General features: G+C 48.8%; 1 protein-coding gene across 3 annotated transcripts; it reads left to right on the forward strand.

The window, feature by feature from the left end:
* The first annotated feature begins 394 nt into the window (after positions 1–394).
* SMIM1 (small integral membrane protein 1 (Vel blood group)) lies at positions 395–24,735 on the forward strand. 3 transcript variants are annotated; one of them, XM_088455776.1, is made up of 4 exons: positions 395–563; positions 1,944–2,020; positions 20,135–20,256; positions 21,393–24,735. In XM_088455776.1, exons 3-4 carry the CDS (start codon positions 20,150–20,152, stop codon positions 21,523–21,525), a joined length of 240 nt encoding a protein of 79 aa, XP_088311902.1. In that variant the 5' UTR covers positions 395–563; positions 1,944–2,020; positions 20,135–20,149; the 3' UTR covers positions 21,526–24,735. The 3 variants fall into 3 exon arrangements, with proteins under 3 accessions (XP_088311902.1, XP_088311901.1, XP_088311903.1); XM_088455775.1 differs by lacking the exon at positions 1,944–2,020; XM_088455777.1 differs by lacking the exons at positions 395–563; positions 1,944–2,020 and adding an exon at positions 11,139–11,194.
* The last annotated feature ends 35,416 nt before the right edge of the window (positions 24,736–60,151 follow it).

A 60,151-nucleotide genomic window follows, 5' to 3' on the forward strand; every position in this document is an offset into this window, starting at 1 on the left:
GGACTCCTATTCTGTAATGTGTCAGTCTTCTGCTGTCATTGCTGTACTATGGAGGGCGTACTAATCTCAAGCCAAACATTTCAAGTCCACCCCCATTTCCCTCAAGAAGCTGGTGGGGGGCATCACAAATCTTTCACTACAACTATACAAAACTTTCAGAAAGTTTCAGAGCAGTTTGATGAAACTATTCCTTTAAGAGTTAGACAGCACCTACAGTAGTATTACATAACATGTGCTGGGTCATAGCTGTCCAGCTACAAAACTAATAGAATAGTTAATCCATCTGGTGCCCTCCCATTTACTGTTACACAACTTCGCCGACTGCAGTTGGCAGGTTCACTATTGGCTGAGGCGCTGAGGTCTAATTTTTATCCCTCTCCTCTCAAAGGAAGGATTTGGGATTCTGCCAGAAAGGAACTACACAAAGTCAGCTGAGGAGTCCATGAAACTCTGTCAGATGTGCTGGGACTTTGTTTTTTTCTGAAGCAGATTGTAAAACTTTCCCATCCCTCCCCATCCCTGCTGACTGCTAGAGATCCAGCTATCCGCCCTGAGTCAGGGAGGTAAGTTATTCCATGTCTGTCCTGCTGTGTGTATTGTGGAATGTGGAGGAATGGCATCTGCTCTGGGAAGAAGTTACGCTTTAATAAGCAAGTAACAGGAGAAAGTCCATTTAATGTACTTTGTAAGGCGCTGCGGAACACTTGTGGCGCCATATAAACAAATGCTAATAATAATAATAATGAGCAAAGCTCCGAACAAGATAATGACATCAAAATATGTGCACTGAAAGATAGATTTGGGTGTCTGTAATTGTTATTTGTTATCTATAAAGTTATATGATGGATATCCAAGCGGCTGATGCAATATTGGAAGTATATTGGAGATCCTGTACTGTATGTTGCTCATGCACGGAGAGAATACCTATATTCCTTATTTGCAGAGCTACATATGTATTTGAGACTGGTTTACTTCTAGTTACCTGCACCTGTGCTACACAGGGGCCCGACTCAAAGGTGAATGCTGCTGCTTCCGCTCGTACATCTATCGCCGGAGTGGCGGCGACGATAATATGCAAATACTACTTTCAGCCTTCCCCTCATGTACTAACATTCACCTGAACATGCAAAATGAAAACGCCCACTTAAACGTCTCTGCGTGCTGAAACGTCACCGGTGATTCTTGACATGCCACCATCGGGGCACCGTAGCGCGCACTATCGACACTTGCACCAGTCTTATGGCAGGAGCAGTTTCTCCATCTGAACATGGCCTCTGTGGTTGTGCGTCTGAGAACGCAGCCGCTGACATGCCCAAGACATTCCCATAACACGCCCTTGAGTCAGACTTTTAGTGCGTTCACTTCTGGCCATCTCCCAGTCACCAGCCAGGACAATACATAACATTGCCGCCCCATTTCTGATACCATCTATACTGATCACAAGAGCATCTATGCACAGACACTCCGTGTAACGCATACCCTGTAGGGGCACATTGCAATTTTTGCTCATGCACACTTGCGTATAATAATCGACTTGACCATTGGCAGTGCGTGCCGAGTGCATGCACCTCTAAGTCAGGCCCACTATGTGCAAAAGATACGCCTCCTATCAGATGTACAGCATTTTCAATTATACACAGCTCTGCATAGACGCCCTGACTTAACTTTGCCTACATGGGAACAGATCGTTACAGCCCAGTTAAGCTCTTTGGTTGTAAGTATAAATGTGACTGAAATGTCTCTGCATCTGGTGAACGCTCATTACCGGAGCATGCACAGTGTGAATTCATGCAAAACATGCGTGATAAACAGGTGTATGGTCCACACTGCATCACCTCCAAAATGTTTTGTGTTTTGATGGTGGATTAATTAGTCCTAGTGGTAGATCTTCAGTAGCTCTTTATCTGACATTTATAAAAATAATTGTTTTCTTACTCCATCAGGCACAGTTGTGGTGCACCTAGCGGGGTTTACAAAGTGCCCGGACTCACCAGGAAGACACAATTTTATTTGGCAGCATGTACGTAATGTTCCAATATTCGTAATGATTGTGCACTTCCCCATGCTTGGTTACGCCACCTAAGTACCAAATCCTGACAGATACAGAGTCAGACTGGCTGACAGAGGTATTGGCGGGAACCGCTGCCTGTCCATGTAAATAATGTGTAGAGACATCCGACTTTCTGCACCCGCTCCCCACACAATCGGCATCACTGATGTCTTAGTCAGAGATACTGATTGTAGGTGCGAGTACAGAGAGCCCGGTGTCTCCAAACATTGTCCCAGCATAGGGCCTGATTCAGAGTTGTGCACTAATGCCATCGCTACCATGTCTTTGTACGCAACTGCTGTGTGAGAATATGCAAATGTTGCAGCTGCCAGTATATGTAATGAGACGCCCACCTGCGGTTTTTAAAATCCAAGCGAATGATTACAAAGACACCCCACTGGCCACAGATCCATCCATGGACAACCCTATTAGGGACTAGGGTGGGGACAGCATAGTCACAGCACATGGATATAGCTGGATTTAGCAAATCTATTTATCAACGAATTTTATCATACGCATTGAGTTTTAAAACTTGTTGCGTATGATAAATGGTGCTCCAGCCAATCAGCTTCCAGCTGTCATTTTTCAAATAGATGACAGTTGGGAGCTGATTGACTGGAGCAGTACAAGTTTTATCACTCGTTGTGTATGATAAAACTCGTCGATAAATGGGCCCCTTAGAGAGAACTCCCCTCGGAGGTCATCAGTGTTTAGCCTGCCTGGCTGTCATCTGGATGCAGTGAATCTACAAGATAAGGAGAGGATGGTGGTGCGTCCTTAACTCATGAATCCATGTGCACTGCATGCCCTGCAACTATAGATACACAACTGTGATTATGATGACAATTAGTGGGCTGGACATAACAGGAATTGTGGTGCTCCAAGATCTGTCAAAACCGTGTCACGCATGACATGCTCAGTGGCAAACCTCCAAATTGTTACTATTGCACCAAAATCGGGACAGTTGGGAGGTATTGATGTCATATTATTTTCCTTGGTGTAGTGTATTATTAGACATCACAATTTTCATACAGCTTATAATATAGGGCCTTAGGGGTCTATTTCACACTTGCCAACTCTCCCTCATTGTCAGGGAGACTCCCTGAAATAGCAGCAATCTCCCTGTCTCCCTGAAGAGTCCAGCAATCTCCCTCATTTCACCTTACCCCCATTAAGACACTGTTATATAAAAGAAAAAACAGAGATATATACATTCAAATGGGATCATTAGTATCATTTCCCTGCATTGGTTATAAGGCACAATGATCCCTATGGCTACATACATTTTCTGAAAAGTATCAATGTGTTTTGATGAACAAATAGATCTTACTAACTGCTTTGGGGCTCATTTACATGTGGATGTAAGTCAATTTTAGGACACGCCTCTCAGATGTAGCAGTACACGCCCACTTTACCGCCGCACTCATAGGTGCTGCTTTCACAATCTCCCTGAAATGCTTTTTCAAAAGTAGGCAAGTATGGTCTATTTACTAAGCAGTGTTAGGAGACAGAGTGAAAAGTGATAAGGTGCCAGCCAATCAGCTCCCAACTGTCATCTCAAAGGCTGTGTTTGAAAAATGACAGTTGGGAGCTGATTGGCTGGCACCTTATCACTTTCTTATCACTTTTCACTCTGTCTCCTAACACTACTTAGTAAATAGACCCGATTCACAGTTGTACGCTGTAGCACAGCCCTGAGTCATTGTAAGCAATGGCTGTGCTACAATTTTCAAAAGCCACAGGAGGCATCTTAAACAGTCGGCTTCTCTGATCTGATGCTGCGTCCAGAGACGCATCCATCAGATCATCTGCGTGATCAGCGGACATCTGAGTAACCCTGAGGCTTAGGGGACACTGAAACGTCGTCGCAGGCACAGATCTGCACATGTGCAGTACAGATCCTGCGAATGCAGCAATTGCAAAACATCGGAGATGAGCGTAAACCATCGGGTTTGCGTAGAACTCTGAATCAGGCCCATAATCAGGTTTTAATGGGGATTGCAATATAAAGTCAGTAAATGTCTGAGATAGGGATGGTCAATGGTTTTGCCATCGATGGCCGAGATCCGATAGCCCTCCATCACTGATGGCAGGGATACACTGATGTTTTCTTTATCCCTCTGGCACACGGCGCTTAGCTTGGCACCGCTGGGCTGCTGCCCCCTTTCCTGATTGGCAACCAAATTCTCTTGACCAACAGCAGGGATGGATGCCCATTGATGGATCACATCACCGATTGTTTCCCATCTATGGTTTACTGCCTTTGATGTAAAAACACCAATGGAACATCGATGGTGGACCAGTTCATAACCATCCCTAATCTAAGGGTATGTTGTTTTCTATAAAGGGATTTCCACTTTCACTCTACATTTACTGCAAGGTTGTAATTAAGGGCCACCTCTGAAACGAGCCCTAAGCGATTTAAGGAGAATAGTTATAGTTTGTTTACTACTTCAATGTTAGAGATCACTTGCAGTTCCCCAAAGCCACAGCCTGATTGATAAGGATGGGGAGTAGGCAGGGCCAGCCATCGGTCCCAGAAACGGGGGCGTGCTACCCCAGTTTTCTTGTAGTACCGAAGCCAGGGTCTGTGTCTTCTGATGCAGATTTCCTGACCTCGACTACAGTCCTGAGACAGATATCTGAGTAAGCTGAGGGTTACTCAGGTGGCCAGATGGTCTGGCAAGCGATCCGATGGTTGCTTCCTTGTATGCAGCTGCGGATCACACAAGCTTGCAGGAGCCATCTATTTACACCAGACACCTCCTGCCGCTTTAGCAGATGTTAGAATTGCTGCTGCTTTGTCCAAGGACGCAACAGTGATGCTAACAGCGTACAACTTTGAATCGGGCCTTACGCTTGGTATTTGATCTTTTCAGGAAGCTGATAAAAGTGCACAAACCACAACAAAAAGTTTATGCGCATGTAAGAACTATTCTTCTGGTAATCTACAAATAGGTGCACATACAATTTAGGCAAAACTTTGGACGAATCACATAATTCATTGAATCTGTGACACCCCCTTACTAATGGAATATTTCTGCACCTAATGCCCCATTTCTAGTTACTTTCTGAGTTTAATAGTAATAGATAAAGCCTAATGAATGTGACGTGTGTAAGTGTCGCCCATGGCAGAAATAGCAGCTTCCTGACGCTTCCTGTCGTCGGCTTAGAGTCTTTCTGTTCTTGCTTCAGGAATTTTTCCCATTCTTCCCTGCAGGATGCTTTGACCACAGAAATATTTTTAAGTCTTCTTGCATACAATGCATGTTTGAATCTATTTTTCCTCCACCCTATATAATATTTATATAATACCATCGGGTTAGCGTACATCCAAGTCTTCCCCTGAATTATCCAGGTATCATCTCTACCCAAATAACGTGACACAGCAAAACCTTTCTGCAAGTCCTGCTCATGGATAGCTGGGTTCTGCTTTGTCTGTCTTACCAGTTTACTAGCAGTTTTGAGTCATCTGGATCTTGCTTTGATTTTAACAGTTCATTTTAACTTCCATTTCTAAAGTGGAATCTCAAAGCTGGAAACATATCTTTTTACAGGCTTCCCATGATTTGTAATGTCAGTTATCTTTTTTCTCACATCTAGTCAGCTGCTTAGAGCTGCTGATGGTTACTGAGAGTAGGCATGATGTCCTGAAAGGTTAGAGGGGTCCTCATTATTTATTCACTGGGTCTGTACTCGGACACAAAGTGACCATTTAGCTTCTACCTCATTGCTTTTTCAAAAGCCCTATCCCAGCACCTCAACATTCATAAATGAATGAGAAAATATTCCCTTTGACATTGCATGTTTGTGCCGCAGGGATGATCATCACATCTTAATCTGCACTAAAAATGCGGATTATAGTAAATATGCCCCTTTACTGTATGCGGGTGATTCAGTTACACAGAAATGGTGCAGGAGACACCTCTAAAAACAGACAGATCTCTGCATACGTTCAAATCCTTCCGCAAAGCAGACTTCAGTGTAACTGTACAGCCACCCCATAACCTAGATACTGTACATATACATTTGAAAAGAGGGTTTGGTGTACATTCCCCACATGGAGAAGGGCTGTAGGAGTCCAGAATTATGCAGCCAAGGAACAGGGGAGCCTTCAACTTTGCTCCTAAAAGTATTGTATAGAATGTGTGATGATTTGGCACTATTCTGATCCCCCAAAATCAGTTATACAGATGTGTCCACTCCACAATCATCTAGCCTCTTTTTGTGCAACCTTTTACCTTCAAATGCATCTTGTTCGCAAAGTAATTCGAAAAGGACACACAAGCAGCTAGTGCTGATAAAATGATATGCGGCCTATATTCTGTGTGTGACTGCGGCTGTATCTGTATGCCAAATGCTACGTTACAGTGTAAGCGGCTATGACACTGTAACGTACTGTAGCATTTCGCATGCAGATACACCCAGAGGCAGATTTAGACCTCATGGGGCCCTAAGCAAGATATCAGTTTGGGGCCCTACTCCCTCAACAGCATGCAATTTTACACACACACTGCCCCATAGCTGCACACACACTGCCCCCATAGCCGCACACAATGGCGGTTCTAGGGGTGGGCTAACAGGGCAGTCGCCCGGGGCGCCGGCCCCTAGAGGGCGCTACTGAGTCCCCAGAAGGTAAAAAATAAATAAATCCCATAATAAAAAAAAAAAGGGTCCCATCCCCACCGCGTTGCCGGGCGCCCGCTGATATTTGTTATCAGCGGGCACCCGGCTCCCTCCCTGCAAAGGCAGCCGAAGCCCACTCCAGGGCTCCAGCTCCTTCATAGAGCACTATGGGAGGGATGTTATGAAATCATGACGTCTCTCTCATAGATCCGTGGTGGGGCCGTGGTTGGACCGGACGGCAGCGGACGCAGGAGCGGGGCCTAAGGTAAGTATTGTGTTTGTGTTTTTTATTTTTCAGAAGGGAGGCATGGGGGCATTACTACTGGGGGCATGTCTATAAGGGGCATTACTACTGGGACATGTCTATAGGGGGGCATTACTACTGGGGGCATGTCTATAAGGGGGCATTACTACAGGAGGCATTACTACTGGGGGCATGTCTATAAGGGGCATTCCTACTGGGGGCATGTCTATAAGGGGCATTCCTACTGGTGGCATGTCTATAAGGGGCATTCCTACTGGGGGCATGTCTATAAGGGGCATTCCTACTGGGGGCATGTCTATAAGGGGCACTAATGGGGGCATTCCAACTTTGGGCACTACTATAGGGGGCATTCTTACTGTGGGCACTACTATAAGGGGCATTATTACTGGGGCACTACTAATGTGTGCACTACTATAAGGGGCACTACTACTGTGGGCATTGTATTAGGGGCACTACTACTCAGTACTGTGGGCCTTGTGTATAAGGGGCACTAATTTGGGCATTGTGTAAAAGAGGCACCACTGTGTGTCATAACATGAATAAGGGACTAATGTGTGGCGTAATTTGAATTGGGAATACTGTATTATAAAGGGAATTACTGCATGTGGCATAATGTGCTGTACAGGGCATTACTGCGTGAGGCATGTGTTATACAGGGCATTACTGCGTGCGGCATAATGTGTTATACAGGGCATTACTGCGTGTGGCATAATGTGTTATACAGGGCATTACTGCATGTGGCATAATGTTTATAAAGGGCATTACTGTGTAAGGCGCATTACTGCACATGGCAATTATTCGCCACGAGGGGAGAGCTTGGGGGAAGCCCAGCACCTTCATAAGTGCCCACAGTTTGATGAATTGGGGGTGTTCCGCAAGGACACGCCCCCTTTCTGGAAGCGCGTGTGCTTTCAGCGCGTGCAGAGGAACGTCATCTACAAAAAGTTGTTGTGTTTTTGTTTTGTTTTTTTCTTTGGGGGAGGCGCAACTGTGAACTTTCGCCCTGAGCTCCACAATGTCTAGAACCGGCCCTGGACGCACACACACACACGCACTGCCCCATAGCCGCACACACACACACACTGCCCTCATAGCTGCACACACACACACTGCCCTCATAGCCGCGCGCACACACACACGCACTGCCGTATAGCTGCACACACACACTGCCCTCATAGCCGCACACACACAGCCCTCATAGCCGCACGCACACACGCACTGCCCTATAGCCGCACACACACACTGCCCTCATAGCCGCACACACACTGCCCTCATAGCCGCACGCACACACACGCACTGCCCCATACACACACACTGCCATCATAGCCGCACACACACTGCCCTCATAGCCGCACGCACACACACTGCCCCATACACACACACTGCCCTCATAGCCGCGCACACACACACGCACTGCCCTATAGCCGCACACACACACTGCCCTCATAGCCGCACACACACACTGCCCTCATAGTCGCACACACACTGCCCTCATAGCGCACGCACACACTGCCCCATACACACACACTGCCATCATAGCCGCACACACACACTGCCCTCATAGCCCCACACACTGCTCTTATAGCCGCACACACACACACATTGCCCCCATATCCGCACACACACACACACTGCCCCGATAGCCGCACACACACACTTCCCCCATAGTCGCACACACACACACGGCCCCCATAGCCGCACACATTGCTCTTATAGCAGCATACACACACTGCCCCCACAGCCGCAAACACACACACTGCTCTCATAGCCGTACACACACACACTGCTCTCATAGCCGCACACACACTGCTCTCATAGCCGAACACACACACACACACACACTGCCCCATAGCCGCACACACACACTGCCCTCATAGCCGCACACACACACACGCACTGCCCTATAGCCGCACACACACACTGCCCTCATAGCCGCACACACACACTGCCCTCATAGCCGCACACACACTGCTCTCGTAGCTGCACACACACACACACTGCTCTCGTAGCTGCACACACACTGCTCTCATAGCTGCACACACACTGCTCTCATAGCCGCACACACACACACTGCTCTCATAGCCGCACACACACACACACACACACACACTGCTCTCATAGCTGCACACACACTGCTCTCATAGCTGCACACACACACTGCCCCATAGCCGCACACACACACACTGCCCTCATAGCTGCACACACACTGCTCTCATAGCCGCGCACACACACACCGCCCTCATAGCCGCGCGCACACACACACTGCTCTCATAGCCGCGCGCACACACACTGCCCTAATAGCCGCGCGCACACACACTGCTCTCATAGCCGCGCACACACCACACACTGCCCCCATAGCCGCGCACACTGCTCTTATAGCCGCAAACACACACACAATGACCTCATAGCCGCACACACACGGCCCCCATAGCCGCACACACACTGCCCCCATACATACACACACTGCCCCCATAGCCGCATATATCAGGGTTGCCTACCTTTAACATTCTCTTGCCGGGAGAAGCCCGGGTAAGAGATGCAGCAGGGGGCCGACGGGGGCGGGGCTTGACGATTTGCGTCATTAAGCCCCGCCCCCTCGCGGTAAAATTGCCGAGATTGGGCACAATTTACATAGGGGGCGGGGCCAAATGCTGTGATTCATGCAGAATCAAAGTTTAAGCCCTGCCCCCTTCACGGAGACCCGCGATTGCCGCGGGTATTCTCCTAATTCTGCCCACTTCACTAGGAAGTGGGCAGAATGCGGGAGAAATGCCTACCCTTCCGGGGGTGCGGGGGGTTACCCGAATAATCGGGAGCCTCCCGCGAAAACCGGGAGGGTAGGCATGTATGGCATATATACACATACATGTACTGACACACACACTTATTGACACCACTTACTGACACACACTTATTGACACACACTTACTGACACCACCAAGTGGCTGACACACACTTACTGACACTGACACCACGTACTGACACAGACATTCATTTATTATACATTCACACAGCACAATACAGTCTTTACTTGCTTGTAGCAAACCTCCCCCACATCCTGCAGAGATTATAGCAGGAGCAGGAGGGTGATAGAAACATCAAACACCCCCTCTCCCCTATGGACTATAGCAGGTGCAGGTGGACAATTCCCTCCCCACCCAATCCATAGCACCATAGTATGTGGCCCAACAGGCAATGGACTCACCTCCTATTACACTCTCTCTACATGTCAGCATGGAGGGCACCTCAGCCTCTTCTAGTCTCCGCTCCTCTCTCTGCATGTGACGTTACTGGACACATGCAGCACAGCAGAGCAGGGGGGACTAGAGGAGTGCAGAGACACAGAGCAGCACCCAGCAGCTGTCCGATCAATGTGCTGACAGTCTGCTGGGCAAAACAATTATATAACAAGCCTCCGTTCTACAGCCCTGTCTACGGGCCCCCAGGGACCCGCCGGGCCTTAAGCGGCCGCTTGGGTTGCCTAGCGGTGAATCCGCTACTGGATACACCCGCAGTTGCACACAGAATATAGGCATGCCGCATATCATTTTAATCAGCAGAAGCTGCTCGTGCATCCTATGCGCATTGCTTTCGCATCTGCATCTGAAGATGGTGTTACTCACCGCATCCATGCCGCAGAATGTATGGCATTCCGGGGCTTGGTGCATTTGAGAAATGCGGCCAAACCCACATTTTCGGGGGTTTGACTGCATTTCTTACGTTACTGCATCCCGCCCATGATCTTGATATTGATGCATTTCAGACCTATCCCTGCTATTTGGGACATAACAGCAACCTACAGTATAACTATTCCTGGAAGTCATGGTGCTATTAATATTCTCACTGGTCCATTCCATAACCACAGTTCTTAGTGTGATGCATCTGACACTTTTTATCCCTTTTTCATGTGCTTCAATGTTTATTTGTGTTGTACAGTATAGGAGGAGTTCAGAGCACGATAATATGGTACAGAGATTGAAACAAAGGCGATGGGTGTTTCTGCCCTATTTAAGACAGGAGAGGAAACCAGAAGGAGGAAATGTAGTATGTAAATATAGAAGCTATTGTATATATAAATAAGTCATGTAAGATATACAAGCACTGTAAAACATAAAACTACAAGTAATGTAAGATAGTAAGTTCAGTATAAGTATACACAATCATCTGCTCAACGCCGCCATTTTCCCTGTAATTTTTTGCTGCTCTGCAGTGCCGTCCGGGCTGCAGAGCAGCACACCAGAGTTTGCAGAAAGGTAAGTGTAACTAAATATGGGTGCATGGTGTGTGGGCCCACACACTAATGCACCCATTATAAAGACACCCCTGTGTAAGGGGCATTACTGTGTATCATAATGTATAAGGGGCACTACTACTGTGTGGCATAATATGTTTAAGGGGTACTACTGTGTGGCATAACCTGAATGGGCTCTTTGTGGCATAACCTGAATGGGGTCTGTGTGGCATAACATGAATGGGGTCTGTGTGGGGGCAAATGTATGTGTTTTTTTTACCTCTGTGGGGCCCTTTTAAGATCTTGCTATGTGGCCCACAAAGTCATCAAGTTTGCTCAGACTGAGGACCTGATTCAGACCCACTCGCTAGGAAGCCTTCGCATGCAGGCAGCCGATGTTTGCATTCTGCGCATGCGTGCACGAACCAGTGCGAGCGATCGGGAAGCGTATGCTCGCCGAGCATAGACAGCCTGGCTGAATGAGTGACAGGACAAGCCGTTTGTGGGTGGTAAAAGGGGCAGGCCACTAGAATCGGGGGAGTGGAGGTGTGAACGCAGGCGTGCCTGAGCGTCTTAATGCCGTTTCAGAGGCGTGCATAATTAACAGATAGCTTCATAGTACACATCACCTGGTTGTATTTCACACTGAAGTGCTCGCAGTAGGGGATAGTCAACCACAAGCGCTGCGTCCGATGGTCCTCGATGTACCGATGGTTACATAAACTTCCTGGAGATGATGTGCGCAAGTGGGCGTCTTTAGACAGGCTGCTGGGCATCTGCATACACAAAGCGATCGCATGCCAAGACATAGCGGGCATGCTAATGCCTTGCCGTGCGATCGCCTGCCTTCCCGAATTTGCATATGCATCAAGCGAGCGAACGCATCTAGTGAGTGGGTCTGAATGAAGCCCTGAGATTAAAAGGATACTTTTGTAGCTTTCTCACAGATTCTTGGCAAACTGCCAATTTCCACTGGAGCCATCCCCATCCCCATTTTTAGAGATGTGTGTGACAGTGTGTGGCTCTAACGTAGTTCAGACATAGGCAAAAACCTAATCCTGGTCAGACTACACCACCATGCCAAATTTGGTGGAGCTGGGTCCAAGACTCTGGCCGTGTATAAAGGACAAACAGACAGACAGACAGACAGACAGACAGACACACTTTTTCGCTCATTATATAGATTTGTCCTTCAGAGTATTTAAAATGAAATCCCCAAAAAAGCAGACCCCATCTTTTATCCACCCTACACTATGGGCATGATTCAGAGGTGGACGCAGAAGCGCACACCACAGCGTCTATTGGTGGTCTCTCATCTGTGACTCTATGCAAATGCCGCTACAAAGTAATTCCCTTGTGTACATCCATGTGTCTGAATGTGCTAAGTATAGGATGCCCCCTGTCAGCCTCTGTACAGGCAGTAATACCATTTTGTGCATTCTTAGACACCAAACATCGGTTGCATCATTGAAACTTGCACCAGTCCTATGGCCGGTGCAGTTTCTCAGTCTAAGTATGGCCTCCTATGGGAGCGGTTGAGCATCTGTGTACGCAGCCATTTTCACCAACACATCCGTTACACACCCATAAGATGGAACATCTCTGTGCGCTAGGACACTGCCACGGAACAACTGCTTCATGTTCAATACATGTTTTCCTGCATGTGACTGAAATGACATCTGCATCTCGATCCAGACACTATTGGGTGCATGTGCAGTGCAACTTAGATGCAGGTACAGCAGCAAAAAATCGCTCACCTACGCCCGAATTCTGAATCAGCTACACCTCTGAATCAGATCCAATGTGTTTGCTCTATATATACTAACTTCAAATTCCACACCCTTAATAAACTCTTTATTCGACTGGTCTGCCTGCCTTGCTGATCTCTAATCTCCTATAATATTCTAGTCCCTGTGTTAAGGCTATATGGGTAAGGACGGCCGATACCGATTCACCCTCCTCAGGGCCACTGCTTGGGAGATTTTGCAGTGGAGCCCCAATTAGGCTTTCAGTTCTGTAAGAACAGTGGAGGGGGGCCCTTTGGAGAAGACAGGAAAACATGGGCTGGCATCTTTCACCTTAAGAACCCATAGCTACCGCTCCCTGTGCCACGTCCGTGTTCCGCCACTGGTTACAAGTTTACAGAGGAATTTACGGTACAAATATATACAATGGTTTGAATACAGTACATGCAGAGAGCAGGGCTGCCAAGACATATGGGGCAGGCCGGGTGCTATAGGAGGCATGGCCAACACGGTGGTACTGCCACTCCGACTTGTTAAAAGATTGACTTAAACTATCTCCTCCATGGCTGGCACCTGGCTGAGGGTCCAACAGACTTGATAGATGCTCCAGTCTACTTATAAAGGATGGCATATATAAAATGCTGGCCACTGACATGTTTTCTGAAGTCCATAATGAGGTGCAGGACCAATCTGGAACTTTTAAACGGGATGTCGGCGCTCGAGATCCTGGAGGTCAGAATCCCGACGCCGGCATCCTGACAGGGTTAGGATACTGACACCTGTCGGTCGGTATCCTAACCCTCTCCCTACCCTAACCCTCCCTCCCTGATACATGAACCTAACCTCCTACCTTAGTGCCTAAACCTAACCCTCTCCCTAGTGCCTAAACCATAACCCTCCCCCTAACCCGGCTACTTACCTTCAGGATTCCGGCGGTCGGGATGCCGGCGCTAGCATTCTGACGTGTCGGGATTCCAGTGTCGGTATTCTGACCGCCGGAATCCCCGCAGTCGGGATATTGACCGCATCCCCTATTAAACAGTCCTGAAATTGAAAACCACACCAGCCCGCATACATGGTAGTGTCCAAAGCAGAAAACTCTGGGCATGATTCTGTAAGGACCGCAAGTGCAAAAATGCATGCACCCGTTCGATTGTTGCGTTCTGCGCATGCGTATGCATCGCAGTGCACAAAACAGCCACTGCGATCGAAACTGTGATCGCAGTGACTACGCAGACCCATCGCAGAGTGATTGACAGGAAGCACCGTTTGGGGGTGGTGATGGGGGTGGTCGGCAAAACGCAGTCGTGCCAGAGCGTTTCAACACCATTACAGGGGCGTGCAGAATTAAGCCCCTGCGACGGCATACGCAGCCTGAGCTTTAGATACCGACAGGAAGTTTAGCAGTTCATGAGTGAGGTCTGACCTGCCTTAATTGTGCGTGAGGCTCCGATGGTACTCAATGGTACCGATGTTTTCGCAGACTTGCAAGGTATTACGGATGTGAGTAAAGGGAAGTAGGCGTCATTGTGATCGCAGTCATTTGCATAATTTTGCAGCAGAACTGCGTACGTGCTTGCTGCCGCGATCATATCAGCGATCCTTGCTGAATCAGGCCCACTGTTCCTTGGGTTAATGATGTCACAGAAGGCACAAACATTAACTGTGAAATTGGTAATGGACTGTCTATTTATTGGTGGCATAGCCAACCCAGAACTACAGTGGGGTCCCAGTACAGCGCAGTATTTGAAGACTATTTACTATATTACTAAAAGCACATCTGGAAGGCTGACTGCCCATAATAACAAACATACATACTTTAGCCTAGCAGAATACCCTCCTATCATTCTCAGGCACACGGGCAATTATGGCAAATGTCAGTTTCCAGATTGCCAGTCTGGGACTATTAATTGAATTGCAGCTCTCCACTAGTGTTATTTATCAAAGCTTAAACTATTGGGTATGCGGTCAAAATGCTGACGTGCGGGAAGTTGTCTGACTAAATCCCGGCGTCTAAATCCCGTTGCGGGACTAAAGACAGGCGTCGAAATCCTGACGACCGTCTAGATCCCGACGCTGGAATGTAGATAGACGGCATCTCAAACAAAGATAAGCCGGGCACTATTTAGGTTTAGGCACTCCCGGGGAGACTTAGGGTTAGGCACCACCCCGGGAGAGTTAGGTTTAGGGTGCGGGGAGTGGGGGTTAGACACCACCGGGGGAAGTTAGGGTTATGCACCACCCCAGGAGGGTTAGGTTTAGAGTGCGGGGAGGGAGGGTTAGGTTTAGGCACCCCCGGAGAGACGTTAGGGTTAGGCACCATTGGGGGAGGGTAAGGTTAGGCAGCACTAAGGGAGGGTTAGGGGGTGGGAGATGGGAGGGTTAGGGTACTACCAGCCCCAGTCGGGATCTTCGGCGGTCGGCCTTTGCGGCATCTGTCTTTAGTCAGACGACTTCCCGGGTGTCAGCATTTCATACCCAACCCAACTATTGTCCTGCAATACCTGGATGCTATGTATAGACACAGAGGGCTAATGGGAGGCATGTAAATTACATGAAGGTGGATGTCTTTGGTGCTATAACAAGACCTATAAAGAACTGCCTTTGACAGTATCAGTGACAGCTATGTGTGAGTGAGTGAGACCAGTAAGTAAAGGGTTCATGGGGTTAGTTGTGTAAAAAGGAGAATGGGCCTGATTCAGAGATGCAACTTCATCCACCTCAAATGTAAATGCAGCAGGAGGTGTCTTTAGGAAGCAGACACCTCCCAGCACTGTGACCGAGGTCGCAGCTCCGGATCACCATCGGAACACTTGCGACCATCGGTCGCGATGTCTGTCCCTTTGGCCAGACTGCAGTAGCTGAAGCTTACCACAGCCTTTCCGGGTCCTGGCGGCTTGTGAGGCCAGGATGCCATGGATGCAGACCCTGGCCTCAGCACTCCCAGAAAACGAGGGCAACATGGAACGCAGGCCATCACCATCGTACATCGATGAATCAGGCCCAATATTAGCAATGCACTTGTTGGAAAACAAAAACCCTGTCACCATGAAGTGTATAATCCATACTATATGGAGCTCTTTTTATTGCATTAAGCCTGAATATGAATATGACAAGCAGAAGCGTAAGATTAGAGCAAGGAGGATGATCACTCCCTCATACACTGTGCTCTTGGTATTCTATCCGTGGAAGGATCCAGCATTATATTCTTTAATCCGGCATTCCTGGAATATTATTCCCTGTGCAGCATACTCCCTGTTACAGTCTAAGCACTATTATCACCCCAGCCTTTTTACCAACCTTGCTGAGCCAAGTATAACACTTTACATGTCAGTGGTGATGGAATACAGGGAGGTCCATCTAGATTGTACACGTGTGACCGGCTGAGATTGGATGCGTCTGCTCTGCTGCAAAGTTTCCCTAGATATCATTTTAAAATAGCGCCAACTATCACAAAGGAGCTGCCAAATATCTCATAGGATGAGATGGTTCGGGGGGGTAATCTACTTATACAGAGGATTATTTACAAACATTCCTGTAACTATTCAGATCTCTGCTCTCATTGTATAACTTGCACTAGGCAGATTAATGTTGATTGGTTGCTGTGGAGCTAGAGCAAATATCTGCACGTTGTCAGTAAATAGCCCTCAATAAGGCAAATGTAATTGGTTCTGGATTGTTGCAAATTTTCTAGTCCTCATAAATCATGGTTAGTTTTCGGCGACTTTGGTCTCACGGGATCCCAGCGGTCAGTATGCCAATGCCGGCATCCCGACAGGGTTAGGACACCGACACCTGTCTGTATGTATCCTACCCCTACCCCTTGCCCTCTGTCCCCGCAGTGTAAACCTAACCTCCCTCCTAGTGCCTAGACCTAATACCCCCCCATCTAAACCCAACTCTCCCCCCTAGTGCCTAAACGTAAACCCCCCCCCCTTAGTACCTAACCCTAAACCCACTACTTAACGTTGGAAATGATGCTGGTGTCGGGATTCTGACTGGTATCGGGATTCCGGTGACGACATTCTTTGCGCCAGGATCCCGACTGCCGGGATTTCAACTATCTCCCACATTAAACATACGGATTACTTTGTCACTAATTAATACTCAATTAAGGGCCCCCCAAAATAATACAAATATTGATGTGCCATAATTATTTAAATATTTTATTATTGGGGGCAATAATGTTTAAAAGTAATAAAATGTACAATTATGTAGACAATAATATTTTTATGCTCATTGGTGGCATATTAATGTTAAAAGCATATTTGTGGCACTACAAGTGCCAGCATGGATATACATTTATTATTAATTAATATGGCCCCAATTAACATAGAGATATTGCATTAATATTTTTAAACTAGTCTTATTTTTTAACAGTATTGCAGCAATAATAAATTAATTAAATAATTATGATCCATCAAGATATTTGGGGCCTCTTAATTGATTATTGAGTAGTGGCAAAGTAAAGGTTCCCATACATCTGCGACGGATCACCGTGATGTTGCGATGGGATTGGAAATGCTGAACCGCCGGTCAGAAATGCTGACCGGTGGCCATCAATGTTCCGCGATCCAACGCATGATCGGTGAAATTTTCCATGTTAAATTTCACCCATGTGGCAGTCGCAATCATTTTTTGATCGGGATATCTGTGAAATACAACATGTTGGATTTCACCGACCCTGCAGTGCCGTGTTGCAAGATCGCACATCGCAGCGATCCATCGCGGATGTATGGGAGCCTTAACATCTATGGATTTGTTATGTTCTGCCCGGACAGATAGCAAAAAATGAATGCAATTTGAGCAATCTCATTGGCCAGAGGCACCTCTTTTTTTTCTGGCGAATTTGCAAGTCACATGCTATTACATCTGACGACTTGTATGTTTGACATGTTTGACTTCCTGTTTGTTACCCTAATAATGAACACAGGAATGTGAGCCTCTCTCTGATGCTGAAATTACTGATAAAAGAGAAATATATTATTGCAAATACAAAGGTTTATAACTGAAGTTAGATCACAGTGTGGAAACTACTACTGTACATATTTATTTGTATACTAACTGTTGCCCACGGCCTCGCCCACCATGACGCTTCTGCCAACATATTTTTATTTGAGATGTTCTAATAGTATTGCTTTGCTTAGGTGCCCTGTCATCACACCAGTGTCCTGTGCACAGACTGCTATGTAGCCTATCCTATTCACCTACCACTCACACCAATGTCACTGTGTGTCCTGTGCACAGACTGCTATGTAGCCTATCCTATTCACCTACCACTCACTCCAATGTCACTGTGTGTCCTGTGCACAGAGTGCTATGTAGCCTATCCTATTCACCTACCACTCACTCCAATGTCACTGTGTGCCCTGTGCACAGACTGCTATGTAGCCTATCCTATTCACCTACCACTCACTCCAATGTCACTGTGTGCCCTGTGCACAGACTGCTATGTAGCCTATCCTATTCACCTACCACTCACACCTATGTCACTGTGTGCCCTGTGCACAGACTGCTATGTAGCCTATCCTATTCACCCACCACTCACACCTATGTCACTGTGTGCCCTGTGCACAGACTGCTATGCAGCCTATCCTATTCACCCACCACTCACACCAATGTCACTGTGTGTCCTGTGCACAGACTGCTATGTAGCCTATCCTATTCACCCACCTCTCACACCAATGTCACTGTGTGCCCTGTGCACAGACTGCTATGTAGCCTATCCTATTCACCCACCTCTCACACCAATGTCACTGTGTGCCCTGTGCACAGACTGCTATGTAACCACTCCTGTTCACCCACCACTCACACCAATGTCACTGTGTGCCCTGTGCACAGACTGCTATGTAGCCTATCCTAATCACCCATCACTCTCACCAATGTCACTGTGTGTCCTATTCACCCACCACTCTCACCAATGTCACTGTGTGCCTTGTGCACAGACTGCACTGCCGGCGATGCGTGTGTTAAACAGCAGCTAATGAGAGTCAGATAGACTCTCATTGACTGCTGCAGCACCCACTGCAAGAGCCGGACTTCCGTCCGGCTCCTGTAGTGGCTAATGGGACAGACGTCATGATGTCACTGTCCCATAATGCCGAGCGCGCCAGCCCGGGAGGACTGGCGGGCGGCGGCGGGAGTGGCGTCGCGGACCGGAGCAGCAGCGTGGATTCAGGTAAGTATATTTTTATATATATATATATATATATATTTTAACCTATCTGCACTACTGAGGGCACAACGGGGGAGGGGGGTGGCTACTACTGGGGGGACCTCTACTGGGGTAGGGGCACAACGGGGGAGGGGGGTGGCTACTACTGGGGGGACCTCTACTGGGGGTGAGGGCACAACGGGGGAGGGGTGGCTACTACTGGGGGCACCTTTATTGGGAGGACCTCTTTTGGGGGGGCTACTACTGGGGGCACTTAATCGGGAGGGGGAACCTCTACTGGAGACTACTACTTGGGGGGGGGACTATATAAAGGGCACTGCATAGAGCGGGGACTACTACTGGGGGCACCATATAAAGGGCACTGAATAAGGGGGAACACTACATGGGGCACTGCATTTGGGGGGGGCACTACTGGGGGTACTAAGTAAGGGGAACTAATTGGGGGCTGTATAAGGGGGACCACTACTGGGGATACTGTATAAGGGGCACTACTATGGGCCTGCATAAGAGGGACCACAACTGCATATTGGGGGTACTGTATAAGGGGTACTACTGGGGTTAAGGTGCATATGGATAGGAATGTTCAGTGTGAAAATAAAGGGGTGTGTCATGTTGACATGCCCCATTTTTAAGTGACCATGCCCATTTTTTGCCGTGCGCGCACATCGGGGGGGGCACCCTTTTCAAATTTGCCCTGGGCTCCAAATCCTCTAGTTACGCCACTGTAACCCTACCTCCTACCACTGAACCTAACCCTCCCCCCTAGTTCCTAAATCTAACTCCCCCCCCAGTGTCTAACCCTGACCCTCCCCCTAACCCAACTACTTACCATCGGGATGCAGGCGCTTGGATTCTGACTGGTGTCGGGATTCCGGTGCCTTCATTCTGAGCTCCTGCATCCTGACAGCCTGGATTTAAACTACATCCCTCCTACAGTTCTGAATAGGTTTAATCGCGGCTGTTAGAGTCATATTATGTAAGATGCTGATCTGTTGTTCTTCATGTAATTTACGAGGAGTCGTATGTTGCTTTTATATAACAGTTTGACCTCCAAAGGATGCAGACAGAGGAGACACCCGGAGTTCAGTATAGTCGATGGAATGATAGAAACCAAGAGGAAATTAGTGTAAACATTTCTACCACGGAAATACCAACCTGGCGGAGGTAAGAATGCCACAATTACGGTCAGTACTTGACCTTTTCCAGAATAATGCGTAGGTGGATTTTGCCTTAGCCCCAAAGTTAGTGATGTTATTTAAATTCTAAAATAAAAAAAATCTGGAAAATTGAACCAAAGACAAGTACATGTGGCGCCTGATATCAGTCTAATCGGAGTCAATGAGATTATTATCCAGCGTTTTGAAAAATGCTGTTGGAAGATGACCAATAGTGGCCTATGACCTTACACAGTTGTCTCGGTGAGCGACGAGAAATACGCCGCTCGGGGTCTCGCACCAAAGGGGGCATGCTGTCGATGGTGACTGACAGCACGCCCCCTTTGGTGGGCGTGCCGGGGGCGTGGCGGCCAGACGGAGGCATTCCCATGGGAACGCCTACCGTCTGAGTCCGGCCCCACTGACATCAGTAATGATGTCAGTGGGAGTGACTTTGGCTCTGATAGAGCCAAAATCACTCCTGGGCTTGCGGCAGCGAGACCCTACCGCAGGGTCTCGTCGCAAGCCCGATGGTCGCGATGGTCTTTGACCATCTCGACCATCATCATGGACGCTCGCGATAGCTGTGGGTGGTAACCCACAGCTATGCGAGCGTCCATGAGGACGCTCCAAAAATAGGTAGGAGGGCCCTGATTCAGAGCGAGCGCTCTGGTCAGAGCGTTCAGCTCTGAATCAGGCCCTCTATTCCCAACTCTGAATCAGGCCCAGTATTTGTCAACAAGCAAAAGGGATGTAACTAGGGTGGTGCGACATTTACCCCGGCACGGAGCGCTGCAAAGCAGGGGGCACTGTTCGGCAGCTGTCATGACAGTAACGTCTTCCAACTCGCCTAGCATGGAGAACACACGCTGGCGTCCCATACTGATGACGCTATATTTTATATATATATATATATATATATATATATATTCATTCACATGTCATGTTTGGGAGAGTGCCACTGCTCTTTCTGGCCCAGGGCACCAAAAAGTCTACTCTGCCAAACAATAGTAAATGTATTTGCTGCACCATAGAGAGCTCAGATTCAGATTTTTGCCACAGGTCTCATATTTTGCAGCAACAATTATGTTGTTTCCCAGCACTAGAATGAGTTCTAATAACATAAGGTGTCATCTGTTGTTACAGAGTCTACAACGTTCTGTGTACCGGGAAGATCGGCATCGCTATGAAAGTGGTGGGGGGACTTGCCTTGTTTTGGATTATATTCATCATTGGCTATGTCACCGGTTACTACGTTCACAAATGCAAAAAAATATAAACCGGACAGGAAGGCACAGAGGATCTCTGCTCCATATTCTGGGAATGGCGCCCCCCAGTGTAAAGATGTGAGGTGACACTTTACACAGCACCAAGAATTGATGAAGTGTAAAGTTGTTTAGGGCATTCATAGCTGAGGTTATTATGCCAGCCACAGCCATGCTTTGTACAGTATAAATATAATTGGGCTATTTTACGTAATAAAGTCACCTGAGTAGGACTCTTACTATCAACATCAAAACGCTATAATTTGTTTGGGTATAAAAGTATTACCCTCTCGTGATGTGTTTATGGCAGCACTTTATGCACAAGTTAGTTAGACACTGGTTATCAAGCAGCAATATCTCATTCTAAACCTAAAGCTGTATTGCCACCTGATTTTACCAATATGCTCCTCTCCCTCCCTGGTACCCCGAAGGCTGCGCCACAGCTCTGTGATTTGTCTCACCCACACTGACTAAAACAAGACCATTGATGTCATAGCGGGAGTGGTGGGTCAGAGCTTCTATTGGTGTGTATGAGGACCAGTTGGAAGCCACATTCACATACAGACAAAGCAGACCGAACCAGTATTCTACATACCACGTTACAAGGAAGGAACTAGAGACAAGCTACTGTATGTCACTAGTTCTTTGCATACTTACAGTACCTACCCTCCCGGAATATCCAGGAGACTCCCAAATGTTCAGGGAGTGCCCTGGGCCCCCGGAAGAAGTGGGTGGTCCTCCTGCATAAATTTTATTTCCTAGAGCAGTGGGCAGGATGGGGAATATAATGCTGCTCAGGTCCGTAACTAGGGGTTTGCGAGCGTAGCACATCACAGGGAGCAGAGCCGCGTGGGCGGCACCAGTGGTGTTTCCAGGGGTGGGGCTGCAGCACGGTCCACAATTCAAACAGGAGAGCCACACCAATTGCCAGTGAGTCCTGGCCAGTGATGTTTGCCAGCGTTTGAAGAGGCAGTTGGTGTGGATCCCCTATTTGAATTTTGGACTGTGCTGCAGCCCCACCTCTGGAGCCGCCCCCTGGCCCCTGCATCTGAATGCTCCAGACAAGTACACTGCAGCGTGTATAGTGGGCAAGTATGGCGTGTGTCACAATTTATTACTAAAACTTAAGTCTCAGACTTTGGACATTGGAAATCATTGTATACTTGTTGTCAGTGGCTTCAGGAGGGTAGTGCGGAGGGTGCGGGCCGCACCTGGATGTCACCCAAATGCCGGCTCCCCTGCAGCGACAGTAGCCGGGTGCTGCAGTGTGACATTCTCCTGCATCACCCGGCTCCTGTCATAGAAGAGGAGCTGACAGTGCAGACTGCACAGTCTCCGGGGGCAGCCCAGCATCTCCAGTGATCCTGTGCTGCCCCAGGAGCGATGTTATCAGGATCCCTGAAAGGCCATGCTCCTTTTTCGCCCGGGTCCACCTCAGGCGCACAGGGGGTATCTACAGTGCGCACCGGGTGTCACCAAACCCGGTGACACCTCTGCTTGTTGTACATGTAAAACCACATACACCACCCCCACCTACACACTTCTGATAGCCAGCCCATGTTCTGGCCCCAAATCCTGCCTTTCTCACCAAAATGTCCCTTTTTAGGCCCAATATCTATATCTTTACAGATACAGGGGGAGATCACCAATATGCAGGAATACCTTATTGATGAGACGGCTCTTCCAATATAGAGCTGTCCTGGTGATGCTTAAATTGGGTACATATTGACAGATATATTGGTCGATCAATTGATCAGCCAATATATCTGGTGCCCGTCGGCTAGCGTGTACCAGCGATATGTCTGTGAGCGTCGTCGTTCACAGACACATCGCGTCGGCTGTGCTGCACAGCCGATTGACAGATATATCTGTAGACTTAAGGCCCCCATACATCAGAGATGGATTGCAACAATCGTGCAATTTGCAATCGATTGTGTATAAAAATCTGCAATGTATGGGCTTCACAGATCGCAGATTGCAACCAAAAAGTGATTGGAATTGTTTAATCAGATTGTCCAACATGTTGGATTTCACAGATCGATTGGGGCTGTAGATTGCTAGTGTATGGACATGATCAGCAGATTTGCAGACCGTTTCTAGCAAAATGATGGTCCTTTCAAGATTGCCAGATCTGTGTTTGCTGCAATCGATCTGCAAATCACTGAAAAAGATCTGTAGTGTATGGGCGCAGATTGCTCGATTGGGAAATCCTAAGATCGGGCAATAAATCTTCAAATTGTTCAATTGTGGTTTTCAGATTGCTGATGTATGGGGGCCTATACTCAGACCCTCCAACATGACACATTTCATTAGGTACAAAATGCTCTGCTCCTGGACTTCCCTCTTAATTTATGATTGCAACCACCTGTGCTGAAGCACCTGTCTCATCAATTACCTAGTTTAACACAGGTGACTGCAATCATACATTAGGTGGGAAGTCCAGTAGCAGAGTGTTTTGTACCTAATGGAATGGGTCATGCTGGAGGGTAGGCATACTGCATCTGTCCATCGGCAAGTGTGTACAGGCGATCAGCTGATCGCCCGTACACAAGCAGCGGTAGCCCCGGCCAGCAGAACCGGCGGCTGCAAGGAAAGATCATGGTCGTTCAGTGTATATGAATGACCATCATCTACAGATATATCTTTGCAGTGTGTACCCACCTTAAGACTTCCTGGTTTATAATGCGCATGCATTGATTGGTTGCCATTGGCAACCCCTCCATTTTATCTCTCTCAAAGGATTGACATATCACTCCCCTCGGTTGAGGTAAGCAATGAATCTAAGCATAAGAGGTACCAAATAACCCTGATGCCGTGTATACGTCACTAAATGTTATGTTGTGTATATTTTTGTTTGCATAAAATTAAAGGCAAAATGTCAAGTTGTACTGCACTACATTTATATATCAGTTATATTTCTTACATTTCATAGTATCTGTTTACGTTGTATATGATGAAATGATATACAAGATAAAAATTGTGCTACCCTTTCTTTGTACACTAGGGAGCATGTTATTTTTATGAGATAATTATTCATAATGAATATAGAGGTGATGACATCACTGAGCACAGTTTATGTAATTAGAATTATCACTACATACATTAGACCATGTGTTATATGCAGAGTAATGTTGTTATGTTATTATGCTGTCTTTATAAACAAAAGGTAGGTAACATAAGACGGATGAATCCTGTTGCTTCATTTATTATCCCACATTGTTTATGTTCACTACAATAAATAAAGTTATTTTATTTCACATAAGTGAGCTTGATAAAACCTTCCCTGTCTGGTGCTCTGTCTAGTACGGATCACCCCTCTGTGCCACACTAAGGGCCTGATTCAGCTGCGGAGGCAATTCTGCAATTTAAGAAAATCGGGAGATTATTTGTTAGTCGCACTGTGCACACGTTGCAATTGCTTTGCGATTACATAAGCACACAGGAATCATTCGCAAAGTAAATGTCATGTCAGCATTTGGGGGAGCAACGGTGGTGGTTAGGTGAACACAGGCGTGTCCTAACATTTAAACGCCGTTCCGTGGGCGTGCATAAATTAGCCATTGCGATTGCTTTCACAGCGTCCCTGTGCGTCCAGGGAGAGCTGCAGTATTTGAGACCTGCTTCAGTGGCCGCATGGCTGTCCAATCTGCGTCATTGTTACTGATGTTTACGCTGGTACACAACGTCGGACGCAGATGAGAGGGCAGCAGTGGGCATCCCTATGCCCTGGTAAGCTTTTCTGCTGAATCAGGCCCTTAATTCCTGACAATAGCATGAGGATGACAACAGTTTAATGAATATTAATGGTGTAAACTAACTCACGGTCATAGATTCTTTCAAAATCCATAGGACCCCACTTACCGACGAAGGCAAATACCAGGGAAAACTAATGAAGAACCTTAAATAGACCCCTTTTTTGTAAAATTAAACTCCCATCATTGCTAATGGCATTCTCCTTTGTGCAATGGACAATTACACACCTTCCTCCTATGGATCAGGCCTTTTACCCTGATTCCAGGACAGCTGGGAGATATGAACCTTTGATGGGTGCCCCTTCCATACCGCGCATAAAAGGTTCGCTTAGCAGTGAAGGGGTTGGGTATGCGATCCTGGCGCTGATAATGCCTGCAGTCAGAATCACGGCAGCGTAATCCCGACGGTGGAAATCCTGATTTATGCAGTTAAGTATTCTAACCCTTCCCCTAACCCTACCACTAACCCCCCCACCCGCAGCCTGACCCTAACCTTCCCCCTGGTGCCTGACCCTAACCTTAATACACACCATCAGGATTGCAGCCATCAGGATTCTGGACCTGGGATTCTGGTGCCGGGATTCTGTCCTCCGGCATTGTCTGTGCCGAGATGGTGACTACATTCCCAATGCAGAGCAAGCCACTGTAACATTGTTTGTATTCCTCTGTTGTACTTCGTCTGGGCCTATGACCTTGTACAGAATATGCTACTTTGTCCAAGGAGAAGAGGTGTGAAGGTGTGGTGCCGGCGGAAGTCAACCACACAGTATACAGGTTAGACAACTCTCTGGAAAGATAAAAATGTGCAATCGGGCATTTACATGATGGTAAGACAGCAACGAAAGAGGGAAATCATCGATTCAGTAGGAGGGTCAGATTATCAACATCCTCGGTGCAAGCATCAGAGACATTCGGCTGTCACCTATTTGCGCTTTCATGCCGAGGTGACAGCTGCCAGTAGCACCCACTTGACAACCCAACCTTCCTACAGGAAATGACCTCTGATAGAGCCAAAAGCACTCCTGGGCTTGCGGCAGCGAGACCCTGCCGCAGGGTCTCGTCGCAAGCCCGATGGTCGCGATGGTCTTGACCATCGCGACCATCATTTTGCCCGCTCGCTATAGCTGTGGGTGGTCACCCACAGTTATGCGAGCGGCCAGGAGGCCGCTCCAAAAAGGAGCAGGGACGGCCCTGATTCAGAGCGAGCGCTCTGTCAGAGCGTCCGGCTCTGTTTCAGTTATGGGCCCTGGACTCCTTTGTTGATGGACTGTGACAACCCGGCTTTTGGAGCTGCACAGGTTAATGATTCCCCTTATCTAGTGACGTCAGCGAGTAGCAACGCTGGGAGAGTGAGCTGCAAGGAGTCTGGCGGGGACTGGAGAGGGGGCAGTGAAGGGACCGCATCGAGAGCTCTGTGTGGACGGACAGAGCTGAGTAGCCACACTGACTAATCGCCCATCCACCAGCACCCAGGGAGGAGCCGGAAAACAGAGAAAACCACTGCGGGAGCAGGCCACAGCATAACCTAGCACTGTGACACTGACAGTGGCAGAGCACTGCAGTGCGTGGTAAGGAGACTGGCTGTGCAGAGTGCAGGAGCGTTAGCTGCAGAGGTGTATTAAGAGAGGAAGGGGCCCGTGTGCAGTCTCCGTCCGGGGCACCCTCCTTTCTCTCTGGCGGCCGGCAGTGCACTCAGCGCAGCGCCGCAGCAGTAGACTCTTAACACTAGTCTGTGCCCAGAGTCTACTGCGCATTTCCTTACTGCCATGGCAGCCACTTTCCAGGCGATTGTGCAGCACTAATACTGCCTTACATGGGACTCTCCTGAGAGACAGGAAAAAACAACTTGACGAGAGGTAAACCAAAAACCTGCTGAGGGACTGTATGTTTGGCCGAATTAGACCGTCTAGCCAGGTAAAATAAAATCCCTCAAGACCCCCACTTGTTTAAAACAACAAGTGGCAAGTATTACCCGAGTAGGATGGACGGGAGACGTAACAAGACAAACAAAAAACATAACGAACAAGCGAACAACATGAACGAACACATGAGACATAGGCAGACATAACATCAAGAGAAAACGCAACAGCAATTTATCCAGTGGCCACGAGCCTAACGTAACGCTTATAGCAAGCCGATTTCCATCGCCCCAGAGCCATGATCTGCGGAACCGACAAGCCAGCCGCGACGGCCGAAGTAGCTGCGCCAATTCTAAATGAATGGGTACCGAAATCCCCAGGGGAGAGGCCAATGTGAAGCAAACAGCGTCTAAAAATGAATTGGAACTGATATTTAGTAAGAGGCGAACCGTCAGCATGAAGCAACCATGCGCTGCCAACTACAGGCCGTAATGCCATGTAAAGCTTTGCCAGATGTACCTGGCAAACACGGTCATCCAAAGCCCCCTCCCCAATACTGACATCGGAACGGGACATGGGCGAAATCGCTAATCTAGAAGGGGCAACTAGTTCTGAAATACGGAAGGCACCATGAAATGCCATCGAAAATGCTAAACAAAAAAGATTAGCCTCAAATGGAGAAATCACCACATGAGGAACTGCAGCTAGCAACTTAGCCAATAGGGGAATATCAATCGGTCTTCAATTATCAACTGGCCGAGGTGAGGCACGAGCCCAACCCTTAAGGGCCTTGATAACTGCAAAGCTCTTCGTAAGGTCTGTGCACCCTTTCAGTCTTGAAAAGAAAGAAATGCCAGCCAGCATGCGCGAAACTACCGCGCGGGATTGACCAGAGACATACATGCTCCAAACAAAAGAAAGCATTGAGCAATGTGTGCTCTTACCTTGTCTTCCGCGATGATGTAGGTAGCCTTCCCATTCGGACCAAGCCTTTTGATAGGCCGGCAACGTAGTTGGGGCAAGGGATTGCACAGCTAGGCCCCCCATGTCGGCTCGATGACCTGCCAAACATAGGGGGGGCAAGGCTCACCAACTAAACAAGCGACCTAAACCGATCCCACTGAAAACGGGAGAGCGCGTCAGCAATGTTATTATCCGAGCCCGAAATGTGAATTGCCTTCAACAAGATGTTACATTGTAAACAACGCAGCACTAGCTGCGCGAGCAAGCACAAAGCCGGCAAGGAAGAGGCGCGCTGTCCATTAACAGCATGAACAACGCCTAGGTTGTCGCATCTAAAAACAATACTCCTATCGCGCAACTCAGGAGCCCAAAGTTCCAGCGCCACCATAATGGGAAACAATTCCAGGAGGATTAGGTCTTTAGTTAAACCCCTGGAAAACCACTCCGCAGGCCAGGGGGCAGCGCACCATGACCCGCGGAGGTAACACCCAAAACCCGACGAGCCGGCCGCGTCAGTGAACAACTGCAACTGACAGCTGGGAGCGGGAGGAGGCAACCACAATAGAACACCATTAAAGTCGGCTAAAAACGAGAGCCAAATAGCTAGATCCCTTTTTATTTCGGCAGAGAGCCGAATATAATGGTGTGCCCGGCGAACACCTGCGGTGGCTCGCTGTTGTTTCCTAGAAAATACCCTAACCATGGGGATCACCCGGCACGAGAAATTGAGCAAACCCAGGAGAGACTGCACTTGCCGCAATGTCACCTTACCCGCAGCCAGGCAATCCTGAATGGCATGTTTTAATTTGAGAAGCAGCCATCCAAGGTATCAATTTCGATGCCCAGATAGGACAGACGGGAGACCGGGCCCAAGGTTTTATCGCTGGCAATAGGAACTCCAAAAAAGGAAAAAAGGGCCTGAATGGACTCTAACAAAACACGGCAACGGAGGGAATCAGCAGGGCCGACGCACAGAAAGTCGTCCAGGTAATGGGCCACGCCCTGCCCACCGGTACCAGCCTCGACGCACCAATGCAGAAAGGTGCTGAACCTTTCGAAATAGGCACAGGACACGGAACACCCCATAGGCAAGCACTTGTCTATGTAGTATCCGTCGTCCAAACGAAAACCCATGTACCTGAACGAGTCTGGGTGCAGGGGCAACAAGCGAAAAGCCGATTCAACATCCACCTTACCCATCAATGCGCCGGGTCCATGAGCCCTGTCTAGCTCAAGTGCCTCATCAAAAGACTGATAAGAGACCGAGCAAAGCTCTTGCGGAATGGCGTCATTAACTGATCGGCCAGATGACCAAGATAGATGCTGAATGAGCCTAAAAGCACCGGGCGTCTTCTTAGGGACCACCCCAATGGGGGACAACACCAAGTCAGCTATAGGTGGCACGAGAAAAGGACCAATGATGCGACCAAGCCGCACCTCCTTAAGGACTTTGGACCTCATTCAGAGTCGGTCGAAGCGGCCGCACGGTCGTACGCGAAAAGGGGCCGTATATGCAAATGATTCCCTCGCAAGTTGCGTCCCTAAGTTCGGATCGGTAGCTGGCCGACCAAGGGGAGGAAGCGGTCGGAAGACAAAAAAATACGCCCCCTTCTCGTACGCATTGCACGTCATCTCCGGGTATATAAGGATTAATCGAGACCATCGGCAACCATCGGAACTGGTCGTAGAGCTTAAGGTTGACTATACCCTCTCTTAAGCTCTACGATCATGTCAGTGTAAAAACCTCCCATATCACATGTGCCATGACGCTACTTTGTTAATTATGCACTCCCATAAACCGTATGCACTCCCACAAAACGCCGTCCGCATAATTAGGCACGCCTGAGTTCGGATCTCCACTCTCCCGTTTTCAAGCACCTTCCCCTGTTACCACCCACAAACGCCTCATTCTGTCACTCAAACTACCGACCTGGCTGTGTTCAAGGAGTGAGAAATTTCTGATCGTAGCGGCTAGTTTGCGCACGCGCATTGCGAACTTTATGCATGCGCAGTATAGCGAACATCGGTGGCGTACGACCGTGCGGCCGCTTCGACCGACTCTGAATGAGGTCCTCTGTCCCTAACGATGTGCGGCAGCTCTATAGCAGATCGAAGGTTCCGTGGAGAACCTGCAGGCACAACTGAAGCTATCGGCAAACGAAAACCAAACTTAAAACCTTCCCTCAAAAACTGCGCCGCAGCTGTGTGAGGGTACCACGCGAGCCATTTGCCATGGCATCAATTTTAACAGGGGAGAAAGCTTTAACTAGCAGGCCCGGGGCCGGCAGGTTTTCTGGGAGCCGGGGAAGCAATAGATTTCGAGCAGCCAGAAGCTGGGTGGGCATCGCCGCATTTGCTACAGAGGTGGCGAAAACGACACCGCTGTCCGAACGAACACTGTGTCGAGTTAAATGCGAAGCACTTACCCTTACTATGGTTGGATGGGCCCGGCCGGCTAGTGCCGAATTTTCTTCGTTGGCCAAAAGCAGCCGGGGAAGATTTGGGTCCCTGTGTAACGTCGAGCCAGACCTCGACATCCTTGCACCCAAAATCAATAATGTGCAGCCGGTCCTGTTTGCGACTAAATTCTTCGTCGTAAATGCGCCAAGCAGCCCCTTGGCTGGACCTTTGCATATTATAAATAAGGTGAAAGTACCGAATGATATTGGGGTGTTCTGCAGGGTGGGTTTCCAAATAGCATGCCGAGAAGACGAATATCCCAGCCTGCCAATTAGAATAATTCTGGAAAGCTTCCAAACCAATACCGCCTTTGCGCTTAGCGGCTTGCAACTCCTTGCGCGTTATCTGTAAGGGAGAATACATCCACATAACGTCCCTTCCTTATCCTGTCTTTAACGCACGGGCGGAGGGCCTGCAGAACCGCGGTGTTTGCGCAACGTACAACTCCGGCGTCAGCACTGTCCGCGGGCGCCTTGTCATCACGCGGGCGTGGCGCTTATGCCGAGGCTTATGCAAGCGCCTGTCGGCCTCAATCCTAGCAAACTTAGCTGCACGCTTGCGCGCCTTGTGAGCTTTCTGGGAGGGGCTATTGTCACTGGAGTCGTCAGAGGTAGAATAACTTACGTCGCTAAATGTAGAATAGGAACTAGACGAACACTCACTAAACGTCAATGGCGTAACTACTGCCCCCGCAGCCCCCGCGGTGGCTTGGAGGCGCTGGGTAGCTTGGGGGCGACGGGGGCAGTAGTAGTAACTACGGAGGGTGCAGCACCGTCCATCTGCCGGGCACCCGCTGAGTGTGTTACCAGCGGGCGCCCGGCTCCTATTCAAACCCCCGGCGGCAGCCGGAGGACAGAACTCCCTCCGTCTTCTGGGTCCCGCAGGGCACTATGGGAGTGACGTAATGACGTCACTCCCATAGTGCCGAGGAGCGGACGCCAGGGACGGAGCTCAGGAGTGAGCTCCGTCTTCCGGGTCCCGCAGTGCACTATGGGAATGACGTAATGACGTCACTCCCATAGTGCCGAGGAGCGTACGCCGGGGACGGAGCTCAGGAGTGAGCTCCGTCTTCCGAGTCCCGCAGAGCACTATGGCAGTGACGTAATGACGTCACTCCCATAGTGCCGAGGAGCGGACGCCCGGGGTATGGACGGCAGCAGCACTGGAGCGGGGATAAAGGTAAGTGTGTTTGTTTGTGTGCGCGCGGAGGGGGGGAGCAACTACAGGGGGCTAACTACAGGCGGCTAACTACAGGGGGCTAACTACAGGCGGCACTACTACAGGGGGCCCTGCATAATGGGCACTACTACAGGGGGCATTGCATAAGGGGCACTACTACAGGGGGCATTGCATAAGGGGCACTACTACAGGGGGCATTGCATAAGGGGCACTACTACAGGGGACATTGCATAATGGGCACTACTACAGGGGACATTGCATAAGGGGCACTACTACAGGGGGCATTGCATAATGGGCACTACTACAGGGGACATTGCATAATGGGCACTACTTCAGGGGACATTGCAAAAGGGGCACTACTACAGGGGGCATTGCATAAGGGGCACTACTACAGGGGGCATTGCATAAGGGGCACTAGTACAGGGGGCATTGCATTTTGGGGCACAACTACAGGGGGCACTGTATAAGGGGCACTAATTTGATACACAGTTTACAGGTTATAAACTATGGCCCTCATTCAGAGCCACTCGCTAGCGGCAGTACGCTCGTTCCGAGCGATGTTCGCACATCTGCGCATGCGTACGGTTTTTAGTACGCATGCGTGGACCAGTCAGTGCGGGCGAAAATCGTTTGTACGCAATATAGCGAGTGCCTGCTATTTTGAGTGACAGAATGAGGCGTATGTGGGTGGTAACAGGGGAAGGTGCTTGAAAACGGGGAGTGGAGATCAGAACGCAGGCGTGCTTAAAGGTCAAAACGGGCGTTTTATGGGTGTGCATAATTAAAACAGCAGCGTCATTGACCACATCACTTGGTTTTTTTTAACTCAGAACTGCTCGCAAAATAGCGGTTGAAAAAACCAACCCCAAGAATAGCGAGCAGTTCATATCCTTTTCGATGTACTCGATTAATCTAATAAATAGCGGACATGACGTATGGTGCGAGCGGCCAGGGGGCGTTTTTAACAAATAAACGAGCGTATGTTTTGCTCGCTCGTTCAGACTTAGAGGTGTGAACAGACTGCAATGTGCGAACGGATCATTTGAATAGCCACCCCTTGTTTTTGAACGAACGAACGCAAATAGCGAACGGCTCTGAATGAGGGCCTATGTTCCCAATAATCTGGTTCTACACGGACATAAAAACTGTGCAACCTGTTTTGAGCTGAGGTGACGGACTGGCAGGAGCAGAAAGGAGGGTTGGTGAAGTAGATCTGTCAGGCTGGGATGTATTGGGCATTACTGTTTAGCATAATGTGTATTTGGCATTACTGTGTTCACAATGTGCTATTAGGGGCATTACTGTGTGGCATAATGTGTAAGGGGCATTACTGTGTGGCATAATGTGTTGTATGTGGCATAATCTGTTGTATGTGGCATTACAGTGTGGCATAATGTGAAATAGGGGCATTACAGCATGGCATAAATTTGTTATAAGCGCTTTACTGTATGTCATTATGTGTTATATGTGGCATTATTGTGTGGGATGTGTAAGGGGCATTGCTGTGTGGCATAATGTGTTGTAAGGGGCACTCCGGTGTGGCATAATGTGTTGTAAGGGGCATTCCGGTGTGGCACACTATTATAAGTGGCATTACTTAGTGTGTCATCATGTTTAAGGCACGTTGCTGTATCATGTAACCACACACCTTAAACGTAGTCTTTGGGTGTGTTTGATCTTTGGGTGGGGGGGGCACCTGAAACTTTTTTGGCATGGGGGAGCAAAATTTATAGTTACGCCACTGCCAACCGTCCCCGCTGTGGGATCAGCACGGCTACCGGATTGATGAGAACCAGAAGCCGCTTCATCGCCAGCATCCCAGGAGGGGTCCATGGAACCTGCAAGAGATGTAGAACGGCCATCCGGGGCCAGAGAAGGTTGTGGGCCCCCAACTGCCAGAGGCCCACCAGGAGGACCCGCCCCTGAAAAGCTGTCAGGCATGCGGACATCTGAAGCATAATTCATCCGCGTCAGCGCATCTTGTGACGTGGATGCAACAGCCGGGGGAGCAACCGGGGTGCTTGGCGCTGCTTGCGCATTAGTAGGCGGCATGGCCGCAAACATTGGGGCCAAGGTGGTGGCCATATTAACAAAAAGCCCCATTATGGCATTGGGGTCAAAGGCATGTTGGCCAGCTGATAGCAGAGGAGAGGGAGCCATCATGCCAGCAACAGTAGGCAGAGGGCCAGGGACAGTGGCATACATAGGAGGCCCAGCATGCATAGATGCAGCCCCAGGCATTACATGTGGGGCTGCAGCGTTAGAAATCATAAGCCCCGCCCCCCGCCGAGTCCTAACATGGCGGCCGCTCCCAGAGGAGGCAGCGTCATCCGCGCTACCTCCGCTAGCCTCCAGGGCACGTCCCGCAGCACGGCCGGAGACCACAGATGAGGAGGCACTGCTCCTACTAGCAGAGTGCCGGGTCCAGCGCCGGGCAACGCGAGCACTCCAGGCGCGGCTATGTGAGCCCCGCGATGCCCACCGTCCGGCGGGAGCAGACGCAGGGCTCACCAATGCTGCAGGGGGGTCCGATCCAGCAGCCGCTGGAGCGGGAGAGAAACGAGCAGGGGGATGAGTGGAGCGGTGCGGGTGGTCCATGGAGCAGCCGAGTCACACACTCGTGACACAGGGAAGCTGCACAGGGAGGCTAACACAGGCGCGGGGACCCAGGGAGAAAAGAGCAGATAAATTAAATATAGAGAAGAGAGGGACAGAGGGGGTCATTCAGACCCGCTCGCGAGCGCAGGACGCTCGCAAGCGGGTCGATGGTGCCGAATTGCGCATGCGCACGACGTCGTTATGGGTCTCGCACCAAAGGGGGCGTGCTGTTGATGTTGATTGACAGCACGCCCCCTTCGGTGGGCGTGCCGGGGGCGTGGCTGCCAGACGGAGGCGTTCCCAAAATCACTCCAGGGCTTGCGGTCACCGAGACCCTACCGCAGGGTCTCGTCGCAAGCCCGATGGTCGCGATGGTCTTGACCATCGCGACCATCTTTTTGGCCGCTCGCATATGCTGTGGGTGGTCACCCACAGCTATGCGAGCGGCCAGGAGGCCACTCCATTTTCAGGTAGGAGGGCACTGATTCAGAGCGGGGGGCTCTGGTCAGAGCGTCCGGCTCTGAATCAGGCCCAGAGAGACAATAAGAGGAAAAATAGGAAGAAATTAGTGTGTTTGTGCACAACAGTACCTGACCAAACGATACAGGAAAGAGGCCTCAGGCTTGTAAGCCTGGCCTTAAATAAGCTCTGTCCCTACTCCTCCCACTAAGGATTTAATAGGTTGGCCCCAACCCCATGATCACTACCCCTGGCTAAAGCCCAGCCTCCTGGTTTAAGTCACTCCTGTCTTATTCAAGCGCTGCGTTATTCGTACACTGACAGCGGCATCCTGATGGTTCAAATCCCGACAGGGGAATGGTGAGTAATGTTCCCCTGTCCTATTTATCCTCTAACCCTCCTTTCCTCCACCCTCATACTAACCATCCTTACCCCGCACCCTAACCCCTAACCAGAGGAGTAGCGTGGAACCATGTGGTGCCCGGAGGAAGTGCATGTCATAGCATTCCCCCTGTACTGACCTGTGCCAGTGTGGTATAGCCACCCTGTAGGGGAATAGTGAAGTGAAGAGAAAAACAGCAAACAGTGGCAGTATCGCGCTGGGCATTGAGGTCCAATTGGGGAAATAGGATGGTACGGTGATCTGACATTAAGGAGTAGCTCCTTGCCACTGCTTTATGTATAGCACCTAGGATCTGACTTTATCTCCTTTGAATCATTGTTATTAGTCGATAGAGCAGATTGTATTATATATTCTGATAATTTAACTTAAATTGACAGAGTACATGTGCTAGAGTGAGATTCCACAGGGTGCACAGCTTATTACTGTAATTACTGCCCCAAGCAGCTATCACTGGAGTGGGAACACCTATGGGAAGCTCCCTTCTCAGCTATGCTCCTACTTTGCAAATTTACATTGCACTCAGTGGCGTTACAAGGGGGAAGCTGATTGTCGGCTAACAGCGGGGGGTGGGGCCGGTCATTGGGGTGGAGCCGGGGACGGGCCAGCCAATTGGTGGCACATTGGAGGCGGAGCCAGGAGCGGGGCCGCACGATCGCATCATCGTGGCTCCGCCCCTCTTCACAATGCCTTTATTTCCAGCATTGTGAAGCAGGGGGCGGGGCCGCGATGATGCGATTCAGCGCGAATTGCGTCACCGGCTCTCCCGCTGCGGAGGTTTCTAGTCTTTTCAGGGGGAGGACAGAAGGGTCAGAGGCTTCCGGGAGGCTTACCTGCCTTTCCGGGGGGCCGGGAGCGGCACCCGAAAATCGGGAGGCTCCTGGCCAAGTCGGGAGGGTAGGCAAGCCTGCACCAAGGTGCTGGCTCCCCCTCAGTGACAGGAGCCGGGTGCTGCACTGTAGCATCCTGTCACAGTGAGGGAGCCGGCAGTCCGCACTTTCAGCACCCCCCACCACCCCAGTGATGATACCCACGGTACGGGCCGGGGTTCCAGCCGCGAGGCCATGCCGCCTGTTAGCTTGGCCATGCCCCCTTTTCGGTGGCGCGCGACTGCGCCACGCACATGGCATCCCTCCCTGCATCAGGTGTCACAGCGGGGAAGGACGCCACTGATTGCACCTATATTAATGTGAATACTGCTACAATGTGTTCTGTCTACAACCATTATTATTATTTCAGGTCTCCTAATATTCTTTAAAAGACCTTTCAAATAACACTTTGTGGTCATGCCTGGGATCGCCTCCATTACTTTACATAGCAAAGCAGTGACTCTTTTTAAACTCATACCTTATAATTGAAGTTTAGGATTTTACCTCAGATGTGTAACTATTAAGGCCTTTGAAGCACAATGAATAAGTGAATGAAGAGAGAAGGAGGGGATCAAAGAGGAGAGGGGAGATGAAAGTAGAGATGGCTAGTGAGTGTCTCAACACACTGACTCGAATCATTCAGATGAGTGAATGATTCGAGTCACTCAGTGTTTGGTGAGTCGAGACACCCACCTCCCCTAGCCTCTCTGTCAGTGGGAGCTAGAGTGAGTGACAGCTCCGCCCCCTACACTGCTGATCCGACCTGATTATACTTCTGCACTGTGTCAGATCAGCAGTGTAGGGGGCGGAGCTGTCAGTGACTCACTCTGAGTCATGCAGCTACAGCCAGGGCTCAAAGGAGTGCACTGACTCAGGAGAGTCAGTGAGAACCCTGAGCTGTAGTGCTGGGCTGCGGGGGGGGGGGGGGCGGAGCTGTCAGCGACTCACTCTGTGTCGCTGGCTCCCCTGCTGGCTACAGCACTGCACTACCTAAAGAGTCGTGTCTCGAGACACTTCACTGAGTTGAGCCATGTGGCTCAACTCAGTGTAGTGAATCGTTCTGCCCATCTCTAGATGAAAGTGCTGATAAGAGAGGGGAGGTGTCAGAGGCCAATATATATAAGGAGAGGGGAAGGGCAAAGCCAATTAGAGAGGGCCAGTGACAGAAGCCAATAAGAAAAGGAGAGGGGAATGGCAAGGTCAATCAGAGAGGGCCAATGACAGAAGCCAATAAGAAAAGGAGAGGGGAAAAGCCAATCAGGGAGGGCCAGCGACAGAAGCCAATAAGAAAAGGAGAGAAGAGGGGCAAAGCCAATCAGAGAGGGCCAGTGACAGAAGCCAATAAGAAAAGGAGAGGAGAGGGGTGGTGACAGAAGCCAATAAGAAAGAAGTGGACAGAGGCAAAGAGCCGATCACAGGGTAGAGAATTAAAGAGGTGAGAAGTGAATGTAATCAATCTGACAGGAAAGGGGAGGTGACAGAAGATGATCACAGAGGAGGGAGGGCCAGCAATCTGGGCAGCTTGTGGGAGCATGAAATGTAGAAACAGATCTCAGATCCGTAACTTATTAAGAGGTCTATTTACTAAGCAGTGTTAGGAGACAGAGTGAAAAGTGATAAGTCTGTGATAAGGTGCCAGCCAATCAGCTCCCAACTGTCATCTCAGGCTGTGTTTGAAAAATGACAGTTGGGAGCTGATTGGCTGGCACCTTATCACAGACTTATCACTTTTCACTCTGTCTCTTAACACTGCTTAGTAAATAGACCCCTAAGTATATAGAGCAAACAAACCAAGATAAATCTAACAGGCGGCCGTCATACTGTGAAGCCCCATGAATTCCAGAACCCTGGATGGCGCCCTCTGTCCATTTTGGCGCCCGGAGCTCATGCTCCACTGGAACCACCCTCACTACACTCCTGCCCCTAACCCTCCTGGTAAGTGCCTAACTCTAACCTCCCCCTGGTGGTCCCTGAACCTAACCCTCCCTGTCTAGAGCCTAACCTCCCCCCTCCCTCAAGCCTAACCCTAAGTCCCCCTGGGGTGCCTAAACCCAACCTCCCCCCCCCCCGCAGCTGATACTAACCTTTTCCCAGTCTCCTTAAGATCGGGATGCCATCTGCTGGGATTCTGACGTTGGCATCCCCAGTCATGTCGGGATACGATCACTGGTGTTCTCTTGGCGATCGGGATTCCAGTGCCGGGGTTCCGGCAGACGGCATCCCGGTTGTCGGGATCTTATCCGCATCCCTTCACTACATAGTCGGCTTGTAGCTGAAAGAGGGACTGTATTAGCAACTGCGGTGCGTATAAGCAGAATAGCGATCTTTGCTGAATCAGACCCAGAGTTCACTGCTTTTTCTACCCTAAGTTTTCTCAGTATTATATTACACCTGAAGAGAGACCGTGTTTAGGGACTTTACAAAAGGGGACCAAAACAGGAATAGTCTTCAGCCCCAAGTTTATTTTTACCCCCGCTCAGTTAATGGAGGCAGAATACACAGTAGTAAGGCTGTTTTGTTTTTGCTATATGTGCATGTACACCGTGAATCTAGTATCATATCTGCAAGATGTGTCTTTTGCAACCTTAATTGGTATTTAATTATATATTGTGTTGATTTATAACGAAAAGTAATGTCAAGAAGGTAATTGTTGGTTGCAAGTAAATTTCCTTGTACATGTTATAACAAACCTAAGCTTTTACCTCCAAGTGATGTGACAGTAACGTTCCAGATAAATAAACGTTATAGTCACTGACTCACTGTCCACGTGTGGTGACTTGTTCTGGGGCGTTTCTGGAGTGCTCATCTCTCTGCTTAATCAAACAGGGGGTCCAGAAGCACGAGTGTTTCGGGAGTCATCAAGGAAGCTGGGAACGACGACAGTGTCTGGAGAGACAGGTACGATAAGCACACCCGCACCTACACACTATCATTAGGGGAGTATTACATTACATATCAACATGATTACAATATCAACAAAACGTTCCTGGTGATCCATTGGTGACATACCTGGTTTGGCACATCGGGCAGCTGACAGTGACTTCCGCCTGATCCTGAGATGCTTCTGGCGGTGAGTTTTGCTGGCCCCAAATCCTCCCCCAAGTGCCTAACCCTAACCCTCCCACAGCTTAGCACTAACCCTCCCCTCCCGCAGCTTAGCCCTAACCCTCCACTGACGCAGTTTAGCTCTAACCCTCTGCTCCCACAGCTTAGCCCTAACTCCCCACTGCCGTAACTTATCCCTAATTCTCCGCTCCCACAGCTTAGCCCTAACCCTCCTCTGCCGCAGCTTAGCCCTAGCCCTCCGCTGCTGCAGCTTAGCCCTAACCCTCCACTGTCACAATTTAGCCATAACCCTCTGCTCCAGCAGCTTAGCCCTAACCCTTCGCTCCCGCAGCTTAGCCCTAACCCTCCACTGCCACAATTTAGCCATAACCCTCCGCTCCCGCAGCTTATCCCTAACCCTCTGCTCCAGCAGCTTAGCCCTAACCCACTGCTCCAGCAGCTTAGCCCTAACCCTCTGCTCCAGCAGCTTAGCCCTAACCCTCCGCTCCCGCAGCTTAGCCCTAACCCTCCACTGCCACAATTTAGCCATAACCCTCCGCTCCCGCAGCTTAGCCCTAACCCTCTGCTCCAGCAGCTTAGCCCTAACCCTCTGCTCTAGCAGCTTAGCCCTAACCCTCTGCTCCATCAGCTTAGCCCTAACCCTCCGCTCCCGCAGCTTAGCCCTAACCCTCCGCTCCCGCAGCTTAGCCATAACCCTCCGCTGCCACAATTTAGACCTAACCCTCCACTCTCACAGTTTAGCCCTAACCCTCCGCTCCAGCAGCTTATCCCTAACCCTCCACTGCCACAATTTAGCCATAACCCTCCGCTCCCGCAACTTAGCCATAACCCTCTGCTCCAGCAGCTTAGCACTAACCCTCCGCTTCAGCAGCTTAGCCCAAAACTCCGTTCCCACAGCTTAGCCCTAACCCTCCGCTCCCGCAGTTTAGCCCTAACCCTTCGCTCCCGCAGCTTAGCCCTAACCCTCCGGTCCTGCAGCTTAGCCCCAACCCTCCGCTCCCGCAGCTTAGCCCTAACCCTCTGGTCCCGCAGCTTAGCCCTAGCCCTTCGCTCCCGCAGCTTAGCCCTAGCCCTTCGCTCCCGCAGCTTAGCCCTAGCCCTTCGCTCTCGCAGCTTAGCCCTAACCCTCCGGTCCTGCAGCTTAGCCCCAACCCTCCGCTCCCGCAGCTTAGCCCTAACCCTTCGCTCCCGCAGCTTAGCCCTAACCCTCCGGTCCTGCAGTTTAGCCCTAGCCCTTCGCTCCCGCAGCTTAACCCTAGCCCTTCGCTCCCGCAGCTTAGCCCTAACCCTCCGGTCCTGCAGCTTAGCCCCAACCCTCCGCTACTGCAGCTTAGCCCTAGCCCTCCGCTGCCGCAGCTTAGCACTAAACCTCCTCTGCCGCAGCTTAACCCTAACCCTTCGCTGCTGCAGCTTAAGCTCCTGGTGTCGATATTTCACATTTCGAAAATTGTGAACTTGTTGATGGTCTGCAGATGCTGACATGTTCAATGTCGACACTTCAACAATGTCAACATCATAACTGTCTACATTGTGGGGGATGACAATATGTTTGTTGATGTAAATGTCGACATAATGACTGCATCCCAGATCAGACATACTTGGCCTGCAGACGGACAGACTGGGGTTACAATAACAGGGTAAAGTGGGAGAGTACTGTTACACCTGAGAGGCGTGTCATAACACTGACTTACATCCTAAGGCAGTGTCGGATTGGGACATGAAGGGTCCACCAGGGGAATGCAATGCTAGGGGCCCACTGCAAAACTGCCAACCCGCCGCAGAACACATTTATTGTCCCCTAAAAAGACCTCTATGCATCAGCTGCATAAGCCAGGGACTCGGGGAATGTAGTTAGTACAGACACGGTATGGAACATACTGTAGACAGTACAGACAGACACAATATAAGGAAGACAGCTTTAGGCAGTTGCATAAGGGTGCACGGACCTGAGGGGGGCAGTCTGCGGAGGAGAAAAATTAAGAATCTTTTTTCTAGACCAGGGGTCGGCAACCTATTTTAGGTGGTTCCTGATGACAGCAGGAATGGATCTCTAGATCATTCTGTTTCGCCATTAACTACCGCACACACAATGAGGCAACAAGAGCGCCCAATCCTCTTTCTTCAAATTGGCCAGTGGGACATCTTTGGGACAGCATACAGAGGTCAGGTGGTCCTCCTTGTGCTGCACACATGCGCAGGTCTCCGGGAACATGGAGCCCGCGCCGCCTTCCCTGGACATCTCTACTGCACGAGCGAATCACAGGGAAAATGGCCGTAGTGGCCTTTTTCCCAGTGATTTCAATAGCTCTGCAGCCAATACTGGGTCGACGGAGAGGTAAGTATATTTTAAATGGATGCAGGGTGTGTGAGCCCCCCTGCACCCACTGCACACCTTGCACCCATTATGTATACGCCCCTGCTTACTGTATATTCCATCTCTAACACTGTGACCTCTCCTGCCTTCCTATGTACTTCATTGTCAGCCTACTGAACCTCTCACCAGGACTTCTAACTTTCCAGTGAATTATTTTATATCTATTCCTGGCATAGCTGATATAACTGCTGCCACATATTTATTAACTGCTAATATGCCTAGCTAGTATGGTTCTGACCATGGAAATGTCCCCACTAGGCGGTGTCTGTGGGGGTGGAGGGGCAGTAGGCTGAAGGTTTGACTAGGTGCCGGGAAACCTTGCACCGACCCTGCTCACAGATCACGCTGCCCCACCTCACAGATCCCACTGCTTCCACACACAGAAACCCCTCACAGATCACACTGCCCCACCTCACAGATCACACTGCTTCCAAACACAGAAACCCCCTCACAGATCACACTGCCCCCACACACAGTCCCCCTTACAAATCGCACTGCCTCCACATACTGATCCCCCTCAAAGATCACACTGTCCACACACACAGGCCCCGCTCACAAATCACACTATCCCCACACACAAGCCCCCGTCAGAGATCACACAGCCCCAATTCACAGGCCCCCCTCACAGATCACACTGACCCCACACGTAGACCCCCCTTACAGATCGCACTGCCTCCACACACAGACCCCCCTCACAGATCACACTGCTTCCGCACACAGAAACCCCCTCACAGATCACACTGCCCCACCTCACAGATCACACTGCTTCCACACACAGAAACCCCCTCACAGATCACACTGCTTCCACACACAGAAACTCCTCACAGATCACACTGCCCCACCTCACAGATCACACTGCTTCCACACACAGAAACCCCCTCACAGATCACACTGCCCCCACACACAGTCCCCCCTTATAAATCGCACTGCCTCCACATACTGACCCCCCCCAAAGATCACACTGTCCACACACACAGGCCCCGCTCACAAATCACACTATCCCCACACACAAGCCCCCGTCAGAGATCACACAGCCCCAATTCACAGGCCCTCCTCACAGATCACACTGTCCCCACACACAGGTACCCCACACCCCTCAGAGATCACACTGCCTCCACACACAGGCTCCCCCTCACAGATTGCACTCCCCCACACAAAGGCTCCCCACAGAAATCACACTGTCCCCCCTCACAGATCGCACTGCCCCCATGTCACAGATCAAAGGCTCCCTCACAGATTGCACTCCCCCACCTCTTCAGCCTACCCTCTCACAGATCACACTGCCCCCACACAGAGACCCTCCCTTACAGATCGCTCTGCCTTCGCACATACTCCCCTTCAGAGATCACACTGTCCCCACACACAGGCCCCCCTCACAAATCATACTAACCCCACACACAAGCCCCCATCTGAAATCACAAAGCTCCCATACACAGCCCCCCCTTAGAGATCACACTGCCCCAAACACAGCCCCCCCTCAAAGATCACACTGTCTCTACACCCAAGCCCCCATCAGAGATCACACAGCCACCACACACGCCCCCTTAAAAATCACACTGCCTGCACACACAGGCGCCCCTCAGAGATTAAACTGTCCCCACACACAGGCCCACCCCGTCAGAGATCACACTGCCTTCACACACAGGCTCCCTCTCACACAATCACACTGCCCCCAAACACAGAACCCCCCTCAGGGATGATACTGGCCCCCCCTCACAGATCACAGTCCCATGTCACAGATCACACAGCCCCCTCCCTCAAAGATCACACTCCCACACAAAGGTCCACTTGAGAAATCACACTGTATCCACACACAGGCTCCTTCTCACAGATCGCACTCCCCCACACAAAGGACCCCCACAGAAATCACACTGCCCCATGTCACAGATCAAACCGATCCCCTCACAGATCGCACTCCCCCACCTCTCAGCCCCCCTTCTCACAGATCACACTGCCTCCGCACACAGATCCCCCCCTCAGAGATCACACTGTCCCCATACACAGTCCCCCATCAGAGATCACAAAGCCCCCATACACAGGCCCCCCCTTAGAGATCACACTGCCCCCATACACAGGTCCCCCTTAGAGATCACACTGCCCCCATACACAGGCCCCCCTTAGAGATCACACTGCCCCCACACACAAGCCCCCATCAGAAATCACACAGCCCACACACAAATGCCCCCTTATAAATCACACTGCCTCCACACACAGGCCCCCCACCTCAGAGATTAAACTGTCCCCACACACAAGCTCCCCTCACAGATCACATTGTCCCCACACACAAGTCCCCATCAGAGCTCACACAGCCCACACACACATGCCCCTAAGAAATCACACTGCCTCCTCACACAGGCCCCCCTCAGAGATTAAACTGTCCCCACACACAACCCCCCCCCCTCAGAGATCACACTGCCTCCACACACGGGCTCCCCCTCACAGATCACACAGCCCCCACACACAGGCTCCCCTCAGATATGACACTGCCCCCACACACAGGCCCCCCTCCTCAGAAATCACACTGTCCCCAAACATAGCCCCCCTCCCCTCAGATATTCAGATATCATACTGGGGCTGGGTCACCCTCACAGATCACACAGTCCCATGTCACAGATCACACAGCTCCCTCCCTCAAAGACCACACTCTCCCACACAAAGGCCCCCCTCAGAAATCAGACTACCCCCCCTCACAGAACGCACTCACCCACCTCTCAGCCCCCCTTCTCACATTCACACCTCTCGCAGTGTGAGGGGCGAGTGCGGTGCAATGCCTGCTGCCGTGCAGGTGTACGTCTGTTACTTACCTTGCGTCGCACCCTCTCACCTTCAGGCCGTGTGTTGAGCAGACGGTCCTGGAACCTCCGAATAGAACACGGACACGATGACCTAGGGGGAAGGAGACGAGGTGAGCACCGTCCTTCCTCACGTCGACCGACGCGCCCTACTGAACCGGGGGATAAATTCAGGTTTTAAGTGAAGATCATCATTGGCACTTTTGGCCTCAGATCCCGAATTTTCACCTATCGGTACTCACGCACCAGGTGAAGATCCGTCCTTGCACCGGGTTGCAAGGTTCACCGTCCGCCCAGAAGGAAGGAGATAGGTAGTGACAAACAAACAGGGAGAGACAGTACACACAGATATTTCTCACCGTGTCCACTCTTGCTCTTCGTCCGCTCACTCGCCTACAGGTCCCTGTAAGGAGATACACAACACAGCCGTGCAGGGCCTAAACCTATGTCAAGCAACTACACATACTAAAACGGCATCACCCTCAACCTACAGTGTGTGTAGTGCGACAGATATAACAAAACTAAACATTTGCCCTGCACGGAACACCAAACACAGACTAAATACACAAGAGCAAAACACAGTGCTGTCCCTTTAAATGTCTGCTACCTATCCAGAGCTGGCCAGCTCCTCTTCTCGGTGACTGGGGAAACCACTACCTCATGGGTGGAAGCCGTACAGCTCTCCACCACTGCTCACACCTCTAATCATCTATGCGGGGGCTACCTAATGGGCTCAGGGCCCTGGACCTAACGCCCAGGGTCTTACCAGCCGCTCAGGGCTTATGCCTGCCTACTGTGGGGTACTCAAGGGACTTGGGCCTACTGCCCAGAGTCCCGCTCTATTTTGCAGCTCAGGCCTAGTGGCCTGCCTAACGGTGGGCTCTGGTAGTGGCCTGGGCCTAATGTCCAGACCACTTTTATTGGGGCTCAGCTATAGGGCCTAGTGCCCTCCTGTATGGGTACAGGCCTACGCCTGATTTATGGCCACGGGCTTAGTGCCCGCCTACTCGATCATTTAGTGGCCTGGGCCTAGTACCCAGGCCACTCACACCTTATTACGGGCCAATCCTTTTATAGGGCCTAATGCCCACTATAGTGCCCCGGGCCTTGTGCCCGCCTAATTACCCACGGGCCTAGTGCCCGACAACGCTCCACGGGCCTAACGCCCGACAATCCTGGCGGTCTAGGGAGGGGGTATATGGTGGGCCTCACGGAGGGCCTACCTGCTACGTTGGAAGAGGCTGCGGGGGGGAGCTTCGTGACGCTCTTTCACTTCCCACCCCCGCAGTCCTCTCCGGTCCTCAGCCGCATTCTTCTGCCGCTGGCCCGTCCTGGCCAGCGGCGCCGCCTCTTCTTTTCTTCCTCCAGCCGGCGCCGCCTGTCTTCTCTCTTGACAGCGGCGTCTTCTGGCCTCTTCCGCGGCCGCCGCCCCTGTTGCCGCGCCGATCTTCCACTCTTCGGGGGGTCTTCTCTCCTCCCTCTCCGCCGTCGAACTAACTTTTCCCGCTCTGCGCCGTCTAATACAAGACGGTGCGAGTGGGCGGGGCTATGACGCGGCGAGCCGCGATTGGCTCGTCGCGTCCGCCTCTGATTGGCTGCTGGCCCGCGAGCCAGATTTGGCTCGCGGCCAGAGCCAAACGCCCGCCGCGCCCAACGCCTGACCGGCGCTGGGAGCAAGTACTCTCTCCCAGCGCCGGCTACCCGCCGCCTCTTGGCTGCCGGGCGCCAAGCTCCGCTGAGCTTGCGCCCGGAGCCAAGCTTCTCCCGGCGCCACAGTACCGCCGGCACTGGTGAAAGGGACCAGGCGGTCCCTTCACCAGGTGCCCGCGGTATCTGCACCGACGCTAGGGACATTACTGTCCCAGCGCCGGCAACGGATGTGTCCCGCAGAGGACACATCCCTCCTGCCTGCCCCTGCACGTCGGCTGATGCTGGGATCAAACACGTGATCCCAGCACAGCCTTCCACAGCAGTGCACACTTAAATGCTTACCTTGGAGAGACCTCATGTCAAGCTGGCATCCTCCTCTGTCCGCAACTGGTACTGCATGAATGCTCATGCTGGCTATTTGCTCCACCTTCTCGATCAGTCATCAGACTGGCTGGGAGGGTAGTGGCTGGGAGGGCAGATGTACATAGTGCCCTCCAAGCCCCGTCCCTGATCATGCCCGCCCCAAACGTGCCCGCGAAGCCCAATGCCCTCTTGTTAAGGGGTGTGGCTTGAAATCAGTGGGGCCCCACCAGGGAATTACCCGGCTCCCCGGCAGCCCAGTCCAAGTCTGTCCAAAGGTAAATGAGCCCCAAAGCAGTTAGTAAGATCTACTCATTGATGAAAACACACTGATACTTTCCAGAAAATGCATGTAGCCATAGGGATCATTGTGCCTTATAACCAATGCTGGGAAATGATACTGATGATCACATTTGTATGTATATAGCTTTTTTTGTTTATATAACAGCTTCATTATGGCGGTAAGGTGCAACCAAGGAGATTGCTAGACTCTTCAGGGAATCAGGGAGATTGCTACTATTTCAGGGAGTCTCCCTGACAATGAGGGAGAGTTGGCAAGTATGGCTTTGGGAGGATCATTCAGGTGCAAAACCAAAGCATTTTGATGAGGCTGAAGTTAGCTTCTTATTCACTTCTTATTCCAGCTCTAGCTTCTTATTCATTTTCCAGCTTCTTATTGAGAACATGTTATATTAAAACATTTTTATCACATAGAATCAACAAGTTTACATTGAATAAAGAAAATATGGTATCTATTACACAAATTTCAATTGTATTTTGCTTGGCCCACAAAGCTTTTGGGCATGAAATAGGGTGGTAAAGTGGGCACAGGGACCATATTTTCTATATTTGAATAAGTAGCTGTAGTTGTACAAGGGTTAAATGGCCTTGGGCAACAATTTTGACACTTGGAATCCACAGAGGGGGTTCACTTACATATGACCCATTTGCAATTGGCCTTGCCCAACAATGTTTTGGGCATGAAATTGGGTGGTAAAGTGGGCACAATCACCAATTTATATATTTGAATAAGTAGCTGTAGTTGTGCAAGGGTTAAATAGCCTTAGGCAACAAATATGACACTTGGAACTCACACAGTGGGGTGATTTACATATGACCCACTTGCAAATGGCCTTGCCCAACAATGTTTTGGGCATGAAATAGGGTGGTAAAGTGGGCACAGGGAACAGATTTTCTATATTTGAATAAGTAGCTGTAGTTGTACAAGGGTTAAATATCCTTCGGCAACAAATGTTACACTTGGAACCCACAGAGGGGGTTTACTTACATATAACCCACACGCAATTGGCCTTGTCCAACAAGGTTTTGGGCATGAAATAGGGTGGTAAAATGGGCACAAACACCAGATTGTATACATTTGAATAAGTAGCTGTAGTTGTGCGAGGGTTAGTTAGCCTTGGGCAACAAAAATGACACTTGGAATTCACACAGTGGGGTCACTTACATATGACCCACTTGCAATTGGCATTGCCCAACAAAGTTTTGGGCATGAAATAGGGCATTATGTGGGCACAGTCACCAATTAATACATTTGAATAAGTAGCTGTAGTTGTGCAAGGGTTAACTAGCCTTGGGCAACAAATGTGACACTTGAAATCCACAGAGGGGGTCACTTACATATAACTCACTTGCAATTGGCCTTGTCCAACAAGGTTTTGGGCATGAAATAGAGTGGTAAAGTGAGCACAAGGGTTAACTAGCCTTGGGCAACAACTTTGATACCTGACATCCACAAAGGGGGGGGTCACATACATCTAACCCACATGCAATTGGCCTTGCCCAACAATGTTTTAGGCATGAAATAGGGTGGTAAAGTGGGCATAGAGACCAAATTTTCTATATTTGAATAAGTAGCTATAATTGTGCAAAGGTTAAATAGCCTTAGGCAACAAATGTGACACTTGGAACCCACAGAGGGGGGTCACTTACATATGACCCACTTGCAATTGGCCTTGCCCAATAAGGTTTTGGACATGAAATAGGGTGGTAAAGTGGACACAGGGACCAGATTTTCTATATTTGAATAAGTAGATGTAGTTGTGCAAGGGTTAAATGTCCTTTGGCAACAAATTTGACACTTGGATTCCACAGAGGGGAGTCACATACATATAACCCACATGCAATTGGCCTTGCCCAACAAGGTTTTAGGCATGAAATAGGGTGGTTTAGTGGGCACAATCATTAATTTATATATTTGAATAAGTAGCTGTAGTTGTGTAAGGGTTAACTAGCCTAGGTCAATGAATGTGACACTTGGAACTCACACAGTGGGGTCATTTACATATGACCGACATGCAATTGGCCTTGCTTGCCCAACAAGGTTTTAGGCATGAAATACGGTGGTAAAGTGGGCACAGAGACCACATTTTCTATATTTGAATAAGTAACCAGAGGATAAGACATAAGGGCCAGAGGATAAGACATCAGAGTCCCATATTGAAAGGGTAAGGGAGACATCTAGTGGACATAGCTTAAACTGCAACTTGACCAAAACATTTAAAAAACTAAGTGTAAAATGCAAGTTGCCTTGTAGGAAAAAGGTATTACTATTATTCTAAATGCATATGTAAAAATTTCAGGGAATTATCATAACTCGAGATAGAAATTAACCGAGAAAAGATAAAGCTATAACTCCCAGCATTTAAACAAGCAAAATTGTGACACTGAATTGTAAGAAGCCATTTATACCTGGGACCTGCGATCTGAGGGCCAGATTCAGAAATGCATGTAAGTCGGCTGTAGCTGCATTGTGTACTCAGAAAAAAAATGCAATCGTTCTAAGTTGGCACAGCCACTCTGCATATGAAAGTAGGCGCCATCATTATCAGCAGGCATTTACTTTAGCCCTATCCTTGGTGCAAGGCATACTTACCTACTCTCTCGGAAGTTGAGGGAGGCTCCCAATTTTTTGGGTAGCCCCCCCATACCCCCAGAAGAGTTTCGGATCTCCTGCATCCCGCCCAGTTCCTAGTGAAGTGGGCAGAATGGGGGAGTTAAAAAATGGGAATCACGAGTCCGCGGGGAGAAGGCCCGGGCTAAATCATTGATGCCTACTAGTATGTGGGAGACTGCCGGTTCATAGTAGAATCTCCCATAACTCTGGTCTGGAATATTAAATAAAATCCTCAGATTCTCAATTGCTCCGTCGGGAATTTGGACTGCACATCCGCAAGTCCGAGGTCTGGATGCGAGGAGGTGGCAGCCTCAACCAGTAGCAGTGTCTCGGGACTACATCTCCCATGAACCCCCGAGGCTGCGTCTGACAATGTCACACTCTGCAGGCAGCTGTTCTGCACAGGCGGCTCCACCCCAATCACGCAGCAGTGTAGTCATGGGCAGAGCGATTCATTGAACTGAGTCAAACCACATGACTCAGCTCATTGGACTGTCTCGGGACACGGCACTTAGAATGAAGACTGCAGCTGAGCAGTGTGAACACACAGGGGCGCCGCCGACTCCAAGTGAGTCGCTGAGAGCTCCACCCCCCGCATTGCTGCTGTGACACTCAAGACAGACTCAGTGCCAGTGCAGACGATTCTTCTGCACTGAGTCTGTCTTGACTGTCACAGTAGCAGCGCTGCCCCCTCGAGTGTCACTGCACTGATTCTTTTCAGGTCTGCTGCTTTGACACTCGAGACAGACTCAGGGACCCATTCATTAAACGTAAAAATTCAATGGAGATAATTAGCTTTAGAACTCTCATGGAGTTCTAGCTAATTATAGGTGGAATTCATCATTCCACCTCTCCATAAGTATCTATTCCGAAAAGCTGTCATTTTTGCGATGACAGCTTTTCGGGAATAGATAATTTTCCCTGCCTACACTACCTTATCGCATCTGGAAACAGTGCTGCGCATGCGCTGTTACATCTGTAAAACCAGCGCATGCGCAGCACTGCCTACAGATGCGTTAAGTTTCGTACCCCCCCCGACTTACCTGTCCACGCAGCAGCCTACGGCTCCGTCCTGCTGGTCTGTCATGTGGTTTCCCAGCACATCACATGACAGATTAGAAAAAAAAAAAATTTTTTTTTCTTTTTCTAAACTTTCTTGTGCTCTGCTGGGGAGCACACATGACAGACTAGCCTCCGGAGCCTGAGGACGGAGCAGAGCGCTGGAGGGACTCGTCGGGGGACCTGCACACGCTGATACAGGTAAGTGGATTCTGCTATTCGCCACCTCACAGTGGCGAATAGTAACTGCATCAAATTCCGAAAATTGATAATTTTCGGAATTTGATGAATACCACAATTTCCACATCCCCATACTAATGTATGGGGAGTGTGGAAATTAACACAGGGGAACTTAGCAAGGAGATATCTGTGATATCTCCTGTGCTAAGTCTGTTCATGAATACCAAAATAACGTTATTTAAGGAAAATGTCCTTAAAAACGTTATTTTAGTGTTGATGAATAGGCCCCTCAGTGCAGATGAATCATCTGCATTGGCAATGAGTCTGTCTTGAGTGTCTCACAGCTGCAGCCCTGAGCAGAATCATTCACTGCTCCCTTCCAGAGGGGTGTCACCTGGAATGGCACCGCCCAATCACACTGAGTGATATAATGTCATGTGATCCTGACCTGGGGGAGACTGACTCTGAATGAGATGGGTGTCTCGACACACCAAACTTTGAGTGACTTGAATCATTACATCATCTACTGTATATGACTCGAGACATTCACTCACTAGCCATCTCTACAGCAGTGGCAGCCGGAGAATGGGGTCAGGCAGCCGGGGACTCGCTGCAAGGATGGCAGCTCCTAATGATGCTAAAATACAGCATTTTGCCCTGCCCCTCCTCACGGACCAGCGAATCACTGCATTTTCTGGTACCGGGGCGGGGATTAATTACATGAGAGTCTGTCCCCACACCCCGAAGTAGGCATCTGTGTCCCCTCTCTCTCTTCTCCAGGAGAGGGGATGAATAAAGGAGGCAAGTATGGTGCAAGGGATCAGCCTGAAGTTAGAGATGGATCTCTGTGTATGTTTAATTTAATGCCAATTCATTTATTTACACTTTATTAAATAGTTAAAATAGTTAGGGTTAGGCACTAGGAGGGGAGAGTTATGGTGCGTATCCAGTAGGCGATTAAAATGAGCGACATCGTTATCGTTCAATCGCTCATTAATTGTTCACAAATTGGACATTAAAATGTCCAAAACGACCAGCGATGCTCACTCCCACTGGTCGTATTCGACATCAATCATCACCTGAACATGCCGGTCAATCTGCCGATAATGACAGATTGAGCATGTTCGTGGGATGAGGGACGGTGCCTGCACGGAACGACATATCGTTCAGTGTAGGCACTTACAGGATAAGAAACGACTGTATGATTACAATGTTGGCAAGTGGTTCCGAGTAGAACCGAGTCCCGACTCTGATCACTTTTGGGGTTACGAGTAGAACCTAGTCTCGGCTCAAATCTATTTCTCAGGTTTTGGATTGCATGTAAACGGGTCCAAATTACATGATTTTGGCTATTTTTATCAAATTTAAAGAAATCCAAAACCAAGACCAAAGCACTTGAGGGTGGTTTTGCCAAAACCAAAATCAGAATACAGGGGGTTCGCGCACATCTCTACTGAGAATGTAGCCTGATTTTAATTTACTAGTAACCGTTAATATTTATATTAAGTTATGCCTTGTGGACACTAACTATACATTCTCTACTTGCCTACCCTTTAGTTATGCCTGGGAGACTCTTTTATTTAGAGGTATCTCCCCTGACTCCCAGAAGAGTAGGCCACTCTCCTTCTCAAGTGGGTATGGTGAGATATTGATGACGTGGTTCTATGCAAACATTGTACATCATGGCCTCCTCTCTGAAAATCATACATTTTATGAAAAATCAGGACTAAATGGAAGTTTCCAATTAGCTTAATTAGTCCTTAATTACTCACCTTTCCGAAGCTGTGTCTTCTCCTCCAGCGTCGGGACCAGGTCTCCTGCAGCAGCGGTGAGTATGTCAGTATGTGTAATGTTTTTTGTGTGTGTGCATGAGTGTGTGTGACCCCCATGTATACCCCTGGAAAAGGCTCTGGGAGAACTACATCTGCCAGCAGCCCTCTCCCCAGTGACAAGAAGGAGGGGAGGCCACCGGGAGCCACGGAGACCACCAGAGATAGCGCGGGTATCAGGAGTGCGCATACCTGCTGTAATCCAAAATTGGGCGCAAGTGGCGCCAGGTTTTTACCTTGCTAAACCTTGCGCCCAATTGGATATGCCCCTTGATTAAATTTGGAAATGTAATTCTTTATGAAGTGCCTGATTCATTCTTTCACCATTTTTCCTATTACAAGATTTATGTAGATACCAATGTCCACATATCCCAAAAGCATAAAAAAAACCAAAACATCATTACAAAGCAATAAATGTATTCAATAATGACATAAATTGCAGCGTTTCAATAAATTACATTGTGGATAAATTCCCCCTTGGACATGGAGTTAATAAACAAACACAAAAACAAACAACTTTAGACAGACAGTCTTTTTGTTCAGGATTCTGAACACAAATATCAAGTCCCATTTACACACAGCGTGGTGCAAGTATATTTACAAGTAGCCATTTTACATGGTATCGTATTTGAATATATTCTGCAATATTAATCTCCATCATAAACAATTTTAATAGAGGTGTCCTGTTCGGTGAGAGGGCATTTCAGAGACTCTGCACTATGCGGAGAAAACATAGCTGCGTTAACTTGCAAAATCCATTTAATAATCCGCTGCTGGGTGTAGTAGTCCATCTCCACTTTATTTATCTCCATTCCCAGGTCTGCATCCACCTCTGCATTTTCACTCCACGTGTCTGTCCCAAAGGCCGAGTCTACTGAGGACCGCTTCTCTCCACCTTTAATCCCCACATTAAAGTCCTCGGTGCTCCTCCAGATTGAAAAGTCTCTCCTGGAAGTCTTTTTCGGGGTTAAGGACTGCTTAGACCTGCCAACGGACCTCCTGTAGATCTCGGGCACCTGTTGGACTTTGGACTGTTTCCCACCACCTCTGGTGGAGGAGAGGACCAGAAGACATGATTTGTAGATGTCTGGGGTCTGAGAATGTTTCACTGGTGATCTAACAAATTCATCCAACTCTTTAACAACAAAAGTCTTGTGTTCCCAGCTCCCAGTAAGTAGACTGACAGGCCTGAGATCGATGCCATCCCCAGGACAAGATCCTAGGAGTGAGGTATCTTTCTGCCTTACGGATAGCTGATTTTCTTTCTCTTGGTCCTTCAAATACACATCTGACCTCCACCCATCACTGTCCATAGGTCCTCTCGATAGAATCTCACCACTTAGGGTGCTGGACCGCTTGGAAAGGTTGCCTTCTGCAGCCATGGCCATAATGGGAGGTAAGAACTGACTCTGGACCAGGGTATTTTTCCTGAGAGCTTTAACACCTCCTATTGTCCCCCTCAATGGCAGGCTGGTGGAGGTGATATCACAGCAGGACATCTTGCCGACTTCATGCCTGTAGTTAGTTGCCTTGTGAAAACGATTTGTGGGATAAGAGGAAATTTTCCCAGAGATTCCACCATATTTCACAGGTCCGATTTCACTTTTTGGTTTCTTTTTCCTATCAGTCCAGGCGAGTTTTCTTTGCTGCAACATCTTGCTGGGCTGTAATGTTTTGTAGCTCATAAAAGAAAAAAAAAACACTTCACTTCTCCAGGGAACTGCAAACAAACTCTCAACCTGAGCTGAGCCTCATTGTGTTGTGTTCTTGGTTTGTGATCATTACACAAAACGCCTATTCATTTTATAGTCCTTTGTGACGTCAGCAGGAAATTCAAGAGCCTTTCTCTTCTTTCCCCACAGCCTCGCATGAGGTAGCACACATCATGATTAATGCAAGTCCAGTACTACGGACAAACCACACCACGTTACAGCTTGTAAAAGAAAGAATCTAATGGCAATTTATATAGCCAGCCAGAGTCTACAGTACATGCAGCAGGCTTTTTCTAGACCATCGAAGAGCTTGTTTCCGGGATAAAGGATTGAAGCAGAGGACAGAACAGTTTTTCCTAAACTTCTAGAAAAAGATACAAGAAAGAACCCAGATGCAGACTGCAAGTCACCATGACTTGTGGCCACTGCATACTGAACCATTCAGGATAGCAACGTGCTAAAGTAGACGCTAAATAATATACCTGACTTAGGGCTCTATTTGTTAACATTATTTTTACTAAAATAAAATGAAAAAGGGTGTTTTCATACCCTTTTCACATTATTTTAGTTTCACATAATTACTAAAGGGCAAATGGAGTAGAATTCGTAAAATTTTACTTCAAACCCTAATTATCACATATTTTTAGTAAGCAGATCACATTTCCCATAATTGTAATGGGAAACGTGATCTGGCCAGAGTTACTAAAAATAAAATGTGAAAAAATACCGGGGGAAGCCCTGTGATAATAACGCCACCTGGAGATGGCGTTATCCAGGGTTTCCCCTGATTCCTGCTCTGCCCTAACAGGCAGAGCAGAGATGGGAGCCGGGCCCCAGTGATCAGCTGTGTGGTCTAAATAGGCGACACGCTGATCACTGCAAAAACAAAAAAAAATGTGTGAAGGGGTTTCGCATGGACAGAGCTTTATCGCAAGCTCTGTCCCTGCAAGGGATTTTTGACAACGCGAATTTAGTCGGAAATATCACACTACAACCGCATCTTAAATGTGGATTGAAGTAAATAGAGCCCTTAGGCCCCTACTTACTACAATATGCATTTAAAATGCAGTTGTGGTGTGATATTTGTGACTAAATTACAAATTTAGGAAATATCACATGGATGTAATAACATCCGCATGCAAGGACAGAGCTTGCAATAAAGCTCTGTCCCTGCGAATCCCGTCTGTACTTCTCTCTGTATTTTTACCACAGCCTCGCCTTACTTTTTAATACTTACCTCCCTGAAGTCCCACGTCGGCTGGAGAGGTGCTGCACAAAATGCCTGGAAAATGGCCGCTACAGCCATTTTCCAGCATTCTGCGCATGCGCAGTAGGGAAATCGCCAGAAAAATTTCTGCTGCACCACTTTCCCTATGACCTGCACATGCGCGGTAGAACTCCGGGTACAGAATCTAGTCTACTGAGGCTGTCAGTGCGCGGCAGCTGCCGGAGAAAGAGTAAGGGGCCCTAGACGAACACGGGCCCCCTCCTCTCTTAATACACCCATGGGCCTGTGTACCCGTTTTCCCGGAGTGGCAAGGCCAGGATCTGCGTCCATTAATGCAGCATGTGCCTGTCCAAAGGTGCAACTACCGCGACCAATGGTTGCCATGGTGATCCCAGACTGTGACCTTAGTTGCAGCGCTGGGTTAGCAGAGGCAGCATGTGCATTTTAGCAAGGACGGAATTACAAAGCTGCTTGTGTGCGTCTTTGCAATTCCATCCTACACTGAATCTTCGCACAATGGGGTCTATTCATAGATCAGAGAAATGCCCTGTTTTGCAAATAAACCTGTATATGTATTTTAATAAAATGAACAATAAAGTTTGTAGTATTCATTAAATTACCCCCACCCCAGTATCACCATATTAGGTTGGACATATGTGTTGGGCTTTATTAGATTGGTTGGGCTTGTTTTGCATTTCAGAGTTGGCAACACCTGTTGGGAACCTCTGCATTAGCCTCTTTGCAAGCCACCATATTATATACATACTTCAGTCTCACTTCAAAGAGCAACAATGACAGCAGACTGCATTTCGCATTAAGCACAGTTGGTATAATTAATACAGTTTATAAATTTTTTTATTCTGCTTCTGTATTACACATAAGTGTCTGACGATGGGGTAGTGTGGTCCCTGAAACATTACACATTCACTGTTTTTCAAACCTAGTCCTCATGAAGCCCTATGTACTAATCTTGACTAACAGTGCATGTTTCTTCTAGCTGGAACACAGGTGTCTTAATTGATTAAGGCGTCGGTGAAACCAAAAATTTGCCGATCCCAACCAAAATATGATAGTGTTGAGCAAGTCAGGGATTTTTAACATGACTTGCTCAACACTACACACACTAAGATTTAGTAAATGATTATCATTCATTTTTTCAAGGGAAAAATTTATGAAAATCGTTTACTAAAATCGTTCATTTATAAAATGTAATGGACTATTTTTTTGAACTACAAACGATTGTGCATATTCCCTTACTGAAAATCGTTGAGTTGGTCAGTCTGACTGAACTACAAACGTGAACACGCATGAACGATACTCGTTCATCGTTTTAACTCAGAAAGTGAACGATTTTTTCAACGATTGAACGATAAAGTTAACGATAATCGTTAAAAAAATCATTGTGTGTGTATGCACCTGAAGAATTTATCAGATTCCCCGACGGATTGGCAAACATCGATCGGAGAACCACAAGTACCAGCATGCGGGGCATTAAAGGGCCCACTGATACCTGTAGTTCACCTGTAAAGAAATGTTTAAATAAACACACAATACACACACCGTGAAAGTATAGTTTTATTTCATGCATACACACACACACACATACTCACCTACAGTACATTACCAGGACTGGTCCTTGTCCAAAGTAGGCATCCAAGGTCTTCTTAAAACAAAAAAACAAAAATCGCGATCCACGCAAGAGATACCAACCAAGATGGTTGATATCTCCCGAATGAAAAGCTCAGACGCGGCTTCTGCCTTTATAGAGCCATATCTGAGCGTTCATTGGCTGAGAGAGGTGAGCCACCGCCTCAGCCAATGAACGGCTCCTCCATTGAAGTTAATGGAGAGCCGCAGGTTACTAAAGATCATTCTGCGGTTCTCACCATTGACTTCAATGGAGGGAGCCATTCATTGGCTCTACAAAGGCTAGAGCCGCGTCTGAGCATTTAATTCGGGAGATAGCAACCATCCTGGTTGGTATCTAGTGCGTGGATCTGGATTTTCATGTTTTTTTTTTTAAGAAGACTTTGGATGCCTACTTTGGACAAGGGGACCACTCCTGGTAATGTAGGTGAGTATGTGTGTGTGTGTGTGTATGTATGTATGAAATAAAACTGTACTTTCACGGTGTGTGTTGTGTGTTTTTTTTAAACATTTCTTTACAGGTGAACTACAGGTACCAGTGGGCCCTTAATGACCCGCATGCTGGTACTTGTGGTTCTCCAAGTACCAACATGCGGGGGAGGCTTGCTGGGACCTGTAGTTCCACTGTAAAGACAATGTTGTTAATTCTATTTTTTACACACTACATACACTATCAAACCACCACCCACCGTCCTAGGGTGCCGGGGATAGCCCCGGGCTATGAGCCTAGCCCAGGGGTTCCCTGGAGAGGGACAATTCCTCACGGATCCCTGGCCTGGGCTGACTAGCGGTGAGGACTGATGCTGTGGCTGAGGGGCCCTGTGAAGGGCTCCCCTGGCTGTGGCATCAGCCCCCCACTAGAAAGGGTCCGGTGCTGGTTTTAATTATAGGGGGACCCCTACACAATTTTTTCCCCTTATAATTAAAACCAGGGCTGGCCCTGCAGCCTGGTGCTGGTACCTAATTAACGGTGGAACCCTACACGTTTTGTTCCCCGTAGTTTTAGGTACCAGGACAGGTTGGGAAGTCCGGGGCTGCTTAGCCTTTTGGGGGGAGGGGGGACCTCACATCATTTTTTTTTTTTTTTTAAATTAACCCTTAGAACACACTTTCCATTCAGAAAAATACACAAATTACACTGATTTGGGTATGTTGAATGACAACTTGCAGCTCAGGAGGTGGTGCATTTAAAACTTCTATTGAGTCCCCGATTTGAGTGTAAAACGCCCAACTTTTGCAAAACGAATTATGGTAAATTCTCGATTTGGATGAAATAAGTGAAAAGTACTTCCGAATTGAGCCAACCTGAAAAAATGAAGAAATCACCCGACTTTAATAATAATATAACTTTTTTGGAAATCGGGAATTTACCATTACCCGAAAATGCAAATCGGGACCAACACGAATCTTAGTAAAATTACCCCTAGAGTCAGCAAGTGGGAGGTGTCAAGACCTAGATCCATACATCAGGACCTCAGTAATACCCCTTTTACACCAGAGCTAAAACCTGGGTTTTTGAAGGGTTAACCCGGGCAGCTCCTTGGTGTAAAATGGTGAGGGTTGGATCGCCGGGTCGAGTGACCCAGCAATCCAACCCAGGTAAATAACAGGGTTTAACACGGGCGTAGCCCATGAAACCCTGCTGTGAGAACAATGCACTCCAGGTCACGATGACCTGGAGTGCGCTGCTAGCCGGCCGATTGGTCCGGCTTCAGTAGCGCTTGGAGATGTCATCTCCATGCGACCACTTTCACTCCGGAAAAGCCGGGTCTATGCAGACCCGACTTCGGTGTGTGCGGTATATTCCCGAGTCGGCGCCGGCAAAATTCCGTGTCTGATATGGATAGGAACTTTGGCCCTCATTCAGAGCGCTCGTTAGCGGCAGTACGCTCGTTCCGAGTGATGTTTGCACATCTGCGCATGCGTACGGTTTTTAGTACGCATGCGCGAACCAGTCAGTGCGGCCGAAAATCGTTGGTACGCAATATAGCGAGTGCCTGCTATTTTGAGTGACAGAATGAGGCGTATGTGGGTGGTAACAGGGGAAGGTGCTTGAAAATGGGGAGTGGAGATCCGAACGCAGGCGTGCTTAAAGGTCAAAACGGGCGTTTTATGGGTGTGCATATTTAAAACAGCAGCGTCAGTGACCACGTCACTGGGTTATTTTTTAGCCAGAACTGCTCGCAAATTTGTGGTAGCAAACACCAACCACAAGAATAGCGAGCAGTTCATACGCTGGTCGATGTACTCGATTAATCTAATAAATAGCGGACATGACGTAGGATGCGAGCGGCCAGGGGGCGTTTTTAACAAATAAACGAGCGTATGTTTTGCTCGCTCGTTCAGACTTAGAGGTGTGAACAGACTACAATGTGCGTACGGATCATTTGAATAGCCACCCCTTGTTTTTAAACGAGCGACCACAAATAGCGAACGGCTCTGAATGAGGGCCTTTGTTCCAACTCCGGGTCAGACCTGGAATTTAGGTGGAAAAGGGGTATAACATAGACATCAATAAATAATGAGCTATGTAGTCTAATGATGTAATCTAGTCAATTTACAATTTGAGGTGTATTTATTTATTTAAGATATACTAATTTAAGTGTATAGTATCTTAAAGTACAGAGAAAGAAACAACACTACGAGAAGGGGCTGTAGAGGTGTATATTGGAACAAATCTAAAAAGAATATTGATGGGAAAGAACTATATGGTTCTGCATTTATCTCATTACTCTCCACCACCACAATGATTTGGTTAGGAAGATAAATTTTTATAGTACCTCATTGAGATCAATAGTCTCGTTAAGGCCATCCGAGAAAAGAGAATTAAATTAATGTATCTAATACACCTCTCGTTTACACAGATGTTTATACCTATCCCCCTCCTCTGTTGTTTTAATGTGTTCAATCCCTGTTATAGTTAAACTATCAGGGTTCCCACTATGACACTGGGCTAAATGCCGGGATACACTATTCGTCATGACTCTGTTTATTATATTTCTTCTATTTTCCCCAAACCTTATTCTAAGGTTCCTGGTGGTTCTACAAATGTATATTAAATTGCATCTACAGCGTAGTAGATAAATGACATATTGAGTGTTGCAATTAATTAATTCTTTCCATTTATATACTCCGTTTGAAAAACTAGACTAACTTCTTGGGTTTTGTTCATAGTATGTGAACACATGACACATCGTGTGCCCCCCCCCCCCCATTTGAAAAAACCCAAAAGTTTAGTGGGTAGCTAAGGCTTGAAAATGTCTTTATCTAGTTTAACAGTGGGATTAAAA

Source organism: Taudactylus pleione, unplaced genomic scaffold, assembly GCF_031769625.1.
Source record: "Taudactylus pleione unplaced genomic scaffold, aTauple2 ptg000671l, whole genome shotgun sequence".
NCBI classification, from domain to species: Eukaryota; Metazoa; Chordata; class Amphibia; order Anura; family Myobatrachidae; genus Taudactylus; species Taudactylus pleione.

Coding starts and splice junctions, on each gene's coding strand:
- SMIM1 (XM_088455776.1), top strand. CDS start 20,150: ATGCAGACAGAGGAGACACCCGGAGTTCAGTATAGTCGATGGAATGAT. Junction 20,257..21,392: donor GAAATACCAACCTGGCGGAG/GTAAGAATGCCA, acceptor CTGTTGTTACAG/AGTCTACAACGTTCTGTGTA.